This window comes from Numenius arquata, chromosome 15 (genome assembly GCF_964106895.1).
Source record: "Numenius arquata chromosome 15, bNumArq3.hap1.1, whole genome shotgun sequence".
Lineage (NCBI taxonomy): Eukaryota > Metazoa > Chordata > Aves > Charadriiformes > Scolopacidae > Numenius > Numenius arquata.
Genome location: NC_133590.1, coordinates 16,738,862 through 16,810,950, shown reverse-complemented (window position 1 = coordinate 16,810,950; position 72,089 = coordinate 16,738,862).

Genomic DNA, 72,089 nt, shown 5'->3' with positions numbered 1-72,089 from the left:
AAGTAAATTTTGGAAGAAAGTCAGTCAGTAAGCCCGGGCATCCATGGCTGTGCTGAGCTACCCTCTTGTGCTTTGAGGCCTGGCCTGTTTGTAAAGAACACCTTGTGATATTTGGAGGAAAAATGTCATTTTGGATGAAATTATTAGCAGCGTTTCACCTCTGCTTGGCAATAGCAATGTGTGCTTGCCATTGGGATGCCAAGGGTGAAATGTAATGGAGTTTTTGGGGATTTTTTAAGGTCAAGTCAAAGAAAAAGACAGTGGTTTAGGAAGGTCTCTCCTCCATCTGCCCGGGAGGCAGGAGATCTCCATTTGCCAGCCTGGAGGAGGTCTCCTGGCCACCGTGCAGGTCTCCGGCTCCGTGACGGGTGCTCGGCCACCTCCATCCCTTCTCCAGCAGGTCCCCCCATGGCAGGTCAGTGCCTCGGTCGCTGTTCCCAGTAAAAACAAAATTTTTGCTGTCCATGAGCTCCTTTTCCTCTCCCCCAAATGAGGATTTTTCTCTCCTTTCTGAGGCATTGTGCCCCTCGCTGACAGCGCTCGTGTCGGATCTGAGGTCCCCTGGAGCTGAGCTGGCGTTTTGCAATGTCTGTTTTTAATGTTGGCCAAACATAAATAACTCCGTTACAATTCCATTTGTGGTAAGAAATGAATGATTTGATTTAGAGCAAATTGATGCCGGCTTGGCTTCCCACCTCGGGGCTGCATAGAGGGAGACCTTCTCTCTCGGCGCTTGCATTGGCAGAAGCGCCCGTGCTCGTGGGCAAATTAAATCTCCATGGAAGAGAAATTTAGTATTAAACAGCACAGCCAGGGCAGGCCGAGTGTGCACTTTCCAGAGGTATCCCTTTTTGTTTTGCATACAAGCAGGGAAATTTTCCCAGAGAATCAATACGAGAAGTTTGATGTCAGTGGAAAAACCTGAATATAGAGCACTCCAGGGTAGTTATTAATAAAAGTGTAGGTGATTCTTATAATTTCTATAATATATATATTTAAATGATTGCTAGATCTGCAGTAATTGCTGGAATTTGACTACCTATGAGGGAAGATGTTAAAATGTCAAGCTTTGACTGTTGGTAAAATAAAGTAACTGAGTAAAACCACACTTGCAGGTGGAAGCTTGTGACTCCTGGTCGTTTTTGCTGATTTTCAGGTGCTGGGCTGTACCAGGAGCTTCCCGCGCTCCCGGGAGCTGTGCACCGCTCCGCAGAGGAAAGGGAAACCACAAAATCTCTAGAAAAGAACTGTCTATGTCTTTCCTCGGGGTTGTAAATTAAAATGTCATTACTAAAATAGCAGGGAAACATTTCAGCAGTGCATTGTAAAAGAGACTATGTACAGTATGTCCACTTGCATGTACATACACAGTGTACATATAGACACTAAAGTTAATTTATCTGATGCAGTAACTTAATGCAATATCCCTCAAACTCCACCACGGTGCTCACAGCTCGGTTCCCCCCCTCCATAGGTAATATTACACAGAGATATTGCTAAGGCTGGAAAATCAAGTCCTTGACATTTGGGAAACGCATTCTGGACTTAACATCTTTGTGTGTTTGTGATGATTTACCCTTTAATTGCACAGTGGCGGGTTCACTGTCCGTGTTGCTCACCACTCGCACCCTTCTGTTTAGCCACAATTGTGAATTTCTTCACGGGATCTCCTGTAGCGCTCTTCTTGCTTGTGCTGGAATGCTTCAGAAAGTTAATTAGTTCTCTTCCCAGCTCCCCTGTGAGACAAGTGGGTATTATCTGCATTTTGTAAATAGAAAATTAAGGTGCAGAAAGATTAAGGTCAAAAATATCTATTAATTTTGCCAAATCTGTTGTGCCTCATAGCTGCTTCTTCAGAAAACCTGGCACTATTAATTACTTCCATATTTAATCATAGAAATTGAAAAATATAGTACTGGAAGGGATACCAAGTCATGCAGTAAATCCCCTTGCCCTGGGTAGGATAAATTCTAGAATATCCAGGTGGGATAAATGCCTAACCCTTAATGATGGAGATTTTATAGCTTTCCTGGTTGATCTATTCAAGTACTTAACTACCCCTTGAACCCTGAAAGGTTTTTGTAATGTCTGCTTTCCACGTTCCTTGCTTCAATTTAAACCCATTACATTTTGCTCCTTCCCTGGGGAAGAGGAAAACCAGTTTATTTCCATTTTCTTTGCATCAGCCCTTTGCGTATTTGAAGACTGTTATCAGACCTCTCTTAATTTTTATTTTTTTTTAGATAACTCAGCCTCAGCTAGCTGCTTGGGCTCTCCTCGCAGGTGATGCTTTCCCCAGCCCTGGCTGGTTTTGATGTTTCCTTTGGATGCTTTCTTTTTGTAGCATCCTTTTTTTTTTTTTTATTAATAACAGGAATTTTAATCTAATAATTACCTTGGCTTTAAGAAGAGCAAACTGCAAAAATAACAATATTTCCCGTCTGCCTCCTTTGGCAGCCCTCCCTTGCGCATGGTGGAAGAAGCCACAAAGTTTATTCCTGTTTCCATAGGACTTGTTTGTAGGAAAAGCTGTGAGGCCAGTGCAGGAGACGAGCAGAAGAGGAAAGGCTTCTACTTTTCCAAAGCTTTCTGGAAGTTTGGTTATTAAACTCAGAATTATGTAATGAATAAAATTCATACACAGAAACAGGTAGAAAAAACACTACATGTATGGATAAAATATTCTGTGGGTTTTTGTGTTTTGTTTTGTTTCAGTATCCATAGGGACCAATCAGGTATTTTTATAAGAATAATTGTTATTATTAAAGGTCTAAGAAACATACGGACTATTTCCTTCCAGCATTGCTGAAATTTCTCTTTCTTTGGCCGGTGCCTTCTCTAATGTTTCTGTGCAGGGACGGGGGTTTTGTGCCAAATATGAATGTTTCTGTGCAGGGAGGAGGGATTCGTGCCGTGTGTCAGCAACGGGGGCAAGAGGAGCCGCGTCTGCCCTGGGTGAGGGAAGGCAGGTGACAGAGGTGCTAGATGGTTTGTTTCACAGAGTAAGTTCCGATATTAACATTTAGGATATAATTTCTTCTTTGTTATGCCTGCATCTCAAACACCACTTGGAAAATATTTTTTAACAGCTCTTTTCATAGTTGTATTTGGCGGAATTTTGTGCTGTTGGGGATTTTGCATCTTAAAGGCGAGTTATTGGGGAATCGCACAGTGACTGTACCACTAATAAATAGTTCATCCATCTGCAAAAGCTCCTTTAAAGTTCTCTGAAGTGAATGCAAGAAGCAAAATCTGCACTAAGGGAAACGTAGGCTCTATGCAAATATATTTTGCATTCTGGCGCCATTCTCACTAATGATTAAGACACTATATTTCTTTCAGGGAAGTAAATCCTCACTGATAAATAAAGTTGCTTCCTTTTCTCTTGTCATGGGTGGGATAATTCTTATTCACAGCCGCAGGAATGTGCTTGTTGTTATGCCATAAGCTGTAGTCCTTCCAGAGCTTTGTTCCTCTCTCCTGAATTTTTCCAGTCTCCACGTCCACGGTTTTGGACATGGGACAGGACTGAGGGCTGGTGAGAAGCCAATGCAGGATGTCCCCACACCACAGGCCAGGGAAGGGTGGGCCATGGCCGATCAATGGACAGCTTGGGTGAGGAAGTTTGTGCTTAAAAATGCCATATGACAGTGGAGGGAATTCTGGATCCCTCAAATTTAAGGTGCCCGAGGAGCATCGGGGGCAAACATCGGCCATCTCTGGCTGCCTGGGCTGGGGGCTCGGTCTCCCCTGGAGCCTGTCTACAGCTCAAGTGGAGATGGTGCCTCACTCTCTTTGCTCTTCAGAAGTCTTACTAATTTATTTGAGACAATAAAATATACCATTGTTACTGTAAGAAAGGAAAATGAAAGATTTTGCATACTAAATTGAGCAGAGCCAGGAACTTTATCTCAGCCTTTGTTTCGGGGAAGGGAAAAGCAGATTAACAGTCAAACGTTTGCTGCCTCTTTTGTGCTAACATAAAGGCATAAATACTATTTCAATTATTTTAACATATATATTTATTTGTGTTGCCTGTGAAGCTGTGATAAGTGCACATCCAAACTGACTGAAAGGGTTTTTTTCCTCATGGCAGGTTGTTAATTATGAGAGAGATCTGAAAGAGTCAGGGGCAATGAGAACCTGCTGGGGAGCACTAGTCATTAGCAAAAGGAAAGCTTTGAGGCCCTGGTTATCTGTACCTTCCCACCGAGCACACTGGCCCTGGGTAGTCTGAAGTACAAAAAATAAACCATCTACTCACGAGATTGGGTGAAGTCCTTTGTCTGCTGATCCAATGTTTGATATTTCTAGGAACCTGCCCCCCAGACAATGGAAGAAGCAGTCCTTTACTGGCACATTTTTCTTCTCGTTTCTTGCTAAAGAGTTTTTTTAACAATGACAATTGTACCAGTAGCTATTTGGATAAATGAAATTTCTTAAAGAAAGTCATGTTTTGTGTGCATCTCCCTGTGACACTGTAGAGAAACTGGAGCTGTAGATCATTTACTTGGTCTAATTCAGAAAGAGGCAATCACAAATTGATGTCAATGGTAGCAATTAGCATCAAGAAGTATACTTTAATAATGTCTCTCCAGAAAACACATGTTCAGATCTGAGTTACCATTTATATGCAGATTTTCTGATGTAAATGAATGAAAAGAGATGAAGAAACCTTCCTCTCTTCTTTTATATCCTCCCAAACTCTTAAGTGATCTAAATGCAAATACATATAAACATGGAATACCAAGTGCCCAATCTGTGCTTTATGAGGCTGCATCACAGGATAAGCATCAGGATGGTTTGTTTATGGGTTTGGTTTTAAGACATTAGCAGTTAGGAACAACCCTATAAACACACAAAGGGGTTTTTTGCAGCTTTATTACTAACCAGAGTAAATTAAAATACCTAAAGCTCCCACCCGTGATCAGACAGGTCGTTACGAAGCAGTAGATGCCACACGAGTTTATGGCCATGGGTGTTCACCGAGGCCCCTCTGAGCTGATGGAAGGCGTTTGTGCCGGGAGGAGCTGGTGGAGGTGGGTTTTCAGAGCTGTGACACCAGAGGTGTTTCAAAGGAGTTCTGCAAATCGGGGCGAGGAGACTCACCTCTGGCAGCAGAGATATGCCTTGAAAGAGAAAGGAACCAAATACTAGAGTTACTGTTCACCGTCACCACTCTGGGGAATAGCCAAGAAATTGGGCATTAAGTATTTGTTCTGGCTCAAGTAGTTGCCTGAGAAGCCATTGAGCATACCCAGTTTATAATTGTCATTTCTGTCGGTTTTTTAAATTTCAGTTTAAATTTGATGAGTGCTTGAACTGTTTAGATAAAATGCCCTATTTATTATCTCCTGATAAACAGGATTTGTCTTCCTCGGTTCCCTTTTGGAACACTGAGAAGATGTAATACTGGGCTTACCGGCCGGGTGATGGAGGTACGGAACACATCTGTCCAACTGAGTTCAATCATAACAAATTTCCTCCTCCTGAGCAGATAAAACATTTCTGGCAGACCAAGAGTAAGTGGCAAAACTTTTGTCCGTCTTCAGTCCAGCAAATTTCAGAGCTGAATTTACATTTTTAATTTTTTCCATGATTATTAGCGACGTGTTGCTCATTGTATTAAAGCACTATTTGCCTAAAATAACAGCAAACCAACAATGCCAAGGTTACACTGAGAATCCAAAGACAAAGTTAAAATAACCAGGAATCTGCTCGTTAACTCAGACATCTATAATAATGTCCAAGATACAAAAGCAACGAGAGCTCAGTCTGGAGAGTGAGCGCACCCTTGGGAACGCACAGGTCAGCAGGGACTTCCGTATAAACACAGTTTTAAATGGGTAGGACTAATGAATCCAGGTGTCAATAAAGCAAAACAATTGCAAAATGAAAAGTGGCCAAAATTTGCTGCCAGATTTCTGTGAAATCCAATCAGATACTGGAAAGAAAAATGTCCTGGTTGCACACTTAAACCAAGAATACACTTAAACGGAAAACGTTGATTAAAAAAAATCCCTAATGATTTCTGTCAAATCTAGTAAAGCTAACTGTAAAAAATATTTTCATAATAAAGACACCAGTCATGGCAAACCCGGTGTTTGACGGCGTCGGCGTCTGCCTGCCCCGGCGTGGGAAGGCGCGTTCCAGCAGCTCGTTGCAAATCTGATACCAGCCCCCCCGTTTCCCGACGGCCGACTTTGATCCTCTGATCACAGAGAATGGGACTGACAGCACGAGCAAGTATTACAAGACGGTAACAACTCTGTTTTAATACATTTTTAATGCTGTAAAAAGAGGTGGCGTGAAGCTAGCGAAAGATTTTACAGCAGAGTTTTAGTGCCTGTCATTATGGCAATAGAAAGTTAAACCCTTTCTTCTATAGGTTAAGAATATTTTGCCATTACTTACAACCGAATTTCCTTTGCATTGATGGTGTTTTCAAAGAACATGACATCAGAAGATAAGATTTTTTTACTTCCACGACAAAGAATAAATTTTGTGAGTATATGTTTAAATGATGTAAGTTTTAGCTCTGGTTAGAGCAACAGCTGAACCACTTCTGCTGAAGTTCTCCAGAGCAGGTGCTGCCCAAGGATATTCCAACGCCGGGAGGTAGGAATTCAGATGTGAGGAGATCGGTAAAATCAGTGTTTTACAGGCTGGGACAGAGACTTAGTACTATCCCACTTCTTGCAGATATCCGACATGCTGGAAAAGCAATTAGAAGAATCTCTCTATGTGTGTACAATTACAATATTTATAGCTCTCTTCTTGTACCGAACCTGCTGTTTCTAGGAACAGAATGAAGAATTCACCCAAGCGGAAAACAGAAAACCACGAAGCAGACAGCGCCGCTGTTACAATTCAGCAGAAAAATGGTAGTTTAAGATACTTGTTTATTCATTGCGTGCATAGAGCTACATATTTTTTCCCATAAATTTGTCTTGTTCACATTTCATTATTCTCAGAAACGTAAATACAAGGAAGCAAAGGAAGATTAAAGGCGGGAGGCGTTTAAAAGTGCTGCTCAACCCCATCCTGCAGCACAGTGAATTACACAGCGACTCTTTAAGGTTCGTTAGCAGCTCCTCTGCCTGGCAGAGCGCTCCCGCTTTATTTGCCGGCTGGACTCATCCAGAGCGGCTGCAGAGGGTTTATTTTCTCTGCTGGCAATTTATCAAGAGGGTTCTGAATAAAAACTGCACGAGTCAATAACTGAACTTGCTGCCAGACATGGCGAAGTAGGAAATTCAGTGGGTTTTGGACTGAGCCAGGGCTTCGCGCAGCCGTGGCTGAGGGACGATGCTTCACAGAGAGCAGGGGGTGACCATGGCCGGGGGTCTTGTTTGTATCATGAAAGAGGTTGAAATTTGACAGTGATGTGGTCCCTCAGCCTGCGGGTACCAGGGACACATTTTCATAGGCGTTCAGGCACGTGGGGGGTACCTTCGAGCCCCAGGAGCTCCCAGCACCCAGGGAGCCCCTCTGCTGTGAGGACAGGCTGAGGGACCTGGTGGGGTTCAGCCTGGAGAAGAGAAGGCTCCAGGGAGAACTTAGAGCCCCTTCCAGTCCCTAAAGGGGCTCCAGGAAAGCTGGGGAGGGACTCTGGATCAGGGAGGGGAGCCATAGGAGGAGGGGGAAGGGTTTGACACTGAAAGAGGGGAGACTGAGATGAGATGTGGGGAAGAAATTCTTTGCTGTGAGGGTGGTGAGAGCCTGGCCCAGGTTGCCCAGAGAAGCTGTGGCTGCCCCATCCCTGGAGGGGTTCAAGGCCAGGTTGGAGGGGGCTTGGAGCAACCTGGTCTGGTGGGAGGTGTCCCTGCCCAGGGCAGGGGGTGGCACTGGATGGGCATTAAGGTCCCTTCCAACCCAAACCATTCCATGATTCTGTGATTTCTCAAGGTGGGAAAGTGCGTACGAGGGCTCTGGGAACTGAAGCAGATCTTGCTTTGGACAGTGAACCAGGTTGGAGGGGATGGATCCACCTTCATCCCTTGTAGGTGAACCACAGAAATCCCGTTGATGTAACGCATCGGAGCTGATGGCCGTTGAACCAGGGACGTGACAAGCAGTTACTGCCACAGTGACTTAGGAAGAAAGAAATTCTGAGCATTCCCGTTTCACTCAGAGGAAAGCTATTAGCTGCTCAGTAACAGGTGGAAATGAAATTTAAATCCCTGTAAAAGACAATTACATAGTTAAAAATACATTTAGTTGTGCTAGTGGCACTTTGCAGATTTTCTTTCATTATGTTTTTTAATGAAACGGGTGAAATGTATGTATGTTGTCTGAGGCTGCCTCCCACTATCTCCAGCCAGAGAGAGTTTGCAGCAGTTGAATGACGTTTATTTGCCGCAGAAATATTATTTGTCTCTCGTGGCCTCAAAGAAATAAATTTTCAACATGTTTGATACGTTAAAAAGTTTACTGAGCATTAAGAGCAAAAAATAATAGGCAGCCTTCCATGGACATGATGAAGACAGTCTGGTGAGATTAACTTCAGGAGCTAAATGCCTTCAATTGAATTAGGGTAATAGAGGTTTGTGTCTCTACTTCTTATTTATCACAGAACCCTGCAAAGAAATTGTCCCTGAATTCTTTAAAAGCTTTTACATCTTCTCAATTCCACACTGAATAAAAATTAGCTATCCACCAATATTTTTATCATTTCCAATACAAATCCTCTGTTGCTTGCCATTTATGTTTTTAGATGTGATCCATTTTTTTTCTTTCTTTTGTGATTTTTGTGCTTTAGATGAAATAACTCTTGTTGAAAAAAATATCGTCTGCCTAATTCTTTACCAAACAACTAAACATTGATTTTTTTTCTCATGGATTATTCTGAGGAAGAACTGTTACTTTACAGCAAATGTATGCAAAAGGGAAAGAGCCATCTGTAAACATTAAAAAGAGAGCAAATAATTAGCTGGTTCAAGACAAAAAATGCTGATAGATCTCTCTGAACAGAAGAGCTGATGGCAATATGGATAATGCCGATAACTGACAAATGACTCGGCTTCTGAGAGTATGTGCAGGCTTTGGGTTCGGCTATATGTAGACCATATAGCATAAATTAGAATTGTAAGAAGCGTTCAAAAGCAGAATAAATTGCAAAATGCATGGTAAAATACATCGGCTTTGCCTTTTTCCTCTCCTTTGGTCACCCTGGGATAACCCTTCCAGTGGCTGCCCCTCTCCCCCAGCTGGTGGGGTCTCAGTGGGAACCCTCTGGGTGACCCTGGGTGATTGAAATGCCACCTTTTTTTATCAGTACTGGATATGAGGCATATTTCATTAATTTCAGGAATATTCTGGTGCTGTGCAGAGTGGTTGCACACTGATTTTTTTAAACAAACATGCAAGTACAGGAACGTGGTTGTTATTCTCACTAAAGATGAAAACAGGTTCTTGGAAAAATAACACAGGTGTATTTTGAATTGCAGTGGAGGCTTTGCCCCGTGGAGAGTGGTTCCTGCAGAAGAAGCACTATGAGATCACTTGAAATTTCCTGCAAAAGGCTCCTAGAGACTGCTGCTCTGTAGAGGTGAGGTTGTGTCTCGTCGAGCGCTGCAGTTAGAGGAAATAATCCAATTAACGCCAGTGAGTTTTGAGTCAGGCTGAGGAATCCTGGTTAGTTCAACCAGAAAAAATCAAATTTTTAAGACCTCTAGCCTGTCCTGCAGGCTGTCCATCCTGGTAGGGAGCAGATGGACTTCTTACAGCTACCTGAACTTCAGTGAAGGTGGGGAAAAGGACATGAGCCTCGAGCATCTGCCCAGGGCCACCCCATGCTCTGTTAGACCTTGTGTTCAAACACCCCCCTGAGCAATTGCCCTGGTCATCTCCCTCAGCATCCTGGGCTCCTGCGCAATTTTCCCAGAGCAAACTGTGTCTGGGAGCTCAGCCCACAAAATGGTGTGTTTGCCTTCCATGAGGGGCCGCATCTCCTCTGCAGGAGGTGAAAATAAGGGTTTGCACAGAAGCAGCGGGTTTCAACTCAGACCTTAGGCTCATCTTTTATGTTTAAACACAGCAGTTAAACAAAAACATCAGGAAAACTGAGCGAACACAGATTCCTCATGGCAAAACTCTGATGGATGGCATTGCTTACGCTGGTCCTGCCACGCAAGATATGAGCCACCAAACCCTGCCCATGGGGACCTGTGGTGCTGGCACAGTCCTGCCCACACAGCCTGTCCTGGTACCTACTGCAACGAGTTCTAAAGGTGGTGTTTTGACCACCACTTTTATATGTTTTTAACTTCTCTTTCGTCTGTCCTCCAGATGAAGGTCTGTCCTCAGCCCAAGCAGCCACTTGAGCTTTCCAGGCTGCGAGGTGCCAACATCCACAGCCAGTGTCCCTCAAGGGAGGGCTTTCTCCTGCTCCTCACCCTGCCTCACTTACGGCCCCTTCAGCAGCATGAGTTCACCGAGATTGATTCGCTTTGTAGCACCATCAACACTGAGCAGGGGTTTCTGTGGGTGGGAGGGAGACGACTACACAGGGACAAGTGTCGTCATAGCATCATAGGATGCTTTGGGTTGGAAGGGACCTTAAAGATCATCTAGATCTTTAAATGATCTCCCACTAGGAGGCCTAGTGTCCCCTCCCAAGAAGGTGCATGGGGTCGGGTCGTTGCCCCGGTTTAGCTTCTCCCAGTCCATTAAACCCTTTTCTGAAAATCACCATCTACAGTCTGGTGAGTTTTGTGTTGGTCACGTGAAGACCAAAACCCTGGCAGCCCTGTAGGAGCTTTCCCGTGTTTGGTATGCAGCGTTGCAATTTAAAAATGCCTCATCGAGTCACAGCCGTGAAAGCTGGCAATGAGAGCAAATAGCTTGTGAATATGCAATTAGAAGAAATGATCATCAGTGTTTACTCGTTATTCGCATGAAAAATGTCACCCGTGTACATCATCCAGATGATTGCAGCTGTGACGGGTTAGGAAACGTGCATTTCCTGGGGCGTTTGCAGTTCCCCTTGCTCAGGTAGGGAACGCGAGGGAAAAAGGGGAGAAAATTAGAAGATCCGTCTCCCCCAGAGCACTTTTGGGTGGCCAGGGACGATATCTCCGGTGCTGCCAGCAGGAATGCAGTTATTGCACGGTGGTTAATTGAGGGAGACACAACTCATTATTCTGGGACACCCGAGGAGGAATGTCATCATTTCAGTGCTTGGCTCGTCCCCTCGATGTAAAGTGCTGGGCTGCCAGGGTATGTGAAGAGGATCTTGGGCTTTAGCCCCCACCATGGGCAGCCACAGCAGCTTGAGCTGTTGGACAATGTTGCTGGGCTCCCGGGCAGCTTCTCCTGTGGACAGGAGTGAGATGAGGGAAATTCCATCTCAACATGAGAAAAAACTTCTTCCTGTCAGGGTGGCAGAGCCCTGGAACAGGCTGCCCAGAGAGGGTGTGGGGTCTCCTTCTCTGGAGATATTCAAACCCACCTGGACATATTCCTGTCCAACTGCTCTGGGTGACCTTGCTTTGGCAGGGGATGGACTGGATGATCTCCAGAGGTCCCTGCCAGTCTGGGATTCTCTGACTCCTGACTGGAGGTCACACTGTTTCTAGAGCAAAGCCATATCCTAAAAATCAAAGGAGATGTTCCTCTTTGAGACAAAAATATCCACTCCAGCTGTCAATAAAGTACTTTTCCAGAGTCTGCACTGGAAACCACTGAGGGCACTTCTATGGGCAGCTTAACCTTATGCCATAAATATCTATCATCTTCATGCCCTGCGATCTCCCAGCTCTGCAGCTCGGTGGCAAGAGGAGCTTTTGCTCTGGGCTTCAGTCATGTCTTGGCACCATCAGCTGGCAGAGGGTCTGGCAGAGAGGGCCACCCGTAAGGGCAGCTCGGAGGCCAACCTGGGAAGCCTTGTATGATATGCCCACAGGATGCTTCTGCAGAGCTTCTGGAGGCAAACACCATGTCTGCCATAATCCCTCCCTGCCTGAAACTGTTTAAAATTCATAATCCGGCTGATGATACCCACAAGTGAGGGATCACAGTGTTTCACACACCACCTTTGTACCCCGCATCCATCACAGCTGTGGAAAATTCGAGATTGCTCTTGACAACTGCTCTCCGTCTCCCTTTCTCTTTCTTCTTGGGAAGGGTTTGGAGGCTCATGAGCTGAGCGTGGCAAACTTAATTAAAGCCTGCGGTCTGACAAAGTCTCTCTATCCCTCAGGTCTTGGATGAAACAATTCTCCCCAAACTGAAAACACTTAAAAGTATTGTCTTTGTTCTCTCGTTCAGAAAGACTATAAAGGCCCAAAATCCCCTCAGCTATAGAAGGTGAAATTGTGTTTGGCTTATTTTTCTTTTTTCAGCAGCGCTGCATCGTGTTCTGGAGAGTTTCTGCCTCTGTTCGAGGTGTGACCCCGCCGTCTCCCCGGGAGCGTCTCACCGCACACAGCATATGCTGCCAGCTCCCCCACGCCACCGAGAGGAGACCGGCTGGGAAGCACATCAGCACGAGACAACTGGGTTAATAATAATTTAATGTAGCTTCCTCCTTATGAGCGCCGGCGTTCTCCAGCCTCGCCTGCGCCCGGGAAGTGTAAGAACCTTCCTTTGCCATTAACGAGGGGTTTAACTTGCAGCTACGGCAAGAGAAACACGAGGCTTTCCCTTCTCTGGACGAGTTAAAAGCAAAATAAACAGAGATGGATAAAGAAACTCAAAGGAGATGAGCTAAAGACCAAGATCCAAAAAAGACAGGGGGAAAAAGGCTCAGAGTAGGATAACAGGAAATTCCATCTCAACATGAGGAGGAACTTCTTTCCTGTGAGGGTGGCAGAGCCCTGGAACAGGCTGCCCAGGGAGGTGGTGGAGTCTCCTTCTCTGGAGACATTCAAACCCCCCTGGACACGCTCCTGTGCAACCTGCTCTGGGTGACCCTGCTCTGGCAGGGGGTTGGACTGGATGATCTCCGGAGGTCCCTGCCAACCCCTGCCAGGCTGGGATTTGGTGATAATATGTAGGGAAGGGAACTTTTCCAATTTTGGAAAGGGGAGAAAAGCCCTCTTGGCCTGCCCTGCGCAGAAAGCAGAGGTGCTGGCGGGGGCACGCTGGCTTTGTTGGCCCTGCCTGTGTCTGTCTGGCCACCAGCTGTGCCTGGCTGGGGGTCTGTCATCACCCAGCCCACCGGGACATGGCTCAGTGCCCCGTGTGTGCCATATGCTCCTTGGCGTGACATCACCGCACCGCTCCTGCACAGAGCATCCTGCTCCGGCTCTGGTGGCGATCGAGGACAGGTCCTCCCTGGACACCTTTAGGGACTGAGAAGTTGTGTTTTGGGAAAGGAGGCACTGCTGGCAGCTAAAGGAGGGCGAGGAGCCGGCGGTGCCTCGGTCCCGGCTCTCTCTCATCCCCTCGACCTGAGGGAGCAGAACCGCGGCAGCACCAGCCGAGGGTTTCCCCCTTTACTGCTTGATGGCTTTAGGCAAGTAGTTCGAGTTTACTGCTGGCTTTATGGGGAGGTTTTGTTTCTCCTTCAAGTCACCCAGCTTGCTTTTCTTTTTTTAAATTTTTTTCCTTTTTTTTTTGGCAGTTTTGCTTTTCATTTGTCCTTGAATTGAATGAGATTCCCAGAGCGGGGAGGCTTGTGGGGCAGGACAGGTTAATCAGGAGAGCCGAACACGTTATGCACCTGCGTGTTGCTATGCCCTGTTACCACTGAGACCAGGAAGAGGACGAACAGAACATCATCCCCCAACAACTTGTTTCCCCCCTCTCTGCTGCTGCTCTCTGAAGCAGTTTCCTCTCTGTCTGCCCCAGTTTGTGTGTAGTACGAATATTGCTACATACAGCTTGAAGAATGCGTGTTTGATTAACTAATTATCGTGTGAATTTCCCTCTGCAAACACAACAGTCCATTTACAAGTTCATTGGACGCTTCTGAAAATATTTCTCTAAAAATACAAATGCAGCACCACATGTCTACAGGAGCACAAGGGTAATATTTTCTGTTCCGGTACTAATGATGCAATTGGGAATTTCAGTGGTTGTAACACTCAGCCTGTGCAAAAAACAACGTCCAAAAATGGAAAAGGTTTTCAGAACACTTGAGAGGACGTGAAGACCAACTGAACTTTTATCATCAATTGAGGGAATAATTCATTGGCTCATCTTTTTACTTTAAAACTTATAATTGCAAAAGTCCGTGTTCTATATGCTCAAATCCTCAGTTAGAAATTCTGGATATCTAGAACTCATCGAATTTACAGAATTTGGGAAGTAATTATAGTCTTAGGGCCAAAAATAACTTACCCAACTTTAGTGCATGATGCATTTTTTTTCTGATGGACTAGATGTGTTCCTGATGAGTTTTTGAACTAAAACAAGACTCACCAAGAAATGCAGTTACCCAAACTGGCACAGATTCACGGAAGTTCTGCCTAGATTCAGAACAGGAGCTTCCAGAGATTCCTAGGTTTGTGTTTCTGGGAGGTGGACTGTTCTGATGCTGCTGAGAAAGTCCATGTCCGCCTTGTGCCTCTGCCCTGGAGCCTACAGGTCAGACATGCATGCTGGGCAGGGAGATATGGCCCAGGAGGCACCAGCAACATCCCTGCGGCATAAAGACCACTCCATTCTGGAAAACCTCAGCAACAAAATCACGCCAGGAATTAGATTTATTCCCTACTCTGCAGCAGGGAAGATTTGGGCTAGAAGGACTGACAAAGCGTGGGAAGATTTACTGGCTCGTCACGGCTTAGTTGCTGCCACGGGTGCATCTTTAGGGGAGACCACGGGAAAAAGCACATAGATGGTCTGATGTGATCCCAACAGGTCACTGCAGCGCTGTCGCAGATACGCCCCTTGGCTTCTCATGTGGAACAGTAGAGTAATTTCTACTGTATCAATTAATTGTGAAAGCCATTTTCACCTGTTTTGGTACCTTTCGGGTCAATCTGATCACAAAAGGAAAAATACACCCCGGCCAGAAGACAATTTGGATAGAACCTGCTGTCTGTGATTTATTGTTTTAATTAAAAGCTTTTTAAGCTTTAATTAAAAAGGTACATGAGCACTCAGTATTCAAGAAAAATGCCTTTGTGTTTAGGTCAATTGAATAACGTAAAATATAATGAGATACATATTTCTAATCTGGAGCTTCACATGAAAAAAAAGCAATATACATAATTAAAAAGTAAATTTGAACTGATAGAAGAGAGCTGTTGTCAGACAAAATAAAAGATATGCTTTGAATTAGCATCAGTAGAGAGGATTTTTTTTTTTTTATTTCCTCACTGTAACATCCCTTAAAAATCCCATGGTACAAATTGAGTCGACGTCATGGGTGTGTATCAAAGACAGCATGCTGCACTGAGTAACGGCTTATTGATTCTAATCCTAATGATGCTTAAAATGGACCAGATAGTAAAAGGTGGGAGGTGACAAGCTGTAGCACAGAAATTGGAAAGCTTTCTGCCTTGGAAACCACTTGAGGTTGCTCACACCCTTCTTCAATACCTCCATCATGGGGTGTCCCCCCTGAATTTCTTCCTGGCTCCTGGGGAGCGGTTTACCTGATGCCCCTAGTTTGTGGTGGGTCCCATTCCCATCGGCCACGTCTCCCCATACACCGTGGCCTCGGGGGAGAGCGGGTGCAGGGAAGATGCTGTGTCAGGTCCATCGTGGCCCCACCGTGTGTCCATCTCACCCTTGCATTAACCTCACAGCGTGAACCCACACAAGAGCTGGCCCCAGGTGTCCAAACCAGCCACACTCTCAGTGCCGGGGGACTCTCTGCAGGCTGAAGTGAAATCCGAATGCAAATAGCAGGTGTGATGAAACAATGCCATGTCAATAATTTTACAAATAAATCCCATTTAACTCCCCATGCAACTCATATTCTGGACATCTAAAGAGCAAAGTACGTGTATTTTGGCCTATATTCCTGATAAAAGCTGTGAAAAGAATAAAATGTAGCATCTACAAGTTCTTTTAAAAATATTCAGGTATTTCCAGTACCCAGATGCTCTCCTTCTGCCCTGGCTTCTCCTAAACTGTGTTTTTTGCAGAGCTGAAGCTTTCAGGATCAGGACGTGGGAGGGAGGGGGGCAATATCTGCATCTGCCGCCAGGGCTGGGGACAAATGCTGACCCACTGAGCAGCCCCTGGGAGCAGCTACACGCCGTTCTGCACCCACTGAATCCAGAGATGATCCGTGCCCTCCTTGTCCCCAGGGAGACAGCCTCATGGGCTGTGAGGCAGGGTTTGCCTTTGCTGCATTCTTTGTGGTTCCTCTGCGCAGGCTTCAAAACCAGATTTAAAAAAAAAAATGAAAAAAAATCTCCTTTTTGGATCATTTTGAATTTTCTTCACTTCCTTTGTATTTTAATATTCTTATCAAGGCGCTCAGAGCAGCTGCCTGGGGAGGTGCCTTGGATGGGAGGGGGGGTGGACGCACCCTCAGAAGGGCTTTGAAGGCTGCAGTTATTGAACTGCTGGTCCTTGCTTCAAACAGTTCCCAAGGTCTGTAGGAAGGAACATTTCTGCTCTCAAAAGCATTGTGTCATCTGAATAGTAGTGATGGAGCTTTTTTTCTTGCTAACGCCCTCTGAAATCTCTGCTCCACAGCAGCACGGAGGGTTTCAGCAGGACACGGCGAGGGCAGGGGCTCCGGCAGTGACCATCTCAACACCTTCCATGGTCCACGGGCCACCACCCACACCAGCGCCAGGAGAGAGGAATACTACCTGCGGATCCACTGGTGTGTGATACGTCCTGCTTTTCATGTGGTAGATCACATAGTAAGACATCAAGGGTGAAATATAAAATATAAAAATATAAAACCCAGCAAACAGCTGGATAATGGCTTTGTTGCTCGAATCACATTTGTGATAAGTGATGGAAGATAAACACCAACTGCTTGCTTCCTTAATAGAAACACAGTGTTTTCATAACTAAGCCCAAAGAAAGTAAAATAAGATTATATTTTCCTTTCACTTAAAAAAAAAATCATTAGTGTTTGCAGTAGACTTCAAATGTTTGAGAAATGTGGAGAGTTCACTTATTAGGCCAGAAAGAGCCATAAAGTCTGCGTCGATCTCTAATTCCTGTCTTGTTTATCCATGTCCTTTCAGGGCCATCATGAAGTTCCATTTTCTATGGATTTAGAAGGAAAACAACTTTTCAGTAAAGATGTAGATGCAGTAAATAGAAATCATTTTTCAAATTGATTTTATCTTTACTGAAGTTGACTTTACAACATTCTGTGAAGCAGTTTATCAATTTCCTAATAACAGAATGTTTTGATACCTTTTAGAAAACTCCAAAAATTTTAGAAAAAAATTAAATTTGCAGTGTAAAGCTTTAAAACTGTATTACTTTATCTTTTTTTTTTTTTTTTTTTACTTTTTGAAGTTGCTAATGAACTATGAGTAGATTTTTCTGAACCTGTGTTGTCAGTGGTTCAAGGTTCCTTGGCTACAGAGATTCTGAAGTTGGTTTGTGCAATTCAGAGGTTAGAGGAAGCTTTGAGTGAAAATTATTTCTAAATTATCTTCATTCGTTATTTTCTTCTATTAAAGCATTTTTTTTTATTAGTGCATCATTATGTATCACTGTAAACTGTAAATAAAAGTGTTAAATAAAAGTTATGAGGATTAGTTTAAAAGACTTTGGCTTCAAAATCGTAATTCTGACTTTATTTGGATCAGCACATGAATGTTTCCGATATTGCAGGAAAAATGTAGAGATTCCATCCCAAAACTTTGGTTTCTACAAAAGTCTCTCATGCTGAGGTCACTGCAAGGGGAATGCTTTAGGTGGTAGAATGTGTTTATTTTAACTAGTTCTTGGTTTTCTTTTCATGCTACAAATGACAGACGCCTATAGCACAAAGCAGCATCGCTTTTCATTTACATGCTTAATTTAAGAGGCAAAATCCTTTCATAATTTTTTCCCCATGGGTTTTCTTCCTTTTTTTTTTTTTTTTTTGGTGGGAAAGTCCCTGCTTTGGTAACCAAGTTCTGTCTCCGCAATTTCTTTCATGATCTCTTGCAGAAAAAATGACTTGAGCTCCGCTGCCTGCACTGGCTTGTTAACTCCAGCTGAGAGCACTGAGTGGATGGAGGAAGAACCAGCTGGAATAAATGCAGAATTAAGGCCATTATTTAATAGGAGCAGAGGAAGCTCCATCTTCTTGCAGCACCTGGGACACAATTTCTGCAGAGATGTTGCCTCTGGTGAGCAAAGTCTTCCCAGCCCCATATTGTGGATTATTGTCATTAAGGGTGATTGTTCTGGTTTCTCTGGAGCTTGTTGCCCGGCACACAGCTCTGCTGAGCAGAGGACGTGCTGGATGTCTCTGCTGAAGAAGAAGACCTGGCTTTTTGGCTGGTGTGATGGGCACAGCCAGGGCTTGTGCTGGATGGTCCAAGGCACAGTTCAGATGGACGGGTAAGTTTCTATGCATTAAAAAAAGTCTGCCTGATAATTTAAAGAAGATTAGTTTGAGAAGTGGGCAAGCCAGCTCCTTGTTTTGTGCATGAAAGCCTTGAAAGCCTTTCAAAAAGCATCTCAATGACTCAGAGGAGGCTGTAGTTGGGGGGGAAAAAAGGCCTCACTGTCAGAGTGCCTGGGAGCCTCAGCTGGACCTGAGGAGCTGGAGCTCTACTTCACACACTGGGGGTGCTTATAGAGCTTCTGAGGCTTGGGAGAAAGGCAGGAGATGTGGAAGACTGGGCTGAATAAGGAAAAAAGCCCTGAGATGGTTTGATTTGAAAGCCATAAACTGAGTGAGACAGTACTTCTAGACTTGGCCTGTGCTTTAAACAAGGGCAGTCTCCTTCAGAAGCACATAGAAGTGGGTGAGGGACCTGAGTTATTTGATCACACGAACAGCATTTGGGCTGCTCCCTCCTCTCTGTGACCAGCTGGAGAGTGCTCTGCCATGGGCTGCTCTTGGTGTCCATCTCCTGCACCCTGAGTGCATGCCCCAGACACTGAAGTCATCGCTGTTAGTCTGTGTTTGTTTCTCTTTGTAGCTTTTCCCTCTCCTACAGTTTATTGTCAGACTCTTCTTTTACCCCTGAGTGGAGTAGTTTTCCTGTTGATTATCTGCCTAAACTAAAATTGGGCAATGGCCAAGTTAACAGCTCTTTATTTTACTCCTAATTGGCATTTGACCAGCTACTCCAAAACTATGCTGCAAAACATAATAAAGAAGCCACAATTAAGAATGATCATTTTTTAAAAATTTTTACAATTGAAACAGTTTTTCTTATTTACATTGATGTGGCTTCACATGAGCAAATTGAGGCTCTGGAAGTCTTCAGAGTTCCCCCTTCTCCTATAGCTGCTTTTTGTAACTTATTCTAACTGTTGTATATATTATTTTCCTTCATTGTATTACTCAAATACAAGGATGGTATCTGTTCCTGTTGTTTACATGGCTATTTATTAGCTTATGCCTATGTTTATGTCGTTCCCACCCCTTGTGCTCTCCCTGGAAGTGTCCTAGCAAACATTCGATGCTCCAGCTTTTGACAAAAGGATCTTTCCTCCTCCCTCCCCAACCAACCAAGTAGGTCACAGTAACCTTTCCGGGTAAGAGCATCGCACTTATTATGCAGTTCTCTTCTGTCAGGCAAACTTCTTAGGTCCATGTTTTTCTTGCTTACATTTCTGTAAATTTGAAATGACTCGATAGGCTCAACATTCCATTCCCTGTTTGAAGGAAAGTCAACTCAATTTTCCTCCTCTTGCAAAGTGGCCGGGTCTCCAAGGCACACAGAAAAAAGACCATGTAACAACCTTGTATGGCTGCAGCTTGATTTTTGAGTTCTTATTCAGCACTGCAATTCCTTGTAAAAAACCTACACGTTCATACTGCACAATGAGCCAGCAGGTACTGCCACTCTGCTTTAATTTTTCTCTTTACTCAGCTATTACTAGAAATTAATGTTTCTAGCATTTTCACATTAAATTATGGGCTGTTGTGCAGCCTTGTCCAGGATCACATTGATGCCCTGAAAACTGGTTTTATGGTTATGTTGGTGAGCTCTATCCCCTTTTCTTGTCACTCTTACTGAGCTCATATCTACCTCTTGTACCTTTTTGGGTTTTTCCTGTAGCCTCGTCAGGCTGCCCTTATTTAGCTGATGGCTAAATAGCATTTGGTCTGTTGTGGAACAGTGTTTCCGATCTGCCTGCTCATCATGTCTGATATGGGTGAGAAACAAGTTGCAAGACTACCGTAGATAGGGGTGGTTTTTGTGGAATGGGGAAAGAATTGGCATCTCGGTAATAGTTGCTTTCTGGCCCTGAAACTTGTGTTCCATCGCAGACTCCCACGGTGAGTAATGCAGCAGAAGTGTGTGTTTGGGGTTGAGTGGAGTCCATGGTTCCTGGGTACTTCAACTGGCAATGTCTTGTGTGATACATCCCACATGACTCATCTGAGATTTCTTGCATTGTCCTAATTGAGGGATTGTTCTTGCTCTCTACTAATAGCACTGAAAAACACTCATACCCTGTAGAGTCATAGAATTGTCCAGGTTGGAAGGGACCTTTCAGATCATCAAGTCCAACCATCAGAGAACAAACACCTACCCTAAGATGAGAAGGTGGGGAAGTAAAACTGATCAGAATCCTGTTTTTGGAAATGAAGTGCTCTTCATCAGCTGAGTCAAAACGAAGGGATGCACCACTGATTCAGGCCCTTCTCTGGAAGGGAAGGGTCTCTGGTCAGGTTGTGCTCCTCTGACCTGAGATCCCATTTTGCTTTCAGCTCATGCAGCAGGAAGAACAGAAAGCATGAGCAAGCATGAATAGTGGCTGTAGAGCAAAAGAAAAAGGTTAAGCCTGTAAAAATTGAAACAGGTCATACATTTAGCAGAGCCCTAAATATGCAGAGATAAGGATGCTGTTGAGGTGGAGCAAAGAGCTGGTACCATTGAGGGTTCAGGCTGTCCCTGTAACAGTGACAGTGGGCTTAAAACTGACATGAAACAGAAAGGAATAAAAGCAAAACAAATGACATGATGTTTGAAGCCCCACTGTCAGCGATGTGCTGAGCTAGGTGGCTTGTAGTTAGTACAAAACAATCACTTGAATCAAAGCTGGTTAAGTCAAAATAATGAAGTTTTGCATGTATAAACTCAGTTCCCTGAGGATGCTGGTTCTCCACCAGCAAAACGGTCGTAAAGGTACTGGAGAGGCATAATTCCAGGTGGATTGACTTTGAGGTGTTGTATACAAAGCTTTGAGAGGCAGCTCATTACTAGCCTTCCAAAAAAATATGGATTAAAAGCCATGAGTTACATCCAGGTCCATTCCTGAGGGAATATATCCTTAGTTTTTTAAAATTTTATAGAATGTGAAAAGCCAACCAGGTGTTTCTCAGACTCTGATTCCCTTTCTGACTTTGAAAAGCAGCTCTTGGACTCTGCCAAGGTGATCGAGCCTCATAGGAGACTGTGTACAGTGTTTTAAATTTGGATATGTCGAAGTGTGTGTTTTGCCCAAACTCATCCCATGCAAAGCCCTGCATAAACTCGTACTGATGAAATCCCAGCCTACATTCTCCTCCTGGATTTCACTGTTGGCTGGAAAACCCAGCCAGGCCTGTCTGAGGCTTGTACAAGCTTGGGCTCAGCCAGGAACAAATCTGGACCACCTTGTGATTGAAATGACTGGATAGAAACCCTGGGCTTAATGAGTGAAACTGCATGAATAGCAGACCCAGGGTTTGCATGTGCCCTGCAAAATGGCACTGTGAAATTCTACAATACTTTTGTGTCTGTTTCTTTGAAAATGGAAATGAAGTTGGAACAAACAGCAGCAGCTAAAATTAACACAAGTTCCATCTCCTTCGCTAGTGGGTGCCGATTCGTGTTTCTAGGGAAACAGACAATATGCTGGTGTAAAAAGACATCTGAAATGCCCAAAATTATTTGAAGTCTACTACTATCAGTCTGTGCTCTGCAAGCTTTATGGTAGACTCTTTCCTGTTGGAAAGCTGGTTACAAAGCAATAGTTGGAATTTCCTTTGTAGTGCTGAAATAAATTAGATATCTACTGCACAGCCAAACTTTGCCATGTTTTAATTATAATTATTAATTCAATAATATTATTAATTGAAACTGGTGTAATTTTGACAGTTGCTCTTGGTCTGACTTGTTCTCTTATTACAAGTTTATTTGTCAAAAATTAACCAGATGCAGAGCTGGAGAGATGGCAGACCTTGTTTTAGTGCCCTTCCCTCCCCTAAGCATGAACTTCCACAGCTCCTGGGATGCTGCCCAGGCAGGGATCCTTGCCATGGTCAGGGTCTGGAGCTCTGTTGAGTGGTTGTCCATGCTCAGCCTTGTCTTGTTAGAGTCCCATATCAGAGATGTCTTGCTCTCCTTCCAAGAGCTCATCATGCTTGTCCTCTTTCTAAGAGATTGACGCAGACTTTTGGCTCTGTATTTTAGCCTGGACCATCAGGAAAATTCAATTACTTGGGCAACCACAGCTTTACAGGGCAGGATACCAAGCGGGTTGTCATGTGGGAGCTTTTGCTGGAGTAGAGCAGCATTTGTCTTCTCCACGCAGATGGTTTAATCTGTGCACAAGCTTTGAAAGACTGCAGGGCCAAGGCGTGTGGATTTCGGAGCAGAATTTCAAGTGGGGTTTCAAGCAGGTTGCAGAGCACAGGATGAAATGGGAATTTCATGCAGTATGGATTGCATGTGGCCAGAGAAGAGGCAATACAGTCAGAGCTGTTCCTGTTCTTCCTTCTCCTGCCTCCCTTCACCTCCATCCTTCCAAACATATTTCACAGTCGTAGGCTGAGGGGTAACTTTGCATACACACTGCTTGTTAAGCAAACTTTTAAAAACAGCTGTTGGATGTTTATTTAGTGTTTGTTTCAAATCACTCCCTGCTTCCCTGTGCCAGCGCTACAAATCCCCTTCTCTTCCTCAGGTTCTACTCTGTCTCTAACCTACTGCTGTTTCTCTGTACGATGTAATGTCTGTCCCCTCTGTCCTTCTCTGTTGCTCCTCAGGGCTGTATCTTCTTCCCCTGAACTTTTATCTGTTATTCTCCTCTGCTCTTTGTGCTCCCGTCTCCCACACTCCCAGTATTCATTCCAGTGCCATCTTCGCTCACATGTTTTCCAACCTCCCTCCAAAAATGACGCATTTATGAATCAATGTAAAATATGTTCCAGCTACTCTTCCAAAAAACATTGCCTTGTATAGGAAGTGTCTTCTCCAGCCACTCTCCCTGAGTGCCGAGAGTCTCCTGCTGATGCCTATTTATGCATATCGTATTCGTCTGGGCAACAGCTATTTTTTTTGTGCCTCTAATTCTACAGTGAAATGCAAAGGTACAATTATCATGAACACATTTTTCCTCCTACTAATCATTTATTGTTTCCTACTAGTTGGCAGCTGGTTCCTGGGGCACCAGCCTTCTGCATACAAATGTTTTGTGGTTTCTTTTTTTTTTTTTAAAGAAACAAACTTAATGTGGATTCACTAGAACTGCATTTTGTGGAGTGCAGGCCTACGTAACATTGCAGTCCTGTTACTATTGTCTGTTTATCTCAGTGTTTTCTCTGCTTCTGTTTCCTATGCTGATTGCTCTTTTCAGGGCAAAACTTCTGAGTTTTTTCTGTGTGGTCAGGTGGCTCTAGTCCTCATGAGGACTCTGGGTTTTAAAGCAGCTGATATCAAGAGCAGGTCCTGGGGGGCAGAGCAAGAGGTACGGACTTAATGTTACATCTGTTGAGCGCACACTTCCCTACCATCCAAATCTCTCCTGCTCCCTTCTGTGCTCACAGCTAATAAAGGAGCTTGGGCAAGCTCCTGTCTGCCCAACGCTCTGATGAGCTAAGCCTTCTGTCCACCACAAGAACTTATCTTGGAGTAAGTATGCATCTCCTCTTGTCACTTCAACTACAACACCAAGCTGGAGTAGTAAGAGCTAAAATCAAGTTTATCTATGAATTCCTTGGGAGCTCTTAAGGGTTAACATCAAATTTTTACTACACTTCAATGTAGGAGGGTTTTTAATGTGGTTGTTTTGCATGAATATACTTTAGAGGAACAGCATAGAAAATATTCTGAACTATGACTAAGAACCAGTGATCAGCAGAATAATCTCCATCTGTTTTGCAAAATCAATTCTTACTGCAGTTGGCCAATAGAAGTATATCCAAATGAAATGGAAGCATCAAACAAATGCATCTGTGAGTTAGAACCTCTTAGTAGCTGGTTCATATGTGCAACAAATAATGATCAGAAAGGACATCTGTTACTGCTTTCAACCCGCAACAAGCCTGGATTTGCAAGCACCTTGTTTTGACATTAACTGGTGTATGAGGAGACTAATTTTTCTGTGAGAAGATTATTAAAGTACCTAGAGATGGTGGAAAAACTGGAATAGTCACAAAGGTAAAGCACTAATTATTTAAAATAATACAGCAAATGTATACAAACTGTATGTTTCCCTTCATGCACTTGTTACTGTACTTTGGTTTTATGATGCCTGTGCCTGGAGAGCAGAAGATTTTCAAAGGAAATAACAGTGATTCCAGAGCTGATCCAGTGGAGATGTAGGTGTAAGAACAGATGTTGTGCAAGATCAAAACCATGGTTTGATAGCTCCATTTTTGGTGCTTCCTAACACTGGTAGCATCTAAAACTTGCTGATCATCTCTTCCGGCAGAAAATTCCCCCTGTGCCTTTAATTCTTTCTCCCTGAATGCGCAGCCACTCAAGTATCAGCCCAGACCCTAAATTCCAAGAAAGCCCCTTGTAATCCCAGATTAAACAGCTCCTGCATCCTCTGGGGCTCCAGCATGATCTGCAGAATCTGGAGGATCTGAGATAGAGGGGGATGAAGGAGTCCCCATCGAGGAGTGGGTCTACAGCTGTAGCTTTAGGGCAGAAATTTTGGCTCTGCTGTTGGGATTATTTCTGATTTATCTAATTATTGCTCAATATTAAATGTTCATACACCCAAGCGCATGTGATTTGTCAGATGTGGAAGTGGGTGTGAATCTCCCCACACTGGTAATGGGTTTGCAGAGGAGCTGAGGGAACAGCGCCTGTATCTGCAAATGGAGAGAAAAACCCTGCAGTAGTTAAAGACCTTTTCATCTCATGTTGCTCCAGGTGTATGGGATGTGTATACTGATGGCTCCTGCAGTGCTTTATCAGCTGAAGGTTATTAATATGCCTGTTAAGGACAAACAGCCCCATATCATGATAAGGTAGAGGAAAGAGGTCGATAGTAAGTGCAGAAAGTACAGAGTCACCAACAAAAAAGTTGTAAGAGAGATGGGAACAGATGAGCAAAGGGGGGGGGGGAGGGGGGAAGGATGGTCAGTGCTTAGGATCTTTACTGATAGCACTTGCAGAAAAACTGTGTTCTCTTTTGCTGGTGATGTACAGTCTTGTCTCTATTTGCACTCTTTCACAACCAAGTTGTGTTAAGGCTCCATCTTCACAGCCACATGGAGACCAAGGGGGATCGGTATGTTTGCAGAGAAGTTAAGGGTAATGACATGACTGTGAGAGCAAGCTCAAACTTCAATATGTCTGGCTGAGAACATAATCACACACATATATTCTGAAAACACCTGCTTATCTGGTGTATAGAATCAATGCACTACAGAGATGTCTATTGCTTTTGCTTTCTTCTCCAAGCTCCTGAGGCTGGATCAGAGGGATCCAGTAATGACTCCTTACCCAACAGGCTTGACCATTAAGTGTTCTCAAACTGTATTCCACCAAAACCTGCAAGATCAGGCCCAGGAGACATGACCCCTCTAGAGTATGTGTTGCTTATTTTCCTTCAATTCATCCTCTTCAGTGCAAAATAGTTTGGTGGTAAATTGCTGAGATGAGATATGGAAGAGCAGAAATTATATCTCTTTTGGCTGAGCAGTTTCAGCTGGACACCTCTCACTCTTGGGAGCTGCCTGATTTACTGACTGCTGATTGCTGGGGAAGGGACCCCCGACCTGTCCTGTTGTGGGAAAGGCTTCAGGGTCCCGTGGGCTGAGGAACAGCAGCAGGAGGAAATATTGCTGCACGGGGGAACAACACAGGGAGTGTGGGTGTTCTGGTCCATTTATGTGTAAAATATATCAACAGCCCTAAAAAGGTTGTTGACTGCTTCACTCAGCCTTGTGGAGTATATTTAAAGCTAGCTCTTAACAGAGGAGAATTCCACTTTCTGATACCTAGGTATATTTAAGAAATCTGGCCCCAGATGGTGTCTGCCCCTTCCTGCTTAACAGTGGTCTCCCTGGACCTTCTGCTGAAAAAAAATATTCTGATTGGGATATGGAAAGACAGGAGAAAAACCTCTGTGTTCCCTGTACAGAGGGACCTTATTTCTTTTGCTTCTCTCTCAGCTTCTACCATCAGCTTTACATTCTCTAAAAAAACCCTAAACTTGCTCACCTGCAGGAGCAGCAGACCCCCCTGCCCTCTCTGCAAATGTGCTGGGGCTCCTCTATGAAGCTTCACTGGGATGTCCTCTGGGCTGCAGGCTCCAGCTGTTTCTCAGATTTCCTGGATATTTAACTGGTCTGGGAATTGAGCTTATTTCTTGCTTGTGAGTTTTACTACCAAAGGCTATAAAATAAGTCTTTGCTGAAGTGGAGCCAAATGTTTTGCAGCTTGTATAACCCCCACGAGTTCAGACATTGCAAGTCTGTTGATAATTTCAAGTTCATTACTGCTGTCCTTGCTCTGGAGAGCACACAGCCCTCTTACTAGTTTTTGAGCTTGAGCATATTGCATAATAAGAGTGGCAATGGCAGTAAAACTTATAAATCATGACATAAAAAGATGGCAAATATTCTTATTCTGAACATTTGTATAGCATTAGTTTATATTGATTTATGTTCTACATTGGTCATATTTCACTTTTGCCAGTGCGGAGAGATTGTGAGAGACTCTGCTGTGTTGTACAAAATCAAATGTCAAGAGACAAAGGAATAAAGCCTGAATTATTTTGTACAATCACCTGATGAAATCCCACTGTGTTTAAAAGAAAGTTTCCTTCCCTACCAATTATTTGGTACTTGAGTAGCCAAGAGTCAAAGGGGGTTTCCCAGCAGAGGTGTGGCACTACCATTTTCACCTGCTAAACTGTCTCCAGTTCCAGGACGGTTGGTGTGATCTCCTGGCATGTTTCTGGTGCTGCCGTGTTTTTTGCAGGCAGATGTGGGGTTGCTGCACTGGGAAAGCCCCTGACTTGCAAGTGCCACCCCCCAGAATTACTGTGAGTGGTCCTGTATGGCTCCATCCTGGAAGCCTCAGACTGCCCATGAAACCTAGGTCTGAGTCCTCCTTCTGAAGGAGGAAAAGTAGGGGATGGGTGTTGTGGAGACCTGTACCTGCCTCTTTCGCAGCCCAAGTGCCATAAATAACCAGTCTTTTGGATGCTCCCAGTAACATTTACGCTCTCCATTAAAGACTTTATAGAGGCTTTCATGTGACAAAGCATCTGCTGCTCCCTTCAAACCTCTGTATCTCTCCTTTTTATAGGCATTTAATGACACAATCTTTCCTTCTTGCTGCTGTTGGGGACAGTGAGAAGGCAATGCCACCAGTCCTGTCTAACAGCATTAACTTTTCACCCAACAGATTCTCTGAATTCTGATGAACATTGGAGGAGAAACTCTGTGCTCCCTTCACACCCATTTCCTTCGAAGACGTCACGTCTGCCAGTGTCCCCTCAGGGATGTTGTGTCTTCACCACCAGCACCCAACTGGGGGTTGTTGTGCGAAGTCTGAGTTCACAGGGGTGAATTAAAAGTTCACTTTCTAGTAAATCTCAAGGAGCAGAAGAGCTCAGAGAAATGTCATTTTTGAAATAACGGCATTGCAGCAGCTGAAGTCTTCACAGCATCTGAATGTGAGGGGTGGCTGCAGACAGTGCTGTCTGGAAGATCACGTCAGAGTGTTGCTCTGGTTTCTGTCCACTCATATCTGTGGGTACTGGGGTCATAACATAAATCATAGCACTCCACAAGCTGCAATAAGCACATTACCCAAACAAAAACTTGAACAGTGGGGTGGACCATTACTGAGGATAAATTATCAAGCTCCATGGGCAAGTGCTAAGGCTCCTGAATCACAAGGGTATTATTCTCAGTAAACATTTGAAAGGTAAAATTAAGGTTTTTCTGAAGTCTAACAAAATTTATAACTTTTATGCTATAAGGAATATAATTCTAAAGATATTTTTTTTTGTTTTTAAATTAACTTTTTAGAATTCATGGCAGGACCAGTCCCCAAACCTGCTCTTCAGCATCTCTATTTCCTCAGTTCTGGTATTTCTGTGTGCTGGAACTGCGAATTTAAGAGCTGATTCAGCTTTCAGCCAACAGGCTCCAAGTAGTTGTGGTTAAAGTGTGGCTGCAAAATAAAAATACATTAAATCTCAGGGAAGAAGGAAGGGTGAAAGCATGGTCTCATTGAAGCCTTCCTTCAAAACATCATCTCAGTGTTGCTGCTGCTGAACTCTTCCCTGCGGATGAAAACCTGGCTCCAAGTGGTGCTTGAAACCCACCCACCGGGGGAGGGTGGCTGTGGCTGGAGTCCCGCTGAGCCTGAAATGGGGATGCACTGGGACATGGCATGCGCCTTAATTCACGTTAGCACAGCTCATCGGATGCAAATTCAACCATTCAGTGCCGCTGATGGCATCACTCCGGGATGGTGACTTCACAGCACGGTCACCCCCATTTGAACTAGATTAACTTCGGCTGGATAACTTGAGGTACTTGCTTAAGTGAAAAATGAAAAAAGAAGGAACGAAAAAGGTCCGTGCTTTTCAGATAAGATGGGATTTACTCTTCTGGATGAGAAAACGAAGTTAGTTATGCTTGTGTGTGGATGTGTGCTTCAAGCAAGAAATAGGTCTACAATCTCTCACTGAAATGCAGCAGCAATAAGCCATACAGTTATCACACCATTATGGCCATAAAAAGGAGGTGGAGGAAAGGGCTTGAAAGAATGTGTCAGTGATGGACTGGGGATGGAAATGGATGCTGTTTGTAGTCCTGCTGCACACCCGCGTGAAGGCAGTTCAACACAGAAGAGACATAAAATAAAACCTGAGGCATCTCAGGTCTCTAAAAAATCGAGCCTAACAAACAAGATAACAACATCCCACCAAATTAACCCCCCAGGAACTATAAAAAAATTCAGCTTTAGTATTGTAACAAATGCATCAGTATCCCAGGAAAGTAAGGAAAGAGGGAAAAATAGCCATTGCAGCTGCAGGAGCCCTTCAAGCTTGTGCCCCTCCAGCTGCTGCGGTTGCTCCTTGGTGGAGATGCTTCTGGGGAGCATCAGGCTCAAACTGCCTGGTCCTTTCGGCAGGGAAAGCAAAGGCCAGGAGGTGTCTGAATGATGTGTCTCTGCCTGGGCAGGTGCTCTCTGCTTTTTATTTCTCTTGCTAGTGTGTGGTTTCTGAGCAAAGACCCTCAGCAAAGCTTTAGTCTGATTAAGGAAGGCTCAAACATTAAGGCAGTAAAAGTGCCTCTGTTAATGTGAGAGCTTTGCATGGCAGGTGCTCTCTGAAGTGGGAGTTTGTGCCGCTCAAGGGGAATGGCCCTCGTGGTCTTTGAAGACTTTGTTCTCTGAATTGTTCATATAATGATGTCATTGGCTGCAGAGGCTGCATCTTGCTTTGCTTGCTTTCTTTCTGTATTATTATCTCCCTAACTGATTTTCATGAAAGAAAATCACTTCATTTGACATGAGGCATTTTGTGCCACCGGAAAGTAGGTAAATCTGTGATTGCAGGGTGCTGGGCGGCGGTTCATACCTTCCTCAAGAGACAAAAAAACACCTTTTGAAATGTTGCTTAGACTCAACTAGCTGAGGCTGGTGGTGGCTTTAACTTTACACTCGATCTAAGCCACGCTGAAAAATAGAGGCCTTTTGGAGGTCATTGCGAAGTAATGCTCCTGTTGTAGTGGGGAAATAGACCTTTGACTAATGTGGCATTTCTTTGTACATTTAAGTCACAAAAAGGTCCCCTTCCTGAAAGGTTGCTCAAGATAAGTCAAAATATTGTTCCTCTTTCCTGTAAATAAATGATGTAGCTTTTGACAGTCTTCACGGATCTGACTTTAAATTTATTCTTTGTATACACAGTTTATCAAAAGGGGTTAGAAACATCATTTTAGAACAATGTTTTGCTGCTCTCTGAAAAAACGTGTAAATAATATTTCCTCGAGTATTTCATTTATACTTTGCCTTTTTAAATCTAGACTCCTGAAACCTGTCGCTGTGTTTTTAATATATGTTCATCTGACCTAAAATTGCCTTTTCTTGTGGAGGCTTTCTTTGACTGAGACTAGGGAAACTTGGGATGAATGCAAGAAGAGTTCCTTGGCTCCAGCCCATCTTTTGGTGTTGTGCAGCCCGGGAAACCAGGGCCACCTCTCTCTTCTCCAGGGCTGTGCTCCTTGGCTGATAGAGGGGTTGCTCTTTAGGTTGCTTGAGCTTGAACATGTAGTAAAATTCTACATTAAATATTCCTCTGGCTCTTAAAATCGTGGGTGATGTACTGCTCGCTGCCTGCCATAATATCACACAGTGCTCACGGCATCTGACATTGGAAAAAACAGGTGAACTAAGCTGACTGGAGCAATTTCTTATTAACCATGCCTCTCTGAATTTGCTTGTGTTCCTTTTTGCTATCTAAAGAACGCTAAAATACGCTTACGCGTTTCCTTCTCAGAAGCAATATATTATCTCGACTCTTATTTAATGTGATCTGAGCTGAAACTATCCCTGTGCTTCGGCAGCGGGTGAGTCTGGGGTCCAGCTGGGAACCCTTGGGCCTGGAGGTGGTTTGAGGACGGGTCTTGGAGAACAGCAACACACTGTTTCCGTGAAGGAAACACTGACTGCTTTTGACAGGACATACTACTGTCCACATTTCATGTCAAGGGAGATATATGGATTTTTTTCTACCCAAATTAATCTTGTGGGAGTTGATTTTTATTTTTTTTCTTCTTGTATAGTGATCCAGCAGATGCTAACGTCTTTATGATGGATCTTAGGCAGTGGAGATGGCAAGGATCGTTTGGGACTGTATTTCTATATTGTCTACAGTACAGAGTCTGCCCCAGATTTCAGCTGGGTACACAGATAGTGATGAGCCTGTTCTGGACCAGTAGGTACCCGACAGCATCACGAGTGCCACTGATGGTGCCCTTTGCTCTGTCTCTGCTGGGATGTGAGCTGGCCAGAAACACCAGAGCAATGGGGGCTCCCAACATGGAACTCAAGCCTCTAGAGGAAGCAAGGATTTGAAGATGAAGGCTCGATATGCCAGACAGCGTGTCTCAGGGCAGCTTCTTACAAGCCTCTCTTTCTTGCTCTGCTTTCTTTGGTTTCATGGCAGTATTTCTTTTGGTTAAGTTTATTTTTTGCAGTGTCGACTAACTCAGTGGGTAATAACAGCTTGTAGCCTGGTGGCTCCATGGGACAAGGCTTTAACCGCCCCTCGCAGGCAATTGCTTTTATTTACTTTGTCAGAAGCACATTTGGAGTAGACAGAAACAGGCTGTTATTTCAGGGAGATGCAGCACTGATGTCATAGAAATCTAACTTTTTCTCCTCGCCTTCTATGTTTGTAAGTCTATGTTTGCTTTTACCTTAATTTTGTTTTTAAATGAATGAAAAAGAGTCTTTATTTGTTTATTAAAATGAGACATAGCAAAATACAGTACCAAATAGTGTGAGAACTCCCTCGGACACCAGGGGCTCTGTGGCCGTGACACAGCTGATGGCGTTACGATGCTGGAATGGTGTGGTTGTTTTTAATGATTTCAACAAACTACTCTTGCTTAGGCAATCTTCTCATTTCCATTTCTAAATCAGAACCCTAGAACTTATTTTTTTCCTCTCCTTGGAAGAAAATCCATTTTGTTTTTCCCCTGGGTTGTGTTCACCTGCCCGTGCAGGCTGGCAGACCCCTCTTGTGTTCTCCTTTCTCTGGTTCCCCTGCCCCGTTCAGCGCATCCCAGTGGGACCCGGAAGCTGGGCTGGAAAAGAGGATGTTCCTCTCCTCCCTGGGACTCATCCTGCTGGTAATTTAGTCCCTCGAGTCTGAAGTCTCTGGGGCTGTGTCGCCTTTGGTTCGCCAATGAGATGCTGTTGATGTTGCAGCCATTGGCAGAACAGCAGCAGCTTGGATTTATAGGGGGTGAAGAGGATAGTTTTTTTGATAAAATATCTCCAACTGGACTTGCCAAATAAGTCACGCCTCAGATAATCCACTTCAGAATGAAAATGTTTTGTTTAGGCACTTCGGCAGGGAGAGGAGAAGTGTTTGAAGCTGCAGGGAAGGGGGTGGACGGGGGCTCGCAAAGCCCCATCCCGGTTCCCCCGCTCCCGGGGTGGGGACCGAGGCCGTGGGGCAGGGGCTTCGTGTTCCGCCCACCCGACAGACACAATTCAACTTGGTGCTGGAACTTCAACAAATATATATTTATTTTTTTTCCCGGCTGCTTGCAAGAAGGGGATCAAACTTTGATATTTTATTTGTTTTTTAGCACAGGAAGACATAAAACCCTACCCACTACATTTGCCATACATCTGCCGTAAAAGTTGCTGCCTCCCAGTAGTACCTGACTGGCAAAACTCAGACAGTAATTTTCTTGTTTAATTCTTCTTCTGTGCCTACACCGTCACCATTCCATTGAAACAAATGGAAATAAGAGTAAATAAGTGGTGAAAGATTTAAAGAAAAAGCAATGGGGTTATAAAGCCAGTGCAGTAAGGTGGATCTGTCACTGTTTTGATGACAAGCGAGCTGGCTGTGGCTGAGGAGTGATGTGGGAGAGCAGCCGTCCCTCGGTGCTGCCGTGGTTGGCTGGCTCTTGGTGAGTGAGTTCTCAGGCTGTGGCTGTGGGGGTCCAGCCTGGCCCCCCGGGAAGTGGGGCTGGCATCCATTGCTCCTGCTGCTCCCTCACATTTACTGCTGCTTCCTTGCTGGCAGGGGATTCGGTTGGGTTGTTTGGCTTTGATACCTGGTGCTGATGTTCCTGGAAGTTTTGATGTTCCATTAATATTGAAAACCTTTATTTTTTTTCCCTTTGAGTTGTCCCCGCTGCCTGCTTGGGAGGTTACACTGGCTTTTTGGCATCTGTGCCTTCCCATCTGGCTGCCAGCAGAGCACACAGGTATCTGGGGCCGCGGTTCCTACCCAGGGTCAATTTTTCAGTTAGTCGAGCTCAAACTCCGTCCTGTGTAAAAGCAATTACTCCAGTTTTTAAACACCTCATCTATTTTCTTAATGAGAAATTAATTTCCTCCCATTAAAACCACCTTTTTGTTTTTCTGCTGGGTAAGGAGGAGGGGGCAGTGCAGGCTCTCCGGGGTGAGCGCTGGGAACGGGGTGCGTGTCCCAGCGCTGCCCGGGGACACAGGTGGCAGAACAGTGGAAAAGCAGTGTTTTATTTGGCCTGCAGGATCTGTGCTACGAGAAGAAATGACTTTGTTGAAGGTGACACGTGCTTGACGGTGAGAGGTGAGAGCATTTGATACAGAGACAAAAAGCTTGGAGTGAATAAATTCTGGTTAAACAATATCTTTAACATCTTAAATGGGGTCTTTCAAAGGCGTGGAAATGCATACTCTTAATGCGCCTTGGAAACTGTATCTGAAGTTTGACAAACGTTGGGTGGGAGGGGGAGAATCTTCCAAGTATATTGAAAGCCAACAGTTTTTATCAATATTGGTCTGAAGCCAGGGCTGGCTTGCTTGAGATTTGTTTTTCCTTCTCTTAAAAGAAAAAATTCAGCAGCTCAAGGGGCGTTTGGCCAGCTCAAAGGACAGATGTCTTCGTTTGTGTTGGGGCTGTTTTTATCTCAGACCAAATTAACAACTATAAAGATGGTCACACTGAGTTTTGGGAACTCTCTGGAGCAGCTCTATCCCCGCTGACGGGACGGGGGTCCCATGTCCTTTCTGCCCAGTGGCAGAAGCCGGTGTCACCTTTGGGTACAACCGTAATGTTTGTGTGAATCCATCTCCCGCGGCTGCTCTAGCGTTTGTCTCATGGCTCCATAATTCAACTGCTTTATCTTAGAAATTTCTTCTGTGATCTGCTATCTAATGTTATTTTAATACCATGTCAGTGCTTTAGAAAGTCGGAAAGCATCTGCTTTCGTGAGCTGCTCTTTGAAGTTCCCCATGTAGCAGTAGCACTTGTAAGAGGTTTTGGGGCACTTTCCCGTGAAACCCTGTTATTAGCTTGCCCCTAATCCATGTTTATCCAGGGCAGTGTTCTCAAAGGCACTGAACACGCCTGAGCCTTTATGGCCATCCAGCTCCTTCTGAAAGCCTCACTGCATGTGCAAGAAATAAAATCCAGTGACAGCGTCTTCCCCATAAAGTCTCCTCGGCGCCGCTTTTTCCAGGCGAGAGCTGTTTTACCTGTGGAGTAAAATCTCCGCTGATGAGAACGGGCCTGGAGTGTCTCCAGTCTGAATCCAATTAGAGGGGAATTGCGAAGCACTTTCACCCGGCAGGTTAATGCGCTTCTCTTATTTCTGAATTACATGCAAAATGTACTTCATTATAGGTGCTCTTTTGCTTACTTTCTGATATTATTAACTTCTTTCTAAATCTTGCTTTCATTTGTTGATGTATTACACATAAAATGCAGAATAGCTCTTGGGCAGCTCCTTAATGTAGGCAGGCCTTGAATGCATGAAACCTTGTTATCCGAGTTTTGGATAATCTGAAATTCATATGTTTCCCCTGAATCCAAAATTCGTATAGAAATTAAATGTAATCCCAAGCGCTGGTTATCAGAATCCTTCAGACATCCCTCAAGACATACAACTAATCAGGTTCACTAGTATGCAGCATTTAAGCACCCTAATTTTATTCAGTCAGGAAAAATATCATTTAATAATAAAAACTGTAGCATGGTAAATCATCTGGATCCTTTTAGTAGGGTTTAACGTTCTCATTTTCTTCTTCTTAGCATGTGCCATTAGGATCAGTGGAAAGGATTTGACTTCTGCACTTATGGATACCCTTCTTTGGCAAGGAGTGGCAAAAGCAAATGTGTAGGTTTAAAAATCTTTTTCCCAATTAAATTTTCAGAAAGACCTACCAATTTTGACGAGGATTTTGTTTTTTAGAAGCTGATGGCAGTATGTATTAGCAGGCACACATTATCCAGAGCTTAGCTTTGTTGAGTGACAGTTCATTTCACAGTTTACTGAAATTTCACGTACGTCTGCTAAGTGCCAAGGAGGCAAAAGTGGGAGAGGAGGGACAGCACGCGCCGAGCTGCGGAGCACAGGGTAAACTGCAAGCTCGCCGTAAACATGGGGAGAAAAATATTTACAAAAAGGGAATATAATTCGGTACTGCCATTATTGATAGATGCTGTTGAAACCTACCACCCAAGCCAACCCACGCAGACTATGTCCTTTCCCCGGGATGTCCCCGCTGCTGCTGGGGCTCTGGCAATGGGATGTGCAGATGCTGCTGCTGGGGTGGCTGAACCCAGCCCTGTCACTTCTACAGCTCTTGTGGTTCCTCTGGCTTCCCTTGCAGTGGGTGAGGGTCAAGGTTTGGCAGCGCAGTGACTACAGCCCCTGGATTTGGGCGAATTGACCAAAGTAAAAGCACGCTGAAGTATTCCTCATATTGTCTCATCCTCCTGAAACATTTCTTCCATATCAAAGCTTTCACGCGGCAGCAGTGTGTGCTGGGTCCTGAAAATATGAAGATGACCTGAGGCACATTTGCATCCTCCTGCTTGGCAAGGGTATGGTGGGATCCGAGCTCTGATCTTTCCTGCTCTGGTGTTTTCTTTATGTGCCATGGGGCTGGACATCTCCTCCTGACCTTGGTCCGTTCAGGACTGACATTTCATCCAGGTATCTCTTGGGTCCATGAGAGGGGACCGCTGTGCAGATTGGTTTTGTTGCCCTGCTCATCCTCTTCAGCTCATCGTATTCTTTACGATAGACTTTTGAAGGGACATAAGGTACATATTGGTTGACTCCCACCAGTTTTCAATAAAATGCCCCAAAACTGCTTGTGTCCCTGGCTGTGCTGTGCCCAGGTGGCTGGGGAGGGACGTTGGTGCCTGGTGCGGCTCCTGGCCCTGGGAAGCAGGGAGGGAGGACAGCCCAGCCTCCCGAAGGGCAATGCTGAAACTCCCTGTGTTCCCCAAACTGGGAACGGCGCCGTAGGCACCTTCTGATGGGGGGGCTGTGAGGTGGTTGGGTTGGGTCGGGTTGGTGCACTATTCAAAGGTTTTCTGAAGGTGGGGGTCATTTGTGGGGTTTTTTTTTGCTTGTTTGTTGGATTTGGGGTTCTTTAATTTGTTTATAAAAATCTCTCAAAAGAAAGTAAATTTATTCCATCCAGCTGCACGTGTACAATATGTTGCCCTGAATCAGAAGGGTATTAATTGGAGTCTGGACTACAAGTACCACTTTTGACATCGTAGTTGATCTCTTGTATGACACCGTGGAACCTGGCTCTGGCAGATGCCTTCACCTGAGCATTCTTCTTACTTTACAGTGTCTTCTGCCAGTGCCAGTTCACGTAAGCAGACAGAGACAGACACCTACCAATCTCATTTTCACCCTACAGAGAGAAAACCTTGTGGGCTTTCCAGGGGGAATGCTCCCGAGCAGCCCAGGAGGACCATTTCCCACCTTCCCGTCGGCTACAGGCTATTTCCCACGCTCTTCAGGAGTGAACGTGTCGTGTCGTTCCTTTTACTTGGCAGTCCTTCGCCGTTTCCATGCACTATAGCCTCGGTGGTGACAAAGTTCCATCTCTTGGTTGGTTGGTTGGTTTGTTTTGGTTTAGTATTCTCAGTGTGAGCCGCATTAACATAATTTTCCAATCTTTTCTACCAGACTTGCAGCCTGTGACAGACTGGTGTATTAGCAACTTATTTGGACGGATGGTATAGATGCAAAATTTAAGAAGTGTATTATTGTCCTAGACCAAGTGACTTGTGGATATATTTTGGTTTCTCTTTCTACCATCCACTTTTTTCCACTCCTCTAACTCATTATTTTTGTTAAGGGAATATACTGCTACTTTGTTCTTTGCTAGAATTGCTGTTTTTATTAGAGGCATAGGAAAGGCATCGGTGTGTCGTATTTTCTCCGGTGATGCCTGAAAACCTTAACTCCTGAGCCTCGGTAATTCATCTCGACACGTGCATCCTGTGTGCTGCCGAGCACAGCACACGCTGCACGGTGGCAGAGTCTTCTCTTCAGCACATTATTTAATCCAATTTTTACTCTGTATGTTTGAAATGCAGTGACATAAAGCAAAGAGCTGAAGATTGGAATAACTTACAGGCATTAAAGTACAAGTGTGTGTGTATAAGCTGAGGTACTTATCAATCCATATTTCGCTGTCGTTTCTGTAATGATAATACTTAAATGGGCTGATTATACATTCCGAGACACAGTTGTGGAGGTGTACAATTTCCTGTGTGACACTGAGTGAGGGACCTGACCTATTTAAATCTCAGAAGGGAATAAAGAAAGTCTGCACTACGGCATGTTGTCTCCTCATATCGAGGCGCACCCAGACTTGCAAACATCACCTATGACTTCAGCCATCCCCATAAGTCTCCGCGGCACCAGGAGACCTTGGGCCATCATGTGGGACCTGACTGCCCACCCCACTGCTCAGCTCCACCCTCTTCCCGGGGCAGGGAGCTCTGCAGAGCCAAACCCCTCTTCCCAGAGACCTTCCCAAAGTGAGTTGGGTTGTGCCCAGGCTCTCCTCCATCTGCTGCAGGTGGGTCACAGGGAAACGCTGGTGGCTTCCACAGCTTGTGGTTTAGATTAGATTTGATATGTAGTTCCTTGGCCATGACATTCGTATGAAGATGCTTAATGCAATAACTGTCAAAGGAGGCAAGAGGTGCAAATCTGTTTCCTCAGGCAAAATAAAGATTCTTCCTGACCACAGAGGTTGGTGTTGGTGGGTTTGGAGGGACCCATGTCACTGCCCACCTCCTGCTCCCATTTTGTGAATGGTACCAACCCATAGTCTTCAATTTATGTTGATTTGGTTTTGACTGAAAACTTTGAAATGGAAGGAAAATGGGAGTTTGAGAGGTTGCTTAGGGAAGTAAAAAACCACAAGAAAAATTGATTCATAGTGAAGCTGATATTCTGTTATTATTTTTTGAGCTCTTGAACAGAAAACTCACATATTTGCATAACTCTCTTTAGCCACGACTGCGGCAGAAGCCCAAGGAGATGGCAAAGCTTCAACATTTACATGTCGTATGGCCTATGTTAAATTTCTTGTCATTGTTCTAAGGGAAACTCATACAGTTTCTCCGCGCTTACCAGAAAATCTGTATGGAGAGTGGCTGGGTTGGAAAGTTGCATGTGAACATTTGTGTGGTGGAGATAACTTAATCACGTATGGGGTGGAGACTGTTTATGGATGACATGAGGGAGAATTTTGAAATCACGTGTCTTAACAGATGGTTAAACCTGACACCAAATGTTAATTTCTTTTTGCTGTTTACTGCAGAAAGCACCAAGAACAATTTAAAATTCGGCTTACCTAATTGAAAAGAAATCGTCTGTTTTAAAATAGTGTGACTTCAGGAACTCCACAAAAACTAATGTTTAGGTTGATCTGAGGGCTGTCTCTGTAGCCAGTGTTAATGCCACTGCTGAGCGTGGCACCAGCTGAGAGATACCTTCGTCTTTTAAATCGCTTTGCCCTTCAGGGCTCAGAAAGCAGCAGAGGTTTATGAGGTGGCTGAGATGTACTTTACCTGGTGGACCTCAGCAGGTGGGAGCAGAGATACCCTCGTCCCTGTCCTGGGATGCAGGGCTTGAGGATGCCACACTGGCATCACCCGCCACCGCTGCCGTCATCCAGGCTCAGCCCAAGAGAAAGATGACTTGGAGAGATTCCACTTTGGGTGAGTTTGGTCCTGCTTGTGTCCCCAAGGGAAGACTTTCCCCCACTGCTGGGTCTCATAGCAGTTCCAGGAGACCTGAAGGCTGTTGGGCACCTGCACAGGTTGGGTGTTTTTGGAGGAGACATGCAAAAATATTATTATTCAATGCAATTCAGTTATTGCCAAAGTGTTTAGAGATACTTGTCTGGTTCAGGACTTTCCCATCACATGTAATTTCCATCGTGTAATCAGCCCCCTCAAGCTGTGCCCGCTCCAGCAGCTTGCCTTTTGGAGCAGAACTTCCCTCTTGGAGGTGCCACCTGTGGGAGCCAGTGGAGGTGTGGGATGCGGGCAGGAAGCCTCCGGCGATGGCTTTGGAAATGATGGGATGTTGCTGCCTGCATTTGCATTGCAACAGGAAACATTGCCCCGCTCCGCACCTAAGCAGCATTTAAAATATCACCATTATAGTTTTTAAGTGTTGGGGTTTTTTTTCCCCTCTACTGGAAGTATAGATTAAAGACTACTGCATAATTTTCATGGTGCATTGTAGCTTTTCCTGCTTTCAAAACGCAGAACAAAACTGCTTTAAAAACAGCAAACACCAGCTGAAGGTTCGCATGGTTACACAACCTAATTATAAACATTCAGTGAGTTCCAAAAGCACAGCGGAGTAAATAAATGTATCACACAGCTGAAGAATGCATCCCTTATTGTCAGATATTTAACAGTTTTGAAAGTAATTAAAAGCAAAGTATCTATTCGAGTCTGCAATTTAGCAGAAGTTTAAATTTTATTTTATAAATTGGAATGTAGTTGAGGATACCCCTCTATGCAAACAATAGCAATGAATATTCAGATTTCTGGAGTTAGAAAATGAGCAATTTCTGTTGGAAAGATAAACAAAATGATTTCTTCTTATTCATCTTCGAAAATGAAAGGCTACGTGCGTTAAAGAAACAGCGTCTGTTGTTCTGCTGTCACAGTTTATTATGCGGGGATGGAGATGGGGACTGGGCCGTGAGCTGCCGTTCCTGAAAGCAGAAGGAGCGTATGGATCTATTAATTCATTAATACAAGTGCAGCGCTCCCTGCTCTCTTGTTTGGTTTGAGCAACTAAAGTCCATTTTACTGCTGAATTATATTTGATGCTGGAGGAGGTATTCTTGAAATAATATTATCCACGAGAGACTGATACAAGATGATAAAATCCATTTTATTTATGTTATTTTCAGATATCTTGTCAGTATAATGTATTGCATCACTGGAAAATACTGGATTTATTTTAACCTTGCTCTAAGAAGTAGATTTGCCATCTACCTGCCCACTGAGCCGCTGTGTTCATGGGCTGATTTCTGATGCTGTGATTTATGTTTAGTTTTCTGGTTCACAATAGCTGTGGCAAAATATTACATATTATGCCTCTCCTGGAAGTATAACTATGAAGGCAACATCCCTTATTTCAGCACTAACATGTGCATTTATTTTATATTGCTTCGGGAAGGGCAGAGGATGCTTAACCCTTGTCTGCAGAAGGGCTGGTCTTTGCAGCTGGGAGCGGCTCCTCCAGCTCCTGCCCTGCTCAGGAAGTTGTTTGGCACTTGTAGATGAAGGATGGTTTGTAATCAAGGTGTGGTAGATCCCCTTTTTAATTAAGAAATGTTAATGGAATGGTGTTTCCTAGGCAAAAGGCTGCAGAAGCTGGTTTCTGTCTCTTTCTGAAGGCTAAAGGCCATCTTTTCATCCTGCCCAGCCAGGTGAGACCCTGCATCCATCTGCCATGGACCTTCTCGCAGCTGGTGCCACCTGGAGATTGACACTGATGTGACCTTCATGGTGACGAAGGGGATGGTACAGCACTGGCTCTGGAGACAGACCAGATATGAGCTCCTCTGCTCCAGGGGAATTTCATCCCAAAACGATGCCCAGGGATAATGGACCCAAAATGACCACTGAGGTGGGAGGTCAGTGCTGGTTTTACTGGTGGCTTTTTCTGGGTTTTCCTCCCATGTTTTCTGTTCAGTTGTGCACTCTGCTTCTCAGACGCATGTTGGCATGGCAGCAAACCAACCTAAATCTGTCTTTTAGTGGCAAAGAAATAATGAGTATTGCATAAAGGGATGAGTATTTAATAAAAAAAAACACCCCCAAACCCTCCCGCCTCCAGACTTTGAGTTCAGCACAGTTCCATTTATACCAATCTCAAGAACTGGAGAAATTATTTAGTTAAAATGGAGTCTTCTGTCAAGACGTCTCCTCACCTGCTCTCCAGATGGTCTGCACAATTCCTTGTCCCTGACCTTTCCTATTTGTTCTCATAGTTAATGTTTCTCTTAATGAGTGGACTTTAATTGTTGCCTTTCAAGGTTTAGAGGAAATCTGTAGAGATAAAATCTGAAACGTTGAGAAATTTAAAGGCTTAGCAGAAGAGAAGTACCTCAAAGTGGAGTTTGAAATACCAGACAATGATTTTTTTTTTAAAAAAACTATTTCTTTGTCATTGTATAGACCATTCTTGTTTAAACCTTTTAACATGTGTCAGTGTAAACTGAAGCAGCTCACAATAAGAATAATTTGAAGGTGTTTTATTTTGTTCCCCTGAGGAAGCCTGGGGCTGGGGAGAGCTGTACCAACCCCGCCATGAAATGATGGTTCATGTTGGAGGTCGGTTGGTGGTTCGCGGTTGAAAGGTCAGATCTTCAGTTGGCCCAAACCCACGTGGATCAGCTGAAATCCAAATAGTCTCACAGATTCAGGCCAGATGGAGATCTGACCCCTGTCTTGGTACTTTTTCCTCTGCCATTTGTCTCTAAAGCCTTTTCTTATTAAAAAAAAAAAAAGAAGAAAAAGTTTGACCTGGGAGGTGATGCTGCTCCAATGCCATAAGGAATAAAGGTGAAAATTGTGTTTATTTTCATTGTTTGGGTGGACTGAGGCTCCATCCCTCCCTGCCTCTCCCCACCGGCGCTGGGAAATAGCGTGGGGCTGAGCCCCCCCAGCGGTGGGGGCTCTTCCAGTGCTTAATGGAATGGTGAGAAACGGCAGGATGCTGCTGGGAACGCGCTCTCAGCGCTGGGGAAATCCCACTTCTCTCAACCTGTGCCAAAACATTTGCTTTCTGCCCCCTATTCCAGCCTGTACCTACAGAAACTAAACAGCAAATTGAATTTCCAAAGCAGTTTGCTTGTTTTCTGTGATTATTAACAACAGACTGATGAGTTTTGGGGTTTATTTTCCTGATTGCTGCTGTGCGTTTCCATTCCTTAGCCAGGCTATTCAATTTTGGCTTTCTTATGGGTTGAACTGTTTAGGGAAAGAACTAATCCTAGTTTTCCTTTTTCTCGTTGGGTCTTTGCAGGTCTCCAAAGGATTATATGGTGTGGATTTTATTACTGCAGAACAGTTCTCCCCGTCTACAAAAGGTGCAGGTAAGTTGACAGAAATTATTCACCATTTGGGACTTTTGAAGATCAGACAAAGTATTTAATTTTCTGACTGTAGATTCAAAGTCTGATTTCCAGGAGTTTAAGTTCTGAATATTACAATATTTCTTTATTTTACAGTTGCCCGCAGGGACAGCACCAAACTGCTGGTAAAAAGCCTTTGGGAGTTTGGGAGTTTGTGTGGGGAAAACCTGCACTTGGCTCCAGGTTATCTGGGAGAAAGTAAAACTCCTGAGGTTTCTGCAAGAATCCATGTGTACATATATATATATACACACACACATATATATATAGGATACCAGTTGTGTTAATTATTCCAATTCTTTGGTCACCCTGGGTATTGGTTACGTGCTGAGTGGTGAGTAGATTTGTGGAGTCCCCTGCGATACTGTGTCATACGGCTCAACTCTCTATTTTAACAATTTTCAACCAGGCTGCTCCTATCGTAGCGGTTAGAAATTTCAGGATTTGCTCATTTTTCCTGTTGCCCTGAGATTAAGGAGTTAATACTTCTCTAACAAGCCTGCTCTTCCCAAGGCTGAGAGCTGGGCTGTCTTTTCAGAAAGAGGAAGATAAGCATGATATTTTTTTTTAAATGCTTTAAAGGAACTGAGTGGATGAGCTGGGTTCCTGGCTCCCCAGCAGCGTTGGCGGCCGGAGGAAAGCGCTGGGTGCCCGGGACAACTGCCCCCTTCCCAGGGACTGCGGTCAATTTTTAATGTTAAGTGGAAGCGAATCCAAAGAATTGAGTCATCTCGTTTTCCCTTTCTCTGTCTTGCGACTACATAAATGTAACGGAAGCTATCTGAGTATTAATGTGTGGGTTTTGTGTGATTTCAGGTTTAAAAAAGCTTTATGTATTTCTCTTCAGCCCACAGGAGTTTTCTAGCTCCTGGACCTGGTGTGCTGCTGTACAGTTGAAATTATGCTGTCTTTTATTTTTGGGGAGCTTTGCATTATACATCTCATTTTATTGTGAGCATACATCAGCTTCTACTGAGCCTGACTCCAAAACAAATTTTTCTTCTCGTTTGTCAGTTTTTTGTTTCCTTAGTGCCGATTGTGTTTTTACAGTACACCTTACCAGTTGCCCTTTCATTATATTTTTAGGGGATTGTCACATATTTCACACTAACTTTTTTCCGTGTTGCTTAGGGAAAGGTTAAGTACGTTCTTGATTACTCATGTAGTTCTTTTTTTTATAGCACTTTTGAATTAAATGCGTATGATTTGTTGCATGGCTTGAGTATCAAATGTATACACTAAATTATTTTCCTACATTTAGTGGAAGGTAGGAATTTTTTAGAGGGTAAATATATATGTAAATTACCTATATTGAGAAAACTTCCTAGATTTTCTGTGTACAGAAGATGTATTTATTCCTTTGGAAATGTATCAATGAAAAGAGCAAAATCTTTCTGGTTTTAGAAAACATTCCAAACTTTGGGCCACATTTTTCTGTTTAACCAGGAGTTTCGTATGGTGGCTTGTGCAGAGCGGCAGCGCCGAGTGTGTCATCGCTCTCACGGGATAGAGTCCTCCTGTGCAGACAGAGAAAGTGTTAGATGTCCCAGGGACCTCATGGGTGTGAGCTTCCACCCTCACAATCAGGGCAAGCTTTAACGACCATCTTAATGATGGGAGGAGAGGTGGCACCCGGGGGAGGGGGGGTTTATAGTCACTTTAGAATGAAGTATATGATTTTTTTTTTTTAATTGCATTGAATCAAAATATGCACATGCGCTTCCATCCCTCCTCTTATTTCATGTATTTCATATTTATTATAATGGTATGTGGATATGTTTACATTGAATGTTACTTTGTGACTTTTTTTCTTTGTCTTTACTAATGTGCCTTGGCATGCCAAAGCTGACATCTATTTAAAAAAAAAAAAAAAAGCGCTAATCAGAAGACATTTAGCGTACTGTGAAAATTCAGTTCCTGAGATGGGGAGTAAGGGGATGCTTTTTTTGGGCTTACATGAGTTAGAAGGCAGCCTGGTTTGGCTTCTTGAGAGTGCAAAGGATTGTGTATGATCAGGACCAGAAGGTACAAAAATAAAATATTCCAGATCCTGGCTGGGAAATAATCCTGTCTATATCCAAGCAACGCATGGCAAACGGCTAATTAAGATCCTGGCCTTAACTTGATGCAAAATATGGGGAGCTAAATTATTTTGGTGGTGATTAAAATCAAAATGTTAGTAGCAGCTAATAGAGTAATGGCCTTACGGGAGGGGAAATCTGTAAGTACCAGGCTCAGCGTAAATAATTTTTTACATTTGTCTCAGCTCCTTTCGTTCTGGGCTCTCCAGCTCCGGGGCCACCAACACCAGAAGGACATGGAGCTGTTGGAGCGGGACCAGAGGAGGCCACGGAGATGCTGGGAGGGCTGGAGCCCCTCTGCTGTGAGGACAGGCTGAGAGAGTTGGGGGGTACAGCCTGGAGAAGAGAAGGCTCTGGGGAGACCTTAGAGCCGGGGGTACAGCCTGGAGAAGAGAAGGCTCTGGGGAGACCTTAGAGCCCCTTCCAGTCCCTAAAGGGGCTCCAAGAGAGATGGGGAGGGACTCTGGATGAGGGAGGGGAGCCATAGGAGGAGGGGGAAGGGTTTGACACTGAAAGAGGGGAGATTGAGATGAGATCTGGGGAAGAAATTCTTTGCTGTGAGGGTGGTGAGAGCCTGGCCCAGGTTGCCCAGAGAAGCTGTGGCTGCCCCATCCCTGGAGGGGTTCAAGGCCAGGTTGGAGGGGGCGTTGAGCAACCTGGTCTGGTGGGAGGTGTCCCTGCCCAGGGCAGGGGGTGGCACTGGGTGGTCTCTAAGGTCCCTTCCAACCCAAGCCGTTCTATGACTCTATGAGTGACCAGTTAGAATAGAGTTAGGTGGTCTCCTGGTTATCAAGTACCCAAAATTTTCTCGCCCCAGGCACACCTGTGCCATTTTCCTTGAGAAATAGCATCGTTCAGCAGCAAATTGGCATTTTATTCCGCTCAGGCTCCCGACATCTTCAGGGTTGCCCCAAATGACGGTGCACTCTCTGGGAGATTTGTCCATCCTGTCCTTGCATTGGCCATCGAGGCTCTGGATGAAGCCCCTCGTGGTGTCAATTCCAGCCAGGCTTTTGCAGGGAGGGGAAGTCCAGCACCAGCGTCGGAACCCCGGTTCTGCTGGGGATGGCAGCTGAGCTGAGTGATGGATGGGGCTGCGGGTGCTCCAAGACAGCTCCAAACTCTCAGGGAACTGCTGGGAATGATAAAATAGGCCACCAAAAAGGTAATTAGTCCTTTTCCAGTTAAAGAAAGGAAACTTCAAATTTTATGCATTGTTTTGTAAGTAAAAACCTCATAAGAGTAAAATAAGGTGTTCCATGTGTACCATTCCTCTTTCACACTACACATGGGCTGGTTTATTATCATATTTGTGATGACTTGCCATTGTTCTCCGTTTATTTTGGCCAAAAAATATGTCCTGGCTCTGCTGTTGCAATTTCCAGGTTCCTTAATTTGTTTTGTTTGAAGTGTATTTCTAACAGTCACATACTACAGCATAATGATGCTATAGAACTTGTTATTTAGTCACTAATTTAAATGAAAATAGACATAATTTAAATAGACTGAAATGTCCTTTAATACTATTTTTAAAGACTAATGGAAACGCTACGCTGGCTTGTGCAACGCACTGTTGAATACAAAATAAACAGAATAGTTCAGATGCATTTAGATGATTCTTTCAGCCCTTCCCAGGGTTGTTTCAATGCAGAAAAACTCCACAGCAATAAGATTTATCAAAGGAATTGTGAATCGCTTTGATACAAAAGAGATATTTATTTCACTGCAGGCTTGCTTTTCCCTGAGGTGATATAAGTATTTTTCTCTTTTGTTGAAATATTGCTTCAAAAGGTGTCAGTGGTGAGAAATGGAGCAAACCAGCACCTGGAATAGGGTGGGCTCCGTGGCTGCTGGTCCCCCGGCCGGCGGGCTCAGCAGTGCCAGGCTGCTCCGCAACCACGGGGGGCGAAAAGCTTTTCAGACTATTCAGAAACCTCCCTCCATCTCCAAACACAAACAACATTTTTATAGGCAACGCTTTTTTTTTAATGTATTTTTTTTAATATTTTTTTTTCATATTTCTTCCCTTTTTTAATGCAAGAAACAGCCTCGTTCTTTCTGAATTCAAAGAGTGTGAAGAAGTGTCTGAAGTTTTCAGAAGCAAGAAGAGGAACAGCGCTGAAGCGTGTCCTTATCCTCTCTTCCCCGTTACCCGTCTCTCTCCCCGGGACTCAGGAGCAAGATTTGGTAAGTTGGGGAGAGGCTGAAACAAGTCCAGGCAGGGCTTGGGGAAAGAACAGGAAAAGCCTCAGGAAGTCCAAGGTTTTCATTTCCTGCTTCTTGATGAAACGAATGCAAATGGGAGTGAGTTCAGGTGCTGTATGCCTGAAAATGAATTTTTAAGTTATTTTTTAAACAATTTTAAGTGAATGCTCTCATTAAAAGGAGAGGTTTCAGTGCTGTGCCTGCTCCAGTATATCCAGAATACCTGACCAGTGGTCTTACCCCTTCATATCACATGAGAAAAAATGTGATTTTTTTTTTTTTTTTTCTACTTTCTAGCAGGCCTTGACCTTCACATGTGCCAGGCATTTTTCCATATTAAACCCTTTTCCCTCTAGTTTATCTTACTGTGGCATGGAGGGAAAAGGGTATTTATAGCACCTGCTCTGAATTTCTAACTGCGGGTGCCAATGGCAAGTCCCTCCAGGGCACATTACGGGAGAGATGTAAGTGGGGGTCATTAAGATACCGCCTTTATTGCTGTAGCTGTGTGAGTGTGCAGAGCTACCATGCTCCTGTTTTGCGCATAAAATCAGGGGGCTGATTGCCTTTCCCCCCGCAGAACAGGCAGACCTTTCTGAGCAGGGGGTGCCTCCTGCGGAGATTCCCACAGGGAGTTCCCCCTGCTCGGCCGAAGGAGGGATTTACAAGCACAGGCGGAACGAACGCTGCTCTTCACACTAAAATCCAGTAAATTCAAGTCTGGCAAATTGTCCGATGTGAGCAGTTTAAATCTGATTTCCCGTCACTCACACGGGTGCTGCCCAGGACGTGCTGGGATGGGGCTTGTGCTCAGCTCCGTCTCTTTCATGGGGAACAAATTTGGCCCACTCTGTAGATACGCAGTTTATTAAACCATGGCAGTTGTATAAATTAATTTTTATAACCTGCAGTGTTTAATCTTATTAAATAACTACTTTAGGAGCCTGTTCCCTGGTGTAAGAGGATTAGGCTGTTCCATACTTTGTTTGTACTGCAACATGGAATTAGCTTAACGCAAGCTTTATTGGATTTCTTTCTGTCTTATCTTTGGGGCAGTGGTTAAGGGGAATTCATTGCTGACTAATCGGCCGAGTTAGGGTGAGATTGTGTGACTTTCTTGTTCCCGCGCATCCTCAGGCTGGGCTGGGAGCCCGGGGCCACTGTGGCAGACACCGCTGTCTTCCTTGTGAAACGCACGAAAGAGGCACCAGCAACCTGTTAAAGATGTTTAAAATTAAAAACCCAACAAACAAAACCCACAGGAAAATAGCATAAACTAGAGACACTGAGAGTTTAAATTTCCTTATGCTTGTTGTTAATGGATTTTTGGACTTCTTTCTGTGTAAGGAGATTGAAATTTCTACCAGTGTACTATTGGCATAATATAGTAAAAATCAAACTATTTCAACAAAATCATTGCCATAGAAGACTTAAAAGCAGAAAATGAGTGCAGTTGGAAGTAATGTAATTGCAGTTGCCAGTGTGGCATGTGTAGAATTCAAAAAGATATTCTACTTATTTACTTTTTTTACCTGAATACTGTTTGGAGGCAAAAAGTGGGACACTATAAAAAATTCCTTAGTATCTCTAAATTCAACTGCTCCTCTTTCTATTTCTGGATAAGTCTCAAGGTTGTTTAATTAAGCATAGAAATAAGGCTGGCAAATGGAAGATGCAGCAGCATGAAAAAAGTCAACTTTTAGCAGGTTGCAGCAATTGTCTCTGTTTTCCCAGGCAGCTCAGTTTTTACGTAGCCAGGGACTTTTGAAACAGTATTAGCATGGTTAGATTTGTTGGTTAAAGGTAAATTTTAATTTAATCTTTACAAATATTTTAGTGTGTAAATTAATACAAACCAAAATCAAGTTTTCTAGGCTGGATGTTTCAGCTTTCCAGTGTTACCCAATGTGTTATGCTCCTGGCTTGGTCTTCTAACGTCATTTATACGGGTTATAAAGGTCTCCTGCCTGGCACACGGAGAACCCAAACTGGGGTGAGTTCTACTGAGGAATGAGAAAATGACTTTTTAAAATAATATTTTAATGAAACTTAATCTCTGCTGCGTACGTTGGACTGGCAAGCCTTGAGGTTGCTCAAGCACTAACAGCTGTATGTGAACCAGGGGTGCTATTTCACAAGAACATATTAAACTGAAACTGAATAATGCCCTTTTTTTTTTTTTTTTTTTTGAAAGAGAAAACTGTAAAGTTTGATCAAACAAGAGATCTCTCATATGGCATTTCTGTGACTGTTGTTGGATGCTGAACATCTGGAGTGAAACTGTCCTGGATGGAACCTTAGGTAGGAGCACCTCATCTTCTGGTCTCTGGACCACGTACCCTGCTAGCTACCAATGGGCTTCATGGGTGGGATTAATTCTGCTAAGCCGCGTCATTTCTTCCAGCAGTGTGTTGGCCCCGGGGAATGTCACCCCCTCTGTTGAAGCGACCCTAACTCTCTTCTCCACCCTGCTCTCCCTCCCCTCCCGGAGAGCAGCCCGGAGTCCACCACCATCCCCTGAAAAGCCGTCTCAGATCCTGCTGGACCAGAGGTGCGAATCCTGGTGCCAAATCAAAGACTAAAACCCATTTCTATGCAACGGGAGAAAAAAGAGGCGGCAACAATAGCCCTGTGGACTGTGGAAGCACATTTAAAGTACCGCAGGGCATATATGAAGAGCAGCCCAGAAGAGAGACTTTGCTGGGTAATTTTCAGCTCTGGCATTCATTAAACTGTGCAGGGTTTAAAGCTCAGACAAATGCTAGTCTTGCATATGTATAAAATTCCATGAGTATTTGTTTTCTTCTTTACCTTCAGTTCTGTAGAAATGTGAAGGTTGACGTCCCCATAAATGCATATGCACAAGCCGTAACCCCCCAAAGACAGCAGATGCTGCCTTGGAGAAAGACCAGCTCTGAAATAAAATATTAAATATTTATAGATCAGCACTGAACTGCTTCGTTGTCCAGGTACTTGAGGGGAAAACTGTCCTGGAGCTGCTAGAGAGAAACATTAGCAGAGGGTAGGGCGAAGCCCAGCAGAGCACTTTCTGGGATGGAAGAGCAAGCTTTGCCACCGAGCCAAGGCCAAAGCCCTGCAGGAAGGCAAGATGCTCCATCTCCGTGGCCTGTTGCCAGAGCAGGGCTGGCAATGTGCTGCTTAACGCCTTGGTGACCGGAAAATAAACCTGCTGCTGCTTCCTCCTGCTTAAAAATAAGTTTAGTGAGTTATAATAGGAGATGGCAGGTAACATCTAAATTTTCATTTTTTATGTTTTTCTCATCCTGTTTTGAAGACTTCTCAATTTATTGGTTATTCAGACTAGTCCTTAGTAGAGTGGTGGCTACTGAGTCGATACAATGATAATTTTAGTTTACTTGCATGTAAAATTTATGAAAATATTGATAGCTCTCTTCACAATATGACCAACACAGATCTATTATGACAAGGCATCCTATTTCCAAAAGAAATGTTTTAAATTAACTTCAGAACTTCAGAGCTGGGCTTGTATTACTTGTCATAATTTCAGTACTTCAGGTTTAGCATCAATTGCCAAGTTTATAATTTAAATAACTGTAGGGAGAATCCACTAATAAGTGTCAAAGTATCTTGGCTAATTTTTAAAAGCTCTGTGTACATATTTATAAGGCAGGGTAAGGGAAAAGGCGAACCATTGTGGGAAGGAGGGAAAATTAATCTTTGGTTTTGCTTTCTCTATGATTTCTTCTCTTGTGGTTTCAGACCAGTTTCTCTCCATTTCTTCTTCTTCTTAGTCCATCCATGTAGATGGAGGAATTTTTTTCTACAAGTTTGAAGTGCCAGAGCCAAGGGTAGGATAGCGGCATTCACAAGATACTGATTTAATAGCCCTGTTTTGCCTTTCCTTTTTAAGAGAGTATGTTGTGTTAAAACAGCCCTGTGTTATCTCGATGACCGCTTTGGGGTGGACCCGGTGTCCAGTGGGAAGGATGACTAGTCCTTATGGGATTGCCTAAGGGTCTCCAAAAGGAGTGCTGGACCTGTGCCTCCCATACTGCTTATCTGGAGGAGCTGTTGCTCATCCTGCTGTGGCTGATTTGGGCCATTTAATTTATTCTTGGGGAGTTTTGGTCTATGAAGCTGTTGTCGGGAAGTGTCGGATGGGAAAAAAGCTGTGAGTGCTTGGGGGCAGAGAGCTGCTTCCTGGGTATTTTTGAATTCCTTTTATATATTTTGAGTTTTACTCTGTTTGCCAGTTTCAATTTAAAAGAAGTACTGGAAGATGCCAATGACTAGACTTTGGGTTCAGGTTGGTAGCTAGCTTTCCCCACACTCACCATTTCAAAATACAAAACTAAATCTTGCATAAACAACCACAATTACATCTCAAGTGCTTCCTAGTTCTGACTAGACAAAAACATAATTGTTTTTTAATTTCATTTCCATTTCCTTTTATATCTGGAATAAATTCAAAGGTATGAGAAGATAAAAAGGAACCAGTAAGGATTAGATGCCAGATAAGAAACTTGAAATAGATTTCCCGGAGCAGGCGCGCACGATCTCCGTCTCCTCACCACAGCTATCTAGGCCAGCTGCTTTTCTGCCTTTCTCAGCCATTTGCGAGTGCTGGAAAGGGGTGAGAACGGTTTGAAGGATTAAAAATAGAAACATCTCACAGCTTCCCAGCCCCACTTCAAAGTTCCTTACGTTTCGTGGGTATCCCAATGTGGTTCTCTGTGATTTCTCAGATCAACCTGGGAGGCTGACTGTAAAAGTACTATCGCTGTGTGCAGTAGGCACGCTGGATTTTCAAAAGCAAAAGTGTGCTTAAATAAGTGACAAACCCATCCGTCTAACATTGCTAAATTTTCATTGAAGTTGGTGGGCAGGGTCAGGTCCTGATATATATATATATATAAAAATATATATATATAATTTTACAGGACCAAGCAGGTTCTTACACAGTGATGAGCTGTGGTGGAAAAATTGGCATAAGGCACAATTCATTGCATTTTCCCAACCAAAAGACGGGCAGACAAAGTGCTTAGAGAGATGGTTTAGTGGTGGTTTTTGTCAGTGTTAAGTTGATGGTCGGACTCGATGATCTGAAAGGTCCCTTCCAACCCAAACCATTTTATGATTCTACTAATATCATTTCACAACTGTAATTTTCTGAAGTTTCTGGGTTTCAAACTGCTTGACCCCTGGTAATCCCTGAAAATCATTTCCCATGTTTTCATTTGGGAAGAATCTTTGCACTATCTGAATTTTAGCACCTTTTGGATATAAATGAGAAACTTGATGAAGAGGCACCACAAATTTAATCTCAAGAAGTCTACAAAACTCTCCTCCCCCCTGGTAGGTCTGGGGGAGAGGCAGGAGCATTTTCACAACTACTTCTTCAAAGAAATCCCCTGGGAAGAAGATAGATCTTCTCACATCATCGCTCTGAAAACAGAATTATGTTTTGTTAGATGGCTTATGAAAGTGGATGTGAAGGCTGAAAAAAACCACCCCTCCCTCATGTCTTGATTAATAGCTGAACAAAGTTCGTTGGAATTGCCTACCTTGCAGAACAGAGGAGATTTGCCATTTGGGATGTATCCAACCAATTATGGCCAATTCACACAACCGTTCGGCATGTGCTGCTGTAGTTACTCCATCGAAAAACCCACCGGGCTCTCTATCACTTCGCTGACAGTTCGTTTAGGGACCACGCCACTCATGCACTTTTTGGTTCAAAATAGCTCCATCATTCTATACCTTACCTTAATGACTTTTCAAAGCCCATCCATCAAGACTTGGCTCTGTCTTGGGGCTTTGACTACATCCTCAGCCTTTCACAGAAGCAGTGTTCTGGGTGGCAGTGATGCAAGCCTCAGGAACCAGCTGAGCAAGCCCTAAGGGCAGTGCCACGGGAGGCAATATTTGCAAAGGTAACACCTCTTTGAACCTTTGTACAAATATATTTTGGGTTGGTTTTTTTTTGATCAACATTTCAAATATATAAAACTTCCTATAGTTTTCCCCAAGTCTTAGTCCCTTAAAATGAAAAAAAACCTCACCCAAACATTGATTCCTCAGATCCTTCAGACACCCTGTCCTCCTTCACTGAGGGTGCAGCGCTTTCAAGCTTCCTTGGGGCTGTTCATTTATTTGCAAAAAGATCAAAAGGTCAGGCAATTTCATCCCAGTGAAGCTTCAACTGAATTACATCATGCATAAAAATCTGCTATTTTCAAGCTAACAAACTTCTATAAGGATATTTTGCTCACTTGAGCAGAAAACAGGCTGTGTTAGCAGCTTTTCTGAGCGATGTTCTCCGAGAGCAGACCGAGGGCTGGTCCTCCATCCCTCCCCTGGAGGTGGCACCAGGTTCCTGCCCCGATGCTGCCCGAGAGGAACCCCGCAGACCGGCTCCCATTTATCCAGTGGCTGCAGGATCACGGGCAGGGATGTGAGGATGTTGGAGAGCTGGAACACCTTCTTTGGCTGTTCCCTATGGTGTACGATAGAGGAAAGAGGAGAAATGGGGGATTCCTGGGTACAATGGGCCTGTTTCCTTTTCTGTGTCCCTGCCCAGGGCAGGGGGTTGGAACTAGATGATCTTCAAGGTCCCTTCCAACCCAAACCATTCTGTGATTCTATGTGCAAAATGCATCCTAAATGTTCTTATTTGCTGCTGCGCAGAGAAAGGCAATTCCCAAGGAAAATAAAAAAAAAATAAAATTAAAAAGCTTTCTTGCCCATAAAGACTTTGAATAGGTGAATATAAATTTTGGATTCTGAGCAGCTCAGCCAGTAAAAATTAGTTGCACCCATAATAATCAATTGTGAGGAAGTTTACAGCCGTCCTCAGGCAGGAGGACAGTGGCACATCATTCGGGGTTGAACAGCAACGAATTGCTCTGGTTTTGGGCAGGCTTTGGTGCTCTGTGGCTGTGGGTCAGGGATTTTGGGAGAGGAGCAGAGGGACAGCCCAGCCTGGCAGGAGGCTCTGGCAGAGACTGCTTCAACACCAGCTAAGGCTCTGCTCTCAGCAAAGGAACATGGCAATTGGAAAAAGCCACCCGTTTTTGTAGCGTGGGGATTAACAGCTGAGAGTGCCGACTAATTAGGAGGGGAGCACCCACCCCCCTGCCCGCCCTCAGCATCTGGAAAAACAAACATGCAGCAAAGTGTGGAGCTATTTTCCGTGTGACCTCTGGGTCTTTGCTCAAGGACTTAACGCCGGGATTTGTTACACCCCCAGGAAGCACCGCGACATGGCGGTGACACGGAAGATAATAGGGGACATAGAAAAGAGAGGCATGATGAGGTGAAATTCCTCTATTAGAGCATACAAAGATTAATCACAAATAATACTCTGCAGCTCTTACGAGTGTGTTCTGCATGTCGAAACCGGAATCTTTCTGCAAGTGTGGATTTATGAAAACAAAGCTCTTGAAAAGCGGAGAACAAGCAAGTCTCCCAGCGCGGGGTGCCTCCGTGTCACTTGTCACCCTTCTTCTCAGGGAACGAGAGGGAAGGAGAACACAGTGTGAGCGTTAAACACGGCTGCGTGTTTGAGTTACCAGCTGGATAAATCAGGGCTTTGCACTAACGTTTTCCACTGAGGAGTCAGTTCTGCTTCGCGTGGCTTCATTCTGCTCAGACCTTTGGTGCGAGGAGGGATGGAGCCTCCAGCCTTTTTGCCATCAGATTTGGACCTTGGGCATGTGTTGTGCTCTGAGCTGGACGCAGGGCAGAGGAGATGCTGTGGGGTTCCTCCTGCTGCCCCTCTGGAGCTCCTGGTGGGATGGGTGGCATGGGTTGGTGTCCTGCACCATCAGGTGTCCAGGAGAGGCACAGAGCTCTCCCAGGGGCTGGTCGGTGGCTTGTGGCTGGTTTCATTCTAGGGTTTAGAGCCTTATGAACCCCAGGTTTTTCCCCTGCTGTGGTGGGGTGAGATCTGGTTTTGTCTGCGGTGACAGAGGGAGGAGGGATGTTCCTGCAGCCCGAGACTTTCCACCAGCAGTTTTGTGCTGGAGTCAAACCAGTAGATGGGGCACCCAGAATACGACCAGAACTGGAGGGGCTGTGGGATATGTCTTGGTTAGTGGCCAACTGAACGGTGCTGTGGGTGGAAGGGGCAGAAGTACCTGGGGGAGAGGGCAGAGACATGGCAGTGACGGTGCAATATGTTTTTTTGCTTTTATGAATAAGAGATGACTGATGCTAGACGAATCTCAACAGCTTTGGTGGCAGAGCAGGAATGCTTATTCATACCTGCATGACTCAGCCTGACAGTGATGTAGGACCTGAGGGAGCTGGGATTGCTCCCTGAGAGCCACGGGTGGGACGGCGGAGCACTGGGCATTGTGCAGGATGGAGTGACATCACCACGTTGGACCCTTCCTCCCGCAGTCCCCTTACTCATGAGGCTCTGGGCGAGAATCAGCCCAGCATCTACCTCCTCAGCAGCTGAAACATGCAAAAATTGAGACAAATCTGCAATGAGAAGAGCGGGGAGGGAACCAAGGTAGGGGGAAGTGTGATGCCTTCTGGGGCTCTAACCAAAAGATACCCATTTTATCTTGCGATGTGCAAGTTCAGCTCTATTAAGTTTTCTCCATTTCTTTAATACTGTTGTTTAAGTATGGCATTGCAACAAAACTACATGCTACGGTAAGATAACACACACAATTTTCTTAGTGAATAGCAGCATTATCTCATTTGATTAAGCCCAAATAGATAGCAGAGTCTATGTGTGTATGTGTTTAGGCAAGGCCTATGAATTTTAAGTCCTATCACTTCCAGAATCACATATCCAATTATTGCAAAATTGCAAATCCTTGGGAGCTGGCATCTAGCCAACACTAATGAAAAATATGTGTAGAAAATATTGTAGAAATGGAAGGGCTGTGCTGGTAGCATCGCTCCCCAAACTGGAAGAGCTACAGACATCTTCTCTCCTGGGTCTGCTTTTTGTCCTTTGGTTGCTCCCTTTGGGCGCTGCGGAGCCAGCAGGACACGGGGTTTGATGCTGGCACGCACAGAGCAGGGGGGAGGAGGAGGAGGAGGGAGGCTTCCTCCCACCGCTCTCTTGAGCATCATTTTTCGCAAACGTCTATTGGTCTCTTGCTGCCCTCACCTTTTCTGCCCCATTTAATTCTCCTGCTGGCTTTACACAGTACTGGCTGGGATTTTGCAGTTTGGCTGTTTTCTAACTTTCTAACAAAAACTGAGGTTACTTGTCAAAAGGTGGCTGGTTTTTTTTCCCCAAGTACCCTCAGATCTAATTCCTAATCAAGTCACACAAATAGCAACAAATGTAAAATTGTCTTTAAACAAGGACTTCTGTGTTTTCTGTCACAGCACCTTGAGGATGTGTTAGAAGTGAGAAACACGTCTGAGGTGAGGAAAGCTTATTGTTTATTCGGTACCACTGAGCTGATGTGTCTCCTGACCCGCTGAGGAAGGACTTTCTGCAGGAACACGATCGGAGCGCCACCGTGCTGATGAGCTGCTACAGCCTGGGGAGGAAGCGCAGCCCCAACCCAGGGGTTTGGTGTGCACATCCTAACCCATGTGGGGTCGTCTTCATGCTCAGCTGGAGTTTCACTGCTGCGCTGCCTTTATTCTGAGAGCTGTACAGCTATTTAGTGTGTGCTGCTACAGGATCCAACAGTCCTAACGCACTGGAAAGTTAATTGCGTTTTACAAAGTAGTTGTATCTGGCAAAAGGCATTATTGACTAACGATACGAGATAGAACCAGAACATTGCTAAGCAGAAAACACGCTGAAGTGCTCAGGCCTGTCTTTGTTTTGAAAAATACCGCGGAGTTGACAGCAAAGGAGCAGACCACAGTATGAAAACTCTGACAAAGGAACCAACAATTTCTATAGATGCCTTTGGCCACATGATAGATTAAAATAAAGGCTGTGATTTTCTTTTTTCGATTTTGCTTTTATTTATAGGTTAAGTAGCACAAGTTGCTATCCATGAAAGCATTCCTTCGGCTGTGGGTGGTCACTCTGCGAGTGTCCACACGGTGCCCTCCGTGCTGAGCTGCTTTTCTCAGTGGGGAGTTCAGTGCCCTGGTGGGAAATTTGGTAAGGCAAATTTTTATGACCAGAAAACTCCCATTTCAAATTTTTAAGATTTTTAAAAGGCAGTATTTGATATTAAAAAACCCTGCTGGTTTTGCAATTTTTGTCCTGAATTTGGAAATTAATTCTAAATGAGTTTATTCAAAAATGAATTATGATCAATCTATTTTAATAAGAAAAAAGAGACAGGCAGTTTGCTTCATACAATGAAAACATTTCCAACTATATTAACAGCATAAGAATGATTATTTGGGGGGATCTTTTACAACTTAATTTCATCCCTATTTTCTATTTTTAACCATTAATCAAAGCTTCCAGCTTGTTGGGAAATATAATAAACCTTTATATCCCCAAAGCTTTTAAATTATTCACTGTGCTTACTGTTCTCTTTCTGACAGGAGATTATCCTTTTTAATTGGAAATTTTCTATTATTTGTGTCTGAAATGTTTGAAAGTCAATGTGTAGCCTCAAATACTATTAATAGCAAATATAATGAAGGTGGGGGATGTACAGAGGCTCTTCATTGCAGGTTCGTTAACCGAGGCAGGACAGCCAAAGTCCTGCCTTAATTCTACATCTTCTTCTCTTTTTCAGTCCCATCCCCCCTGTCTTTATGCAGCTCCCCAACCTGAATTTCTCCAAACTTTGGGCTTGTTTTCTCCTGCCAAGCCTTAACAGTGGCAATCTGCTAATGCCTCCCTAGGTAAGTATTGCTGAAAATGTTAAAAAGTCATTGATTTTAAGTCGTTGGATCCCAGGCTTTCATGTCTGACCTTTTCTGGACATTGTGTCCTCTATGCAAAGACTTGCTCAAAAACTGCTCAAAGATTTGGGTTTCTCCTTTTTTTTTTAAATATATTTTTCCTTCCCACTTCAAAGACAATCATTCTTGTGTTTCAGTCTGTTGGTTGCTCAAAGAAGCACAAGAATTAAAAGAAAAAAAAAAAGTCCTTCAGCTGCAGAATGCCTCATCGAGAGGAAGGACAAGAGGAAATGGCCTCAAGTTGTGCCAGGGGAAGTTTGGGATGGATATTAAGAAGATTTTCTTCACCAAAAGGGTTGTCAAGCCTTGGAAGAGGCTGCCCAGGGCAGTGGCGGAGTCACCATCAATGGAGGTATTTAGATGTGGTGCTGAGGGGCATGGGTCAGTGGTGGTTTGAGCAGTGTTGGGTCGATGGTTGGACTTGATGATCTGAAAGGTCCCTTCCAACCTGGACACCAGGATTTCTTTCTAGCAGACGTAGGACCGTGTCACATTCCCACTGAGATAAGGAAGATATATTCTTAGTTTTAAAGAGAATTTCCTATCCTTTTTGGCTCTACCTTTTGTTTGTTCTGGGGGGGCAGGAGGGCTTGGTGGCACAGGTAACCTTGTGGTTCAATGCAGATTACATCAAGAGAAGGGATATCTGCTACTTGTGAACGCAGGGGGTTCCTCTGGCTGTGCCTTTGATTAAATAATTTGTTGAATTATTTTGTGGCATGGGCTAGGTTGTCCCAGGCTTCCAATTAATAGTTGCATTATTGGTCTTAGAATGAAGCTTCATTGCAAAGACTTTTCTGTTTTAGTATGTGCTCTGAAACAGATTCCTAAAAATACGTCACAGGGATTTGCTTCTTCAAATATCCAGAAGGAAACTCCCTGACTAAAGCAGCCACAGAAAGTAGATAAACAAAGCACAGAACTTCATAAAAGTTAGAGCTGGTTTTTATGCAAACAAATACTTCTGGTTAAATTTTCAAATGCTGCCCCAGTTCAAGTAAGGGCAATAACTTATATTTAGAAGCTTACCTCAGTGTAACACTTACCTCAAATCTCTGTAGGCAGAGTGCTGGAACCACACGTAGGAGAAGGCACAAGAATAACAGCATTTTTTTTTCTTTGCTAATGAACAAGTGACTTAATACGACTGTGAAGTTAGACCTCTCTGTGCTTAAATTCAGTTAATTAAAGAAGCGTCAGATGCATAAATACTTTGACAGATCCTGACTATATTCCTACTAAATCAAATTTTCAGCAATCCCATAGAAAGACTATAAGAACATGGAAGAAAATGTTGCTTTTACCCTGGAAAATATTAGGAATTAAAAAAACTTCAGTTACTGATTCAGTCCATATGGATTATTTATTCTGGGACAGAAAAATACTCTGCCTTGGTGAATTACTCTCTAGGAGTTGAAGATTTAACCCCATTTAAGTTATGCTCAATCAAACCTGTAACAGAGTGGAAGAAATCTGAAAATTTTTTTTATTCTTTTTTTAATTTTATCCACTTTTGTGTCTATTTCTCTCTTGCCTTTAAAAATTGGGGATCTTTTGGAGGTTTTGCAGTGATGCCTCACTAGCAGAGTTCCCTCAACCCAGCAGAGTTGATTTTTTGCTGGGAAACATGTTAATGAGGAACTGGACCAGCCCTTGCCCACCCGTGATGCAGACATGGCCAACGCTGATGGGAGAAGCCACCAGGCTGGTCCTCCTGCCATCGGTGACTACGAGGGTGATTGGTCTTCAGAAGTAATGAGATTTATAAGATTCCTGCTATCAATGTGCAGAAGCACAAACCCATGGCTTCACTCGGAAAGCTATGACAGACCTTCTCCTTCCCAGCTCCTCCCAGCTGTGCCTTCCCAGCCTGGGGATGGTTAGATTGGATATTAGAAAAAATTTCTTCACCAAAAGAGTTGTCAAGCCTTGAAAGAGACTGCCCAGAGAAGGGGTTGGGTCACCATCCCTGAAGGGACTTAGAAGTCGGGCAGACGTGGGGACATGGGTTAGTGGTAACTTGGCAGTGCTGGATTGATGGTTGGGCTTTGATTCCAACCCATTCTATGATTCTATTGCCAGCCTTCAGCTGTGATATTAATTGCAGTTCACATTCCTTCCCTCTTCTTTTTAATCAATGACATTTCCTTTTTAATTATCTGAAATTAAGCTCCTGAGTTAGATGAGGAATTCCTCCTCACAGTCTCTCAACAGGATAACATCTTCAAGGCCAACCCTCGCATAGGACAACGTCAGCCAAGTTGCTCGGAGGCGGCTGGTGGGACTTCTGCCATGGAGGTGGCTTCATCCCTGCTGATATGGAGTGAGTGTCAGGAACCTGGACACAAACAAATTCTGATAAGGAATGGCTTTGCAATAATACTTCAGCTGACGACTTCTCTGAGCTTTGATTTGTTTTTCATACAGCACCCAAAAAGCTCACGTAGTTATCCACATGCTCTGAAGCTCTTGAGCTGAAAATTCCAGGACAACAGTCTGCCTCATGATTTTCTGCTATTTCATGCTCTCTCTCTTGATGGCAAATTGCTATGAGAGCAGGCTCTTTTGTTGATTTCAGGAACTTGCCTTGTTTTTGTTGCCACTCTGTGTTGTGTTTGACGCTGTCTCCAAGCACAGGGCTGAGTAATGGACGCTGAGGAGAAAGGAGAGCTGAAGTGGTTTTGAATCCAAAATGGTTTGTTTCAGCTAATGGTGCTGGGCTCTGCAATGGCTCTGATCTCCCCCTTTCCCACTGCCTGCCTGTTCCTCCACCTGTGGCCACCCAGCCATGGCGTGGGGCCAGCTCTGCCCTCCTCCTCCTCCTCCTCCTCCTCCTCCTCCTCTTCTTCCTCCTCCTCCTCTTCCTCTGGGACCTCTGGTAAAAGAGGGCACAGCAAAGCACCAAACACACCGTGGTCTGACCATAAGTAGACATTGAAAAGCACTTGGTTTCCATCTCCTGGCCAAATAACCCCAAGGTTTTACTAGCTGCCCAGTGGGGTTGTGAGCCACACTGGTCCCAGTGATGGTGATGGACCGGTTGCTCGAGGAAGTTCCTTGTTTAAGGATGTACAGATTGATTTAATTGCACCTGAAAGACTGCTGCTGTCTGGCTGAGTGCTCAACCCCTGTAGAGTATCAGACAAGCTTGATATGTGACAAGGAGTATTTAAATGAAGTATAATCCTATGATTTATTTAGGTCACGGTGCAGTTTAATTATTAATGGCATTATGCTGATTTGAAGATGAGCTCTGAAGGACTCATTCACTTTGTTTTAGATGTTTTAAATCTTTAACAGTCCCCAAGGCCCTGCATTCATCATGAGTTAATCCTTCTGGTGTGCTAATAACAACATCAAATGGTAAAGGGGAGGGCGGGGAAATAAAGCACACCAGAAAAGATGATACTCAGATTTTTACTGCAGACCTGTATCTCCGAGGTCGCGCTGCTTTGCAGGTACCGTGAGCCGTCCCTCCGGGTGCTGAGCGGGTGCTGGAGAAGTTATGAGAGATCCATTGTAGCACTGGATTGATTCTTGGGTGATAAAAGTGTTGTTATCACTGGTGACAATGCTGAGCTTCAACAGCACAATGACAAGTGGCCGGTGTGCCTGGGACCTCTGCTGCCCTGGGTAAATAACGTGTTCCTCAGCAGAGAAAGGAGAGAAATGACCCAGCCTATTATGCCACCAACTTCCACCCAGGATGAAGCCGAAGTCTTTGCTCCTTGTGGCTTTTTGGAAAGAATTTCGACAAGCTCACCCTGAGAAGATTAAAGACAGAGGTACCTGAAATTGGCAATGGTTAATGAATGAGATGGACTAAGGTGACATTCAACGGCTGTTAAGCAAAATGCCTGCCAGCATCTTTAGACTCTCACGCCTTAAGTGACCGTATCGAAACTGCTAGTTTCGAATCTCAGAAGTAATGTGATTCCTGGAAGGATGCACTGGAGGAGTTTCCCTGAACAGTGGATCTTTTCAAAGACTGTTGCTCAGCACAGGCACAGTGATACTTTAAAAAACACAATACTTTGAAAAGCCCGGAAAGTTCAGTGTTTTGTATCCAGCCCTTCTCACGGGGTGAGCCACAGCCACATCTCACCTTCCCCCTTCTCCTCCAGCTGCTGGAGCCCTCCCTTTGCCTGTTCTTCCCTGGAAAACCATGGGATTGTGGTGATGGGTTATTATCATTTTGCTGTAAATTAGCACTGAGATCAGTGGAGTGACCGGGACAGCCTTCGGTGCCATGCTCTGCAGAGCTGCCGGTGGGAATTCGGAGCTGGGAACCATCCCCTGCCCAGCCGGGGGAGGCACCGGAGCAGAGGGAGGTGACAGGGGGTTAATCCGAAGGTGATTTTATTGCCGTATAGGTCTGAATTTCTCTTCAGAGGTGACCAGGAAAAGGTTGCTCAACGGGTAATTATCCCATTGGACCAAGCTTGGGGCTGGAAAGCTGCAGGCCCAGGTGGGTGAGAGGCATCTCACCCTTGTCCACCTGCGATGGGAGACAGGGAAGCTCTGCTGGTCCTCGGAGGAGGATCGGGATGCTCAGCGCTACTTGCCACGCGGGAGCAAGCAGGGAATGAAAACCTCCTAAGGGCTGACAATGGAAATAACAAGACAGGAATGAAAAATGTCAAGTCTCAAATCCAATGTGGGAGTTGAAAGTTTGGAATATTGCTGGCAGTGCAAATCCAGTGATGCCAAACCTGTCTGTGTGGCCTGGGCTGTGGCCCCGGTTCAGGGACAGCCTCTGTGGAGCAAGAGTGAGGGTCCGGAGACCTCCGCAGGCACATTCGTATGGGTTGTATCATCCGTTGGTGTCGGCTGGCTCAGCTCCATGTTCCGGGAGCAGCAGGAGAAATCAAAGCCTCAGAAGTGCATATTTTATAAAGAAACCACGTACCTTAGCAGTGCTGCAATTCAGAAAATGAAACTCCTAGTCCAGCATCTCTAGCTCAGTATCACGAAGTAACATTAAAACAACACTTTAAAAAAAATGAAGCAATTTTTACAGTTTAAACTCTATAATGCATGCTAAGAACAGGCGCATGGGTGATTTGGTAGGGGTTATTCGTTAGTTTTGGTTTGTGCTGGTAGCAAAGGTGATGAAGTTTTCAATGTCATTGGGTATGCTTTAAATACAATTAATCAATACCTTAATAACAAATGCACTGTGACGCATGCTGAGGTAATTATCTGTTTAAATTCTCCAGCTGTCTGGTGCAGATGTCGCTGGTGGGGGCTGGGTGAAAGGCAGCCACTGTTGGGAGGGTGGCAAAGGGGCAGGACGATGCTCTCCTCACCCTCCAGTGTATTTCAGCTGGGTTGGTCTGGGTCAGTTATCCAGGAAAAACTGATCCCATGGATGAACGCCTGGGACAGGCGCGGAGATCCCCGGTACCTCGGGCGTCAGAGCGACTCTTCAGAATGCCACCTTCCCTCCAAACGCCTGGATTCTTCCCCAGGACCTCAAGCTAAGCACCCCCAGACTCACCTTTCCAAATCTGGAAAGTATACATATAAATCTATTTCAAAAATTATTTTTAAGGGTATTGTCTCAAGTGTATCTATTTACTGTATGTGTAACACTATAAAATATACCTGTGTGCAAATTGAAGAAATGATCATTCTGGATCGCGACGATGTGAAAACTGCTTCCGAAGCGATGCTGTGAGAAAGGTCTTCCCGGAGGCCGCGGGTGACAGAGGACTCCTCTCTTCTGGCTGTTTTCCTCTTTGCGGCGGCAGCGAGAAGCAGGGAGCGTGGGAAGCGATGACAGGCTGTAAAACACCGATCCCGCTGGCTGTGCACACTTACTGCTCCTTCGGCTCTCCCTGCGAAGCCTGAGCACACGGACGATTGCCTTAATCACCTGATGCAGGTGCAACAGGTGTATGGATAAATAAATTAATTTAATTTTTTTTTTAAAAGAAGTGAACTATAAAAATTATATATCATGGTTATGGTTGGAAACGTCAAATTCAACCAACTTCAGGCCTGGGATCAAGCAAAGGAGTGGGAAACCTGTTCATCTGGGATTCTGTGGTTTTAGCGGAGCCGAGGGTTGCCACGGGGCCGTGTGGTGCCATCAGGGCCAGGAGCTCCGCAGCCACCCTGGGAGGAGTTATTTGACAGAGCAATAAAACTTCCCTGGCTTCTTTAGGTACCTTGTAAAGACTGAGCTCAATAATCCGGGTGGCTTTAATTTTACATCCACCCACTTCTGGCTGCACTGATTGATATTGGTATATCTGTATACAGGGAGATTCTAACTTTTCCTTCCAGAAACGTGAGGATGTGTTACACACTCAGCTGCAAATCAGCAGCGTAATTTTGTGTGGGGACTAGTTTTAGGGTCAAACCACATAATATTTTCAGAAGCAGAAATGGTCTCCAGAGCATTGCTTTTATTTTGATATTGATCGCTATTGGATTGGACATTAGGAAAAATTTCTTCACCCAGAGGGGTATCAAGCCTTGGCAGAGGCTGCCCAGGGCAGTGGTGGAGTCCCCATCCCTGGAGGGATTTAAAAGCCGGGCAGACGTGGTGCTGAGGGACATGGGTCAGTGGTGGGTTTGTTAGTATTGGGGTAATGGTTGGACTCGATGATCTGAAAGGTCCCTTCCAACCAAAACGAGTCTATGATTCTGTAAGTGGGGAGTGGGACTGGCTAACCTGGGTTGTACGAAATTAACAAAGGAAAGGTGAGCACCGGCTGAGTGTCTGTTCCAGCCTCCTTACGCCAAAATGCGTAAAGTTCATCAACCTTTTCTTGAATACAAATTACAGTGATTATAACCTGTATCCACAAAATGCTCGTCGTCTGTCTGCAGACCATCCAAGGCAATACCATTAAAATTCAAATGAATGCAAATGAAAATTACCTTTATAATATGATGTAAATAAAAATAAAGCTCCTGTTAAGTGGCAGCCTCTACTTGTTTTTAATGGATTTTACAATTACCGAGATGGATGATTTTATAACAGAAGGGTTGGTCTAAAATCGCATGAAATACACACTGCAGACAGGTCCTGAACAACTGAGTTTGCTGTTTTCTTGTGGCATCAGGCATCACCCCTTCCCTGCAGAACTCCTGGCTCCTCGTTCCTTCGGGTGCCAGAGTCACAGGAGCCAAAGGGACCCTTCCCGCTGAGTTGGGGTCAGCTTCCCTGTGCCCAGCACAGACGGGCGATGCCTCGGTGGGTCCACATAATTCAGAAGCAAAAGTTGTTGTTGTCAACTTGCTACCTGCAAAACAAGGTATTTTAATTTGGAGCCCATGATGATTGTGTGTGACCATTTCATAACAATTAGCTTATTTTTCCTTGGTTGGGTCAGACTGGTTGTAACCCTACAAACTCCCTTAGAGAGAGAAAAACTCTCAGTTAGAGAGAGCTTTCTTAAACTAAACTATTGTAGAGTTTGAGGCTCCCACCCATATAATTTGTAAGGCTGGGGAATACATTTAAAAGATGAATTAGTTAATATTAAAACACACACACCCTACACTGTAAACAGGGAGAGTGGATAATGTATAGCACAAGCAGAAGATGCTGTCTTCACCTCCAGCCAGAATTGCCACTATTTATTTATTGCCAGTATTATCAGCGATGTCCTGAGACCGTGTGCGAGGCTGTTGCTCGCAAACCGCCTAAATGTTTTTAGATGAAATATAAGATGGATAAAAAGGATCTTTATTCTGTCAGTTTGATAAATAATTGCAGTATGGTAGCTACTAAAAAGCTGTGCTTGTAACAAGTTTCATCATCAGAGTTATGGTTGAAAGAGAAATAGTTTATTTTTACTGTATTAACAAAAGCTATACTTACAATCAGAAAATTGACGGGATAGCTCTTGTCCTTTATAGGTGGATTAATAAATGTTTAATTCAAATATATGGCATTGATTTTGGTAGTGCTGAATATAATGGTGTTTCCAGCAAGATGGGCCTCTCTTAAATCCTCAGACTCCGAATATTTTCTCGACTCTACGCCTTTTACAGTAAGTATATTTTTTGCAATTAATGAAAATATATGAATATGAATATGAATAATGAAAATATATGAATAATGAAAATATATGTGAGGTTTGCTAATTAGAAGTCAGCGTCTGTGATGAAGCTGCTACACACCAAGAAAGGCTCCCTTTGGGACTACTTTTCCAGCCTTGTGCCTGTGTTTTTATGTACCTAGAATTTCTCTGTACGATTGAACACTGCCAGAGCAATGATGGGGGAAATGTGCAGGCTCCTCATTTGCACGCCCAGAGACCACGGCTGCAAATGCAGCCTCAGAAACTGGAACGTGCTTGCCCATAGGTCAGTCCTGTAAACAAGGGCTCCGGTTTGTTTGTGTTCAGGGAGTGAAAAACCCCCACTTTCATCCTGGCACTGTAAGTTATCCCTGCAGTGCAGGGGAGGACACTGGCACTGTTTCGATTTTTGGAAAAAAAAATCAAATTGAACTTTTGTTGTGATGTCAGGAATAAAGAAAACTGTGTATTATGGGAATTTAAACACTTCCTACCATTTCTTTTAACTTATCACACTGGTTATACACCAATGGATTGATAGTACATTAATCACTGCAATAATCTGGCATATGCCAAAAATAAGATTTCGAATGACAGCGTGGTATTATTGGATAGGACCCAAGTTTGGTGTCTATCTGAGGACCTCACCGTGCTCCTCCTTGCCAAGGAACCCACAAATAACTGCACATTCATATACATCCTGAAGGTAATTTATGACATAAAGGAACCTCAAGGTAAACCACCTCCAGAAGGTTTGTAGCAGAAGACCCAGGGTTGTTGCAGGTGACCTCTGTTCATTTTTCTCGACCCACTAACACACTGATAGAACAGTGTTGGCTCTTTGCTGAGCTCAGGTCTTTGCTCTCAGGGTACAAAATCTGCCATAATCAGACTAGAAAGAACATGGGTGAAATACTGTCGCCAAAGCCTTCAGAGTGAGGTGAGTTTAATGTGCCTAATGGCAGTGAAGCACTAAAACACTATGCTAAGTGCCTCCTCACTTTTTGAAGAACATTTAGTTTGGAATTCAGCCCAGAAAGTGCATCTGCCCCTGCAATTTACACCTCATTGGCTAAGGCTAAAGAGGGAGGAAATGAAGATGATTAATTAAGGAAAAGTAAATTAGTCTCACTTTGTACGTAGCAACTGTGGGTGATTTTCCTGATACAGATAAGCTGTTTGGGGGCTGGCTTGTTCAGCCTTTGGTTCTGCAATAACATTTAAGTGTGTGTCTGTAATGAACCTCCAGGTACCAGCTGAGGTGAGTTGATCAAGATTTTGCTAAATAAAAAGAAAAATTTTAATATATCTCAGAAGTGCTCTTTCCCTGTTGTTGCATTTCTCTCTTTCCATGAGGTTTTGTTCTCACTTCAGTCTATGCCAAGGATGATGCTAATATTGCTATTTTTGAGAAGTATGATGCTAAAGGAAAGTTAATCACTCTTGAGAGCAGATAAAACTTTCCTGAAAGCATGGTCATTTGGTAAAAAAAAAATCTTCTAGTGCTGTAAAGCCTGTACGTGTAATTCTCTCCTGATGCTGGTATAAATCAGGAGCAAATCAAGGGAAGTCTGGTCCACTCTTGGGGCTACTGAGAATGATGTTCCTTGAGTGCTTTATAGGAAACCCAGTGCCACTGATCAGGAAATGTACCAGTTTCTCCAGAAAGATGACATTAAGATCCTAAAGAAGGGTAACATCATAAGCCAGATGGGCTGGTGGCTCCACCAAAGGATGGGGAGTTGTAGAACCATTTTCTTTCCGTCCCTGTGCAGATCTCTGTGTCCTTGAGGGTGCACGAGGGCTGATGGGGTCAGTTGGGAAGGGGCTTTGCCCCAGCCTGGCTGTTCCCACCACCCTGGGAGGCGTGGGGCAAGCTGCACCTGCAGCCTTGCCTAAGAACTAGCAGGGAGTGATGTAAAGCCAAAAATACATGCATTGGAATATAAAAAAAATGAAGCAGAATAATTGCAGATGCAGGAAAAATTAGATTAAAGGAGGAAAAGCACCAGGTTCTTGCTGATACTCATTCCTGTGGCAATCAGGGTCATCTGAGTTGGTTGTTTGCCCCATGGAGGGGTTGCACCTGTGGGGAGGAGCAGACAGGTGACCCCAAAGTGACCAATGGAGCATTCCATCCCATCTGCCCCACGCTCAGTGTAAAAGCTGAGGGATCAAAAGGTCTAAGGCTTCTGCTTCAATGGTTCTCTTTCTTCAGTGACTGAGGAGGACCCTGTCTGTTCTTCTGCCTTTGATCCTGATCTGTGCATTCCTGAATCTAGATCCAGAATCCAGTTCCCATCCATTGCTGAGTCCAGTCTGAGACCTCCTGGTGACATCTTCCTGAGAAATTAATACGGTTTTGTATGTATATATTGTATCTATATATTGTATCTATATCAATATTTCCTTTTAACTTTATTATTAATATTCCATCAGTTTAGTTTTTTCTAAACTCATAAATCTCTTTCTCTCTCTCCTTCCTGTCCTTGGAGCAAGAGGTGAGGGAGAGGATTTGTCATTTTGTCATTGGCCAATCCTGCCCAAACCATGACATTTTGCTGCTGTTTTTCTAAAAGAAATGATTGAAAATGTTTGTGAAGTCTGTTACACCGAGTGTGGTCCGTGGGCTCTGTCTTCAGGAATAAAGCTGGTGTACCCCTGTGCCTGGGTCACCATGGGGCTCCCAAACCCCCTGGTGTGTCCATGGGGCACCCACCTCCTGTCCCTGTGCTCCTGCATTGTAACGAGCACCCCTCCCTGGGCACCAAGTAGGGATCCTAGAGCAGGGACCTTGTCCTATGGAGCCACATTTTCCACGTTCTAGAGAATTTAAGGAATGCAGGGATCTGTGGGGAATGACCTCCCATTGCCTGGGCAGAAAAAGCTTTGACAGAGAAGGGACACAATTTGTGAGGACATGATATAAAATAAACAGTGCACAAGAAGACCTCTCAAGAGGTGTTACCTTGGTGCTACCAAGGTCATAAAGATGCTGTGGTACCTGTAGCACAGGTTAACTTATATTCCAAGAGCTCTGAGGCGCACCTGAAGGGTTGTATGTAGGATCTAATGCAGTTTGCTTGTCTGAGCAGATTCCTGGGTAACTTTTGATTTCCTTTGGCTGTCAGTGCCTGACGCACCAGTCTGGTGCTTTATAGGTGTAAGTTATACTATTCTTAAGAAAGGACTCACAGTCTTAATTTCTTTTAGTTTTTAATGTGGTTTGATTCTGTTCATGGTTGGTTATTCCGTGCTCCTCATTATGGAGAAAGAGCTTTTTTGAGAATGCAAACCAGACACTCCTTTGTGAAACAGCAAAGGTTTGGGTTCATTTTGATAATTAGAAAAATAAAATGATGAAGATTAAAAGACTTATGACTGTCTCCTTTGGACTTTGCTCTCTCTTCAGTGGCAGTAGCATCTCTGCTGGCCCCAGTGGTTGTAGGAAAAAAATTCTCTGAGATAATGAGACTGGCAACTTTTATCTAAATATTGTGAGTGCTGCTTGGAGCAGAGTAGAGAGCACCTCGTGCACGTGTTGGTGGTTTTCATTGCCTGAACCTCAAACATCTGAGTCTCGTAGGAGATGGCCTTCTGGGTGGCTTTCAAGGTCACCCTTAGGTGAGAAAAGGAAGAATGGGTGATGTGCAATAGATGTCCTGAGATGAGGGGGATGCCGAAGCTTTCTGAAGCTTTCTGAAATTAATTTTGTTCTAGCTAGACCAAAACTTGTTAAAAAAATCAGTCAATTAAGGTAATAGGCAGAACATTCTCATTCTAGAAAAAAAGTACATAAATGAGCAGCACAAAAAAAGAGTAGTATTTTCTTCTGTAAAATCACAGGTACTCAGATTAAACGGATCAATAACCCATCTGTATCACGGTAAGAACAGTCATAAATTACTCAAAAATTCTGTTTTTGAAGAAGTCTTTGGGCATATGGGCAAAGACAGAGCTGAGAAGTGCTGCCGCTGGAAGCTGTCCTTGCATACTGCAGATTTAACGATTCTGTCTGCTGTCGTTGGCAAATGAAGGATGGGATGAAAAAAATGGGCCAACAGTGATAAAGCCTTAAGGTAATGCAGAATAAGTGAAATAACTGCATTAAATTGTATGCCGTGCATTGTATTTAAAATCCCAGCATCAATTCTGAGTCTGAGTAAATCCCGTTGCCCGGGACTTGTTAAACAACATAATGGGAGAAAAACCAATAATTTACAAATTTTCTAACCAACCGTTACTTAGCCATTGGAAATCTAGGAACTGTAAGCGCTTTTTCCCTTCTGGTTGAAAGTTTATCCCTGTGCCTTGTGGTGCCAGCATATTTCCAGCCATGGGGCTGGCTTTGGGGGGGCTGCCAGCAGCCCTCGACCAGCAGTCGCACATTTGCCCTCGGCAAGCCCATTTCCAAGGGAAAATTGGCCGAGTGCCTGCCATTCTATTCACGCTTTAAGAATGAACTAATGATAATGTAAAGCATTAAGCTTAGCCCTTTGTCCCGCTGCCAATTTTTGTGGTTTTTATAACCACATGCTGACAGTTAAAAGTGTTTTTTCCCCCTTTTGCTGAACGACCCGCACTGGGAAAATGAAGTGAAAGGGTATAGAGAGGAAACACGATGCTACACAAAGTGATACTGAAAGTACTTGGTGGAAACAGATTTTTTGATTATTTTTTTTTTTTCTCGTCTGCTCTCCCCTTCTTCTTGTCAAGATAACAAGAGCTGGTGTTTGCAAACTGAACAGAAGCGCCTGTTTGGATGTGTGTGTATGACAGCAAATGGAGGTGGTTCCTCTGCCTTCTTGGGTCTCTTTTGCTCCCTGAACACCAAGCGAGTGGCCCGACACTCCTCAGCCCCCCGTTCCTGAAGATGACCATTCATTCTACTCTAAAGACCAGCGTGCTTGAGGAGATAAAGATTATTTTTTTTCCCTCTGACTTCTGCTAAATTAAATTTTATGGCAACACTGCATCGATAAGCTTGCAGGGTTTCTGCTGAAGATGCTTTGTAGTGTTGAATGATTCCTTTGGGGTCTTGCTCTGCAGTTTCCAGCCTCCTCCATGAATCTCTCCTGTGACTTTAAAGGGGGAAGCGGCAAAGGGCAGGGTGGGATTCACCTACCGGTGACTTTATCTGTTACTTCCAAAGGTCATACTAGGAAAATGTTTTATAGTTGGCTGTGTTATCTGCTCCTCCATCTTCATATTACTTACTGTTTCTCAAGAGGATATTTTAATACCGCTTTTTCTTTGCTTACCAGAAACTCTTATATTGGGCAAACAGGATGCATGGCTCATAGCTGCATGCTAGAGAGAAATAAAGTATAATAACATATCTTTAATAATGCAGGACAGGGCTGTTCCTTCGGTGATTTATAAACTTCATAGATACAGCAAGTCACTGCTAAAGTAGATTTACTGCTCTCTCTACATGAATATCACAGGAATAATAGGGCAAGGAGATGCAAAGTTAAAAGAGAGTCACCACTTGTTTCAGCGTGGCTTGGGGGTAAATCTGTCTTCCCGTGTCGAGTTTTCCTTATGGGTCAAGCAGAACTTCTAGTCAAAAATTAAAAACAAGTGCTGTGAGGAAGAAAATCATTAAGAGATGGAGAAGGGGCCGGAAAGTCTATGCAAAGCAGTTCTGGGTCTACAGAGTGTGTATTCTCAGTAGAGCTGCAGTGCCAAGTAGCTTCTCTTGTCCACCCTCCTAAAAGTTGTTTGTTTTTCATCTCAGCATGTGAGAACTTGGGGCAAACAGTTGGAGATAAATGCCAGCACACCTGGCTGAGACAGGAAAAGGCATTTGGGTTTTCTGTGCCTTCTTGGTCTTGACAAAGACCACCCGTTACAGTACTTCCGTTGCCCGACCCCATCCCAAAGTGCTGTCTGTGGCTTCCACCCTGAAAATCAATCCTCTCTGGTCAAAGATTTTATAAGGGCAGGCTCTGAGAATACAGATTTTCTTACGGATTTTCTGAAGAACAACAGGAGGGTTTGTTTTTAAGAGGGGAGGGAAGATGCTTCAGCCCAGCTCTAGCTTGGTCCTGTGGACTGAGCCCTGCAAGTGACTGGAGAGCCTCGAGTGGTCTCCCTGGGGTCCAGCCCAACAGGTCCTGTGGCTTGAACGGTGATGTTAAAGTAGACTTGTCCCTGAGTATCAAAAAGAGGCCTTCCCACCTCTCACTGCTGATGACCACCCCAGTCCCCTCTGGGAATCCACCTCCCTCCATCCTACTGTCCTTATGCATGATTTCTCAGTTTTACGGAGCTTGAATCTTCAAAATGTGTGCAGCCAGCTGGGCTCTCATTACCGAGTAATATATCACTACGGTGACACTGCTACTAACTAACTAATAACAACTCCAGATGGCAAGGATGCATTATGGGAGCTCCTGACCATGAAGTGGTAGTCTTGAAAAATCTTAAATATTATCTTTGAACACGCTGCGTTCAGTCTCTTTCAAAAGAAGCAGGTCCGAGAGGTGAGTGGATTGAATGTAATGCAAAGCTTGAAGTTCTCCAGA